Source organism: Peromyscus maniculatus, chromosome 11 (assembly GCF_049852395.1).
Source record: "Peromyscus maniculatus bairdii isolate BWxNUB_F1_BW_parent chromosome 11, HU_Pman_BW_mat_3.1, whole genome shotgun sequence".
NCBI lineage: Eukaryota > Metazoa > Chordata > Mammalia > Rodentia > Cricetidae > Peromyscus > Peromyscus maniculatus.
This window is the reverse complement of record NC_134862.1, coordinates 102334961-102405372: the sequence shown is the minus strand read 5'-3', so window position 1 is coordinate 102405372 and position 70412 is coordinate 102334961. Positions and strand designations below refer to the sequence as shown.

The window sequence follows — 70412 nt, the reverse complement described above, 5'->3', positions numbered from 1 at the left end:
GAGCCATTATCTGCAGATTTAGAACCACAGATAGGGCATTCAAAAGATTATCTCGCCCTTCTGGTGTGTTCAGGACAGCTCAGAGGCTCCATGTCATCCCTGCGTTGTGGCCCTAGGGTGGAGGGAATGGGTTCAGGTTCCAACACTGATTCCTGGACTTCAGCAGAGCAGCACTGACTCCTTGCATGGTAAATAGCTGAGAGGAGGCCACATGGAGCCAGGGAGTGGAGGGAAGAGTCAGAAAGTGTGGGTCATGGTGCAGCCTAGCCCAGGTGGGCTTAGTGAGGGCAGTGAGGAGGACACTGCAGAGTGCCTCATCTTCCAAAGAGTTCTGTGTGGGTGTGGTGTGAGCTGGGAAGGGGAGAATAGTGAGCCCCCTGGGAATACCACTGTGGGGCCTCCTGCCTGCTGGGCTCATGCCCAAGCATCTTTCAGCCACATCTCATCAACAGCCAGGCTGGCTGCCAAAGTGGGTTAGAACACCTGTCCCAGAAGCAAAGGGCGGGCCCATACACTCCAGGGCTGGAGTTGTCCTGCATGTCCTCTGGGGAAAAGTGTCCCCTCTGGCTCCTCCCTCGCTAGAAACTTAAAGGACCCCAAGAAGCCAAGAAGACCAGACCAAAACTACAGCAAGACCAAGGCTTCATCTCTTTGGAGTTATTTCTAAAGAGGATGATTACCTAAAACAGGCCAAACACCAAATGCATTGTAGGAGAGGGGAACTGGGGAAGAAGCGGCCTGACTTAGGGAGGGTATCCCAGAGACGTGGAACTGGACTCATGTCCCAGTAGTTTCCTTCCAATGCCGGGACAACAAGAAGCAAGGCAACCTGGCTTTCTGCCACCATTTGCCTCCCTCCCACTGTGCTTCAGACAGGACTCCATATCAAAGGCCTCAGTGGGGTGCCGCCCTCTGAAGGGCAAAAATTAAACCCATCCACCATTCACACCCATCTTAAGCCTAGCTCCTATCTGAAACCATCCTACTCTCCTGTGCGTACGAGGCTCAGTAATGGGCACCACATGTTGGGAATGCTTGTTCTTTAGGCACATTGCCTGTCCAGCCCCTCGATAGTCCCCTCCCAGGGTCCGCGGAAGGCTCTATCAACCAGCAGAGAATCTTTAGGGTCGGTAAATCAGTCTACGCACTCAGAGTTCTTTGATCCATTCGCTTTAATTGTTCTGGCATAACATCCTTTATACACAGCTTCAGTTCTGTTCTCATGTCTAGCTCCTTTATTGCCTGATTTCTCTCTATATTTATCTACTGTCCCCTCTATGTTCTATCTTAATTCCTTCATCTAGTTCTGTCCCTTCTAGGTTCTCATCTATCTAGTTCTTTCCCCTATCAGCTCCTCTCCTGTCTCCTTCTCTCTCATCTGGCTCTTCCTCATCTTGTTCTTCCCCATCTGGCTCTTCCTCATCTTCCATCTCGTTCCTCTAGTCCTCTCTTTTAGCTCTTCAATCTAGTTCTTCCCCATCTCAGCTTGTTCCTCTCAAGTTCTTACCCATCTCGTTCTTCCATTCTCTTCTCTCTTCCTCCTCCTGTCCTCTGCTTTACAGTTATATATCTCCCCAAAATCACAATCCTCCCCTCCACCCAGGACACTCAGCCTGAACTTCCTCAGGCAGTGATTGTCCACTATCAGGATCAAATGGAGGGTTGATAAGAATTACAAAGAAGGGCACTAGTTGTTAATTACCATTTGTGACCCAAAGGGGAAGTGACTAATGAATCAACTAAAGGCTAAATATGGGTAATATCTAAGAAGAGGGGTCTTACGTGCACAACTATAACCTTAAATGTGTTTGGTAAAGGATGTTAAAAATCTATAAGTTGCTAGGTCAATGGGAGAAAATAAAACTGTCTTCTTTTTTCCTGTGGCTCCTATCTGTCCAAGCTGTCTGCCGTTTTTCTGCAGGGTGGGGGAAAGTGTGCTCAGTCTCTAGGCAACCTGTGTACAGCTAGATGCCTCTGGTGATACAAGGAGGTTTGAACTGGGAGTTCTGGCTGAGCATAGCTGTTAGCACAGAAGTTTATCTAAATATTCCTAGAAGTGGTTAGGTAAGCAGTTAGAGGTCTATAAAGTTAGTAAGGCTGTAAGAAAGAAGGGCCTAAGCTAAATTGTGTAAAACTATTACTTAGTGTCCACCTGGCCTAGGCGGCGTCCTCTTGTGAATTTACTGTAAGTCAGGAGACTTGTACGTGGGCTGCTATCACTTGCTAGTCCTTGGAAGTTGGGCGTCCACCTGGGTGGTGTATCCTGTAGTCCTTGAAAGTGGCCAAGGGAGATATCTGATTCCAGAGAAAGCCTTTCTCTGAGGCTGTTCTCCAAATTACCTGGAATGTGTATGTCCAGAGAGTGCTCAGTCTACACTGTTAGTCCTTCTTAGGGAAAAGTCAATTGGGAAAACTATGAAGGCACACATGAATTTCATAACAGAATACAGCTGATATATAACAAGCCAAGTAACACCAAAAACTCCTTGGGATTTGGCTTCCTCTGGAGGAATTCCCTGATCCCTCCAGGTAGTGACTTTGCCATAACCAGCTGAGTTCTTATGATATATTTCTGCGGCCCGCAAGACAGACCTGCATTCACTCTTTCCAACTAGATTACAGGTGTTTGCAGGGCTAAGGCTTGCGTCATAGAAATTGCTGTATTCAGTCCTCGGTATACAGGAAGTACTTAATAAATGCTCACTGAATGAAAAGTTGTTACCTCATGATTCAGAGGTGATCTTATATGCACACAGTCATTTTTCTTTGCCAGGAATCTTTGGTATAGAACCCTCACAGTTATCTCGCTTTGTTGAGGAGTGAGGGACATAAACCAGGCGCACATGCCAACATGGGGGATGCTTCTTGAAGGCCTCTGTGGAGGTGAAATTGCTCCTAAGCCTCAAAACTATAAAACCCAATGGCAGCCATTATGGAAAATAGTGTGAAGCAGAATGCCTTGCAAGCAAAACGAATAATATCAGAGCTCAGGGTGTCTCTGAAGTCAGGGGACAAGAGGCGTTGAGACTGGAGCAGAAAGCAGCATGACCCAGCTGGGGTGTGGGCAGCCCTTCCCCCCCCACCTGTGACCACCCCACCTGGACCTGGGCCTCCTTCCCAGGAGGCCTCTGTGACATCATGGATCGTGGGAGCCCAGCCCTAGATGGTGTGGGGTCCAGATCTGGGCCCTGAGTGTTCCACACAGATGATGAAGCTAAATTGTTAGGATTCGTTGTATGGGAGGAGGGGTGGGCGGAAAGATGTTTGGCTTCTCCTCGGCTAAGAATACTATGTTTTTAAAGCTTTGTAGGAGCATTGGGAAAGAAGGAACATTGAGCACAGATCAGTTAATGAGGCCTGGGAGCCTCCTGCAGAGTAGGCAGTCATTCTCCGCAGGTCCTGAAGGGGGAGTGGTGTGCACAGCTAAGGTCCTCATGCTCAGGCTCTTCATTAGCCCCTCACCCGGAGCAAGCTCTAGCCCTGCTGTTCTGTGTAGGGGAGAAACCCAAAGGGAGGCATGCAAACCAACTTTGTCTATTCTTCACGTTTAGACATGCACCCCCTTTACCCTGACTGCACTCAATAGGAAGTGGACACTAGCTAGCCCAGCCACAGGATTCACATACTGTCCCCTTCCTTCTCTGGCTGCCTGGTAGGTGGGGTCCAGGCATACCAAAGATCCAGAGAGATTTGGAGTTTGTAGTCTGTAAAGGCATCAAGCTCAGGCTGCCACCCTATCCATCGTCCTCGGAGCTCCTGCCCCACACAGTCCAAGAAGTTAATGTAGAGAGAGGATTCAAACCCAGGTTCCAAACCTGTGCTCTTCACCTGACACAAAGTTGCAGAAGCACAAACATTTTGTGCATATGTAAGCATATGTGAGCGCACATGAACATGCGTGTGTGTGTGTGTGTGTGTGTGTGTGTGTGTGTGTGTGTGTGTGTAAAGGCCAGAGGACAACCCCCGCTGTCATTCCTCAGACGCTATCAGATGTTGTATTGTTGTTGTTTCTGAGACCTCAACTGAGTAGAACAGGCTAGCCCAGCAGTGAGCCCAAGAGATCCACCCATCTCCACCTCCCCAGTGCTGGAGTTACAAGCATGTGCCACTATGTTCAGCTTTTCCTAGAGATCAAACTCAGGTCCTCGTGCTTTCAAGATAAGCATTTTATTGGCTGTGCTATCTCCACAGCCTGCTAAAGGACCTCAGGGATTTTTATGGGCGTTTGTTTTTGTTTTGAAGTGGGATCAGAGCCACTGCCTAAAAGGAGTGACCACGAGACATATCTTCCTGCTTCTCTGTCAGGTTCAAGGGGTGGAGGGTGTTGGCAGAAACCCTGTCTCTCACATCACTCTGAGATGCTCAGTAGCGGGGCACCCTGCCGTCCTGGCGTCCCTACATTGGGAACCTCGTGCTCTGTTTCTCTGTAGGGAAGCAGGCCTGTGCAGTTTTTGCTTGTTTGACTCCTTTGCCAGCTTCAAGTCTCAACCTAAATCCAGCCTGCTTACAATGCGTCCACTGGCCTCACCTGAAGACACCCTTCTTTGTGCCCATTGCCCACCAAGTCTCTTGTCACTTAGCCATGCATGTGAGAGCTGGCTGGCTGGCTCATTGCCTACTTCCTTTGCCTGGCTGCCCCAGGAAGGAAGGCCATGGTCCAATTTGTCCATCATCACATATCTAGCCCCTGGAACATCATTGGTACTACCTAAATGTGTGCAGCCCCAGATCTCTGATGCACAGGGAGGGCATGCTTCATTTCAGATACTAACAAAAATCCACCCATTCCAATCCAATCCTGTGTGTGCGTGCTGTGGGGGTGGCAAGGGAAACACACTGTCCTTCACAGGAGCTGCTGCAGGTAGGAGGAAGATGAGGAGGAAGGCAGCGCTTTGATGGTACAAAGGAGCCAGGCTGACTCCAGAGCCTGAAGAAACACAGGAAGTTCCTGGCTCAGCTCAGATGCCCGAGAGCTGGGTATACCATGTCAATATATATGTTGTGCACCTTCACTAGTGTACAGATCGCCATCGGGTTTCCACCCTCAGTCTACACCCTATTGCATTTAGCAGGCAGATACGGAACAGCCATTCACTGGATTTGCTCTCGCAATTTTAGAAAGCGAGTGGGAGAATGCTCTTAAGTTTGCCGTTTTTCCAGGTTCTGCTCTCAGTCTTTCCTTCTGGCCATTACATCACGATCTGGGTGTTTCAGATTCTTTTGCAACCTGTTCTGTCTTATTTGAGAAACGCTTTGACCAGACCTTGTCTCGCTTCTCTCCCTCCCACGAAGCTTCCCAGGCAGCTTCAACACTGGAGGGGATGGGGCACAAGGAGGAGGAGGAGGAAGACGACTGTGGTTCCTGGAAGAAACAGACCACCAATATCAGGAAAACCTTCATCTTCATGGAAGTGCTGGGATCGTAAGTCCTGGGGCTGGGCTGTCAGAGAGCTGGGCTGCCTGCTAGGGAAGCTTAGCCCCTGGAACTCACTCCCAGTTGCACTAAGGAACTTGGGCAGAGTTACAGCATTGGGGTCAGAGCAGTAGAAAAGGTACCTGTTACTCTAATGCACTGGACCCCTCAGGAGACACCACCCCTGCCCCCAGATTCTGCATCCTGAGCCACCCCAGTGGCTCCTAGCATACTCCCAGGAGCAGGTGGGTTCCTCACCCTCATCAGCTCCCCTTCACTCTCCTCTTCTCCTTATCCCGGTGCTTTATAAATGCTGGGGCCTGTGGTGTCTGGGCGTGCCCCTCGACAGCAATCACATGGCTGACTGACTCCATATGAGGCTGCTTGTCTGGAGGAGACTCACCACTCAGTCCTGCCTGTCCCCCAGGAGGTCACAGGCTCTGACGTAGGCCAGCCAGCAGCTCCAGCAACCAGTCTTCGCCTCTTCAGAGCCCCAGCTAGTCAGCTAATGAGCCAGGGATAATTGGGCCTAGGCAAGCGAGGAGTCCACAGGCTGCTCCCTCTAGCAAGCTTTCTAGCCAGTGCCGGCAAAGTGTCCCCTCACCCTGCCCCAGCCAGGAGGTGGTGACCACAGACAGTGAGAGATGCCCTCTCTTTCTGTAGACAGACAGGCACCGGGCACCACCAAAAAGAGACTTAGGCTGTCCCTACAGAGGGAGGTGTCTGGCTGTGCATGCACAGGGACACAGTGACAGTGCTGGTTGTCAGAGCCCTGACCTTCCTTCAAGGGCCCTGCCAACATGGGGGTGGCTAGAAAGTGGCAGATGGCAGAAGACAGACAAGGCTCACAAGTGAGTCAGAAATGATTTGCGAAGCAGCCTTAAACCCACAAAGTGGAGAGCAAGAAGCCCAGGTTGATGAGAGCCGACATGGCACCATCTCCTAGAAGACATTCCAGAAGCAGACAGGCCCTCCCTCGTGGTGGTGAGGGAAGGCCACCACCGCAGCACTATGCAAACCTAGAGGGATCCATTTGGGAGCTATGGCTCCAGCTTTTAAAGGAGTTTAGACATAAGGAAAAGGTGGAATGGACTCAAATAAACCCTTCCACCTAAATCCAGTTGTTGGCGTTTCACTGCTCAGTCATCCCTGTATCCCTCAGTTCCACACCTGCAGATTCAGCCATCAGAAAGTCAAATGTAGCAGGAGAAAAATGTGTCTGTCTGTCCTGGACATGGTCAGGTTTTCTCCTGTCCTCATTCCCAAACAATACAGCACAACTGTGATGGGCACAGCATTCACCCCCAAAGCCAAGATTCTAGCATCAGTTGTCAAGCTCCAGCTTCCAGCCCTAGCTGACCCGATGTTCTGATGGCTGATCTCCAGCACCCATGAAGCATGTCAAATCCTGTTGGGTTCCATCCAGTGTGCCCCAGAACCACCAGAATGAAGGAGTGGTCTTCTGAGGACAGAATCGGGTGACCACCAGCAGTGCACTCATAAGACACACCCATAGTCCCAGCTATTCGGGAAGCTGAGGCAGGAGGATCACATGATCCCAGGAGTTAGCCAGCAGTCTGAAGGTAGTAAGAAGACCCCATCACATTAAATTAAATAATTCATAAATAGAAGATAATTAAACTTATCCAGGAGTCTTTCTTCCCTCACGGCATGTGAGCCTGTCCTCTCCTGCTACCACCACTGGCCACAGGACATCATAGTGATGATGATGAGTGAATTGGCTCTGCCAAGCCTTAGTGGGCTTTGCTATATGGAGAGATGTCCACAGCTGAAGCAGAGTCTGTGGGGATTACACAGGGGAAAGTGGCCTCCTGGTCCCCACATGTGTCCCATGAGATCTACAAGGGAAAGAGCATTGTGGCATGTCAGAGAGGTCGTGGGCATCCCCCTCGTCTGAGTTCATGGTGACAATGGAAACTCATCGGCCACACATTTCCCTTCTATTCTTCCCCTTTAATTCTGGTATGCTCTCTGCCAGCCAGAGCTACATTTTCTGTCTTGGCCTCTTCCCCACAGAGGAGCTTTCTCAGAGGTGTTCCTGGTGAAGCAAAGGGTGACTGGGAAACTCTTTGCCCTGAAGTGCATCAAGAAGTCGCCAGCCTTCCGGGACAGTAGCCTAGAGAACGAGATTGCTGTGTTGAAAAGGTGAGTAAGTGGGTGTAGGCCCACAGGGGGTGGGGAGGCAGGTGCTCTGTGGGATTCTGACCTGCCCTTCCCACGGGTTCCACACCTGTGGGCCTCGTGCCCTTTAAATCCTTTTCAGGCTAGTCAGGCAGCAGGGCCAGATGAAATTGTTTTCCCAGCAAATTGACTGGTGAACTCACTCGTTCATACATGTAGGCCAGAGAGTGAGTAGCTCAGAGAATCAAAAGCCAACTGATGGCTGACAGCAGGAAGAATCGATACCCAAGGAGGCAGCAGGAGACTTGAGAATTAGCCTTGGTTTGATCCAGAGAGAACCCACACACTCATCCTGGAAACCGTCGGAGGCTGCACTGATGTATCACCAACGTTCACAGTGAGACTCTTACAGTGAGCCTGTGGAACGCCTGTGACATACTTTAAGTATGACAGGCACATTGACACACGATTGGAACCATTGGATTAGGCAGACACTGCTCAGGAGCCCACATTGCCAGCTGGGGAGGAGCACCCATAACTAGCGAGTCTCCCACCTGACTGGCTGTAATCCAGCAGGAAGTAGTGTATGGAGGCGACAGGTTCATTTCTGCTGGCCCACATGCCTGATGACTGTGAATTATTCAGTATGTTTTCAAAGAAGAAAGACTTTGATGAGTGAGTAGAATTGTGTGGACAAGGAGGCACCACAGAAAAGAAATGCAAGAGTTTTGCAAACTTTTGTGCAGAATCATGGAAGTGTAAGGAGAGAGTATGTCCTAGAATCCCCACAGATTTGTGTGGGTAGTAGTACCAAGGACAGGCAGTGAGAATAGAGTGTGGACTGGAACAAGGATTGCAGAGGGTCCTTGATGCCAGGATCAAGGATGCTGGCTTTATTCTGCGAACAAAGAGAACTGACGGAGGGATTTCAAGCAAGGCAACAGAATCAGGTTAATAGTCATCCCTCTTAGACATGCAGGAAGGTGGGTTAAGGAAACCAGAGGATACTCATTATAAAACCCTCACAGCAATTTACACAGGGTAAAAAACACCAGTGGCAGGATTGTGCAAAGACAGTTAAGACAACAAAAGAGCAGAACATTTCAAATGGTCCTGAGACTAAGGCAAGCGCCCACTAAGTAGAAAGTGACACTGTTGCTTGAAATAAAGAACAAAAAGCATAGGTTCGAGGAAACAGAAAGAAATTGGTTGGAGCATTTGTACTGTAGACGTCCACTTATCTCTGCACAGAAGAGCCTGGGCAGGGGGCTGGGGGGAAGCACACTGTGGTGCTCTTTCTTACTGCACTGTATAACAGCCTAGATATTCAGTACACATCAGTTCAATGCATAAATAATAAGGAAGTTAATATGAACATTGCCAGCCTATACGGGTGGTAGAATCCTTCTAGGAAACGCAGTACCAGCTCTGGAGTTTAAAGATACCTTAAATCAGATATCTGCCATTGGCTCTACCTTTCCCAAGCACTATACTATGCATTTTCATGCATTTTCATTTTTAAAAGATTTTTTTAATTTACAATGTTATTATTATTATTATTATTATTATTATTATTATTATTATTATTATTATGTGTACCTGTGTACATGATGTGCGGGCACACATGCCATAGTGGGCATGTTGCAGTGTGAGGAACTTCACATTGGTTCCAGGGGTTGAACTCAAGTCACCAGACTTGTGCAGTAAGCACCTTCATCGCTGAGCCATCTGCAATTTTCTCCTTTAATCCTGATACAACTATAAGAGAGAGATGCACTTGCCATCACAAACTACTTACGTTGGCAGGAAGCAAATGGCTGGCTGCACAGACCTTTCCTGTTCTTTCTGTCTGAAACAACGGAACCTTCAGCTCAACTCAATCCAGTTGTTTATTTAACTGCACACACACACACACACACACACACACACACACACACACAAATACTTTTTTAAAAAAGTTATTTTAAAAAGTATGATGCTGGGTTTGGTGCTAAATACCTACGAGCTTAGCACTTGGGAGACAGAGAAAAGAGGATCAGCACAAGTTTGAGGCCAGCCTAGCAGTATACACGATGAGTTCTAGACTAACCCAGGTCTGACCCACATAGTAACATCCTGCCAAAAGAAAGAAAAGAAGAAAAAATGAAAAAAATGAACAAAAGAAAGAAAGAGGGAAGGAAGAGCAAGAACCACAATGCAAAGGATAATTAGATAATTGGGAAATAGAAGATAGATAGATAGATAGATAGATGATAGATAGATAGATAGATAGATAGATAGATAGATAGATAGATAGATAGATAGATAGATAGATAGACAAACAGATGGTGATACATGGATGCATGCATGAGTGGACACATGTATAACTGCTAAATGTCCTTTATGGGGCAAATATCCTGATAGAGAATCACTCATCTAAGGCATTCCATAGAAAATCAGAACCCACCTTTTTTCATATCTAACTCTTATTTTCATGGTTACTATATTAATTACTTTTTGTGTTACTGTGATAACATGTCTGTCAAAAATTTTTAAAGGAGGAAGGATTTGTTTTGACTCACAGTTTGAAGGATCTAGTCCGTTATGGAAAAGAAGAAGCAGGAGCACAAAGCAGCTGAGCACATCACATCCACAGGCAGGAAGCCGAGAGATGAACGCTGGCGCTCAGCTCAATTTCTCTTTTTTATCCTGCCTGGACCCCCAGCTCAAGGGATGGGATGAGGTCTTCCATTCACAGCTGCTTTGTGCTGGCCTCATCAGGAAGGCTTCTCAGACCTAGTCCTCTTACACATTATCATCCAAACAATCTAGTAGAAATTTAAAGTCTGAGTCTGCAGTCTTTGTCTGGACCACCTGAACCATGTACCTATCACAGGATTCTTATCTTTCTCAGGATCAAGCATGAAAACATTGTGACCCTGGAAGACATCTATGAGAGCACCACCCACTACTATCTGGTCATGCAGCTGTAAGTGAAGATGATCCTCACCCCTAAAGAGGCTGAGGGGAGGAGGGTCAGGGAATGCCAGATACAGTCAAGACCCCGCTCCAAAGGCTCTGAAATGCTGTCCTTCTGAGTCAGTGTGCTTCTGATGCTGGGCTGAAGGGCCACACTGGGTCGACTGTTGAGTTGGTTCAGACCAGCACAGGCTTGCAGTTGGGATATTTCCTATGAGCAGACAATAGCTGTTCATGCTCTTTGCCACCCACAAGGTCTTCTGGGACTTCCCAACCACTCAGCCACTGAAGAGGCAAATACCAGGCATAATGTAAGCCACCAGAACTCTCCTCTGGCACCACTTTAATGTGTCCATGTCTATGGACTCGATAGTAAACCTATTAACATCGTTTTAGGATAAAGTGATTGCAAGAGTAGAAACCATAGGTGGATAATTTCAATTCAGTATAAAGAATAAATTTCTCAAGAGAGATCCACTTAAATTAAATGCAGGCTATGTGATATATCCTTCTATAAGACAGTAGCATGGTCTCTGTGTCTGCCACTGTCACACAGAAGTAAGAGTTGACCTGCTTTGTGTGGTAGCAGGAGGGGAGCTGTTGGAACTACAAGGTGTCAGGTTTCAACATGATATCTAGAAATATTAAGAATACACTCGAGGAGAATGCAATCTTTCATTGGAGGCAGCGAGTTCTCTGATGCTCATGTTCTAGTTCTAACTGGAAACTTCTAGAAACAGTATAAATGATATCAAAGATAATAGAGGGTCAGCTCCAACGTCCTCATTTCCTATACTATTCAACTTTCAAAATGCCCCTATGTCCCTATCTGAAATTGCAGCCATAGGTATCCCAGTTCCCTAAAGAGAAAAGAAGCCCTATTATAAAGGTATGCATAATTAATCTCATTTTCACACTTTGTCCAATTTTGAATCACCTCTCTGTGTTATAATGGCTTCCTGCATGCCAGGAAAGCAAGAGTAGTATCCCTAGGAAAGAATTCTTAGCTTTTCCATGCATTCTAACCAAGGCCATTTGAATTATGATAGAAACTTCCAGAAAGGGATCAACCAAACAATGCTTGAACCAAGGAAATGACCCCTAGTGATCATCTCAGACACCCAAAGGGAGTACTCTGAGGCAGGAGAATGCCTCCCTCTGCACCTTCACATCTCACTTTAGGGTGGCCTGACTGTGCTTACAACCCATGGCTACAGAGAAGTGTTTGGCCCTTGACCCGATATGGAATCAGATTCTTGTGCCCACAGTGTTTCTGGGGGTGAGCTTTTTGACCGGATCCTGGAGCGTGGAGTCTACACAGAGAAAGATGCCAGCCTGGTCATCCAGCAGGTCTTGTCTGCAGTGAAATACCTCCATGAGAACGGCATCGTCCACAGAGACCTAAAGGTGACGGGGCAGGAGTGCTGGTGGGAAACACATGTCAGGAACTGGGGGAACTTCATCATGTTGCATCAAGCCTGAGAAGTATAACTCTCAAATGAGAACATTGGCCTGGTTAGACTCAAAAGGCTGCCTCTGCTCTAAGATTACTTATGTTGGTCATAGATGATCATTGTTCAACTAACTACACCTTAGCCTTTTTATGAGCCTTTTGAATGCTCTCCCCATTAAGAAGTCAAAACAGCCCACAGCCACAGTCAAATTCAAGAATAACAAACACTCACTAAGGGCCTGAGCCATAGCAGACACCACAGTAGACTTTGGGAGATAAGAGACAATTAGTTCGGTACCTCAAAATGGAAGTTTAGGGTAGTTGGGAGTGGGGACAGGTAAGCAAAGCCAGGACTATAAGCAAGATACAGAGTTCTAGGATGTAGAGCAAGGACACAGAGACGAGGAAGATGGGAAGAAATAGGGAAAGGGGTTGTGGCCTCTGAGTTGGGAGCCCAGGGCTTAGCTTCCCAGGAAATCCCATGTCAAGGACTAGCACACTGTTCAGGGATTCCTTCATATGCTGTGTATCTTTTCCTTCTGCAGCCTGAGAACCTGCTGTACCTCACCCCAGAGGAGAACTCCAAGATCATGATCACTGACTTCGGTCTATCCAAGATGGAACAGAATGGAGTCATGTCCACGGCCTGTGGGACCCCAGGCTATGTGGGTGAGTCCAGGGGCAGCAGGAGCTGGCTGTGTGTTTGTTCAATCACCAGGGGTCTAGTTTGCTTTCTGTTGCTGTGTGTGATAAACACCATAACCAAAAGAGGAAAGGGCTTATTTGTCTTATGTCTAATGGCATGTAGGTAAGTCAGAGCAGCAACTCAAGAAGGAAACAGGAACTGAAGCAGAGGCCATGGAGGAATGCTGCTTACTGACTTGCTCTCCAAGGCTTGCTCACCTCCCTTTCTTACACAGCCCAGGATCACTTGCTCAGAGATGACACCACCCACAGTGAGCAGGGCCTTCCCACATCAATCGTTAAGCATGAAAATATCCCATAGACTTGCCCACAGGTCAATCTGATGGCAGTGATTCCTTAACTGAGGTTCCTTCCTCCTAGACAGCTCTAGCTTGTGTCAAGTTGACATAAGGTAACCAGCACAGTCGATACCATGTCAGTTTCCTTTCTTGTTTGTTCCCAAGATATCCTGTCAATATCATACAGTCTTTAAATTTTTCAGAACTTTAAAAGTTGAACATCTTAAAATATCCAGTATTTTAACTGTGGGTTCCTATAAAAGACAAAACAAGTTAAATACTTTCTTACTCCAAGAGAGAATCAATGCACAGTTTCAATTGAATCAAAGCAAAACCAAAATCTAACATAGTAAGTAGATCAATGTTGACATTTGGGATTCACTGACTTCTTGGCTCCAAAAGGCTTGGACAGCTCATTTCTCTGGCTCTGTTATACACAACACAAACAGTTTGTCCCACAGACTCAAGCCAGCTCCACTCCATACCTGTCACCACCCTTGGTGGCATCTGTAATATCCTGAGGTCTCCACTGCAACAAAGCTGCATCATCAGCCTCTCCTAGCCTCACACAGAGCCAAGCCTGAGCTGCTCTCCATGATCCATTCACACCTTCAGAACCAGCACCGTGTGGCAGGCTCTTCTATATTACTCACCAAGTTCTGCTGGCAGCTTGATGTGCAGTCCAATGCGCCCCAGATTACAGCTTCTGTGTGCTAACCCTGAAGAAACACTCCCCAGAAAATTTCAGTTCAAAAATACTGGTCTCTTGCTTATCTCAGCTAATTTTTCAGCTGCAGTTGACCATATGCCATGGATTCTTAATTCAAAATATCTTACACACAGCCCTGATAGTCTTTATTACCCTGAAATTTCACAAGCCAGGCCTGCATCATCTGCACCCCTCTTGACAATCCTATCTTCTAAGGTCCCATAATAGCTCATCAACCTCAGGGCATTAGATGGCCTTTTCTAGCCCCATGCTCCAAAATCCTCCACAGTCTTCCCACAAACTGACATGGTCAGGTCTGTCATGGCAATACCCCCACTTTCTCTGGTACCAACTTCTGTCCTAGTTTGCCTCTCTGCAGTTGTGATAAAATGCTGACAAGAACGAACTTAGGGCAGGAAAAGGTGTATTTGGCTTACACATCCTGACACAGGCCATCCAGAGAAGTCAAGGCAGGTGCTCGAGGGAGGAACCTAGAGGCAAGAACTGAGGCAGAGACCATGGAGGAGTGCTTCTTACTGGCTTGCTCAGCCTGCTTTCTTATATCACCCAGGACCACTTGCACCAACAAGTTGGGGTGGCACCAACACAGTGGCCTGGGCTCCTCCTCCCACATCAACCCCAGATCAATAAGATGCCCCACAAGCCCACCCACAGGACAATCTGATGGATGAAATTCCTCAACTGAAGTTCCCTCTTCCTAGATAATTCTAGCGTGTGTTAAGATGACCAGCACAACTGTGATAAAATTCACAGAGAAAAGTGATTATGTGTGGACATGTTCATCCTCAGGGACTGTCTAATAGAGCCCTTGGCCAGTCCATTGCCTCTCTAATCCTGCTCCTCACAGAGCCCGCCCTGAGCTCTAGGCATACTCTGCCACCATCAGAACCCTGAGATTAGCGGAGAGCTAAGGAATGGAGCACTCTCCCCCTTTCCCCCACTAAACTAGAACCCTTTAACTGCTAGGAGTCTGGATCTACATGATGAGGAGTTTGGCCCCAAGGGGTGTGGGCACCTCATGTAACTCTAGGACATACATGGGAGTGGCAGAAGCTGGGCACTGTGCCCGTTCAGCTGCCAGGACTCCTGGAAAGAGAATAACTGACAGGACACTTGGGGACAGCAGTGCTGGGACCCAAGAGGAGGAAGGAGAAAGAGAATACCCTCTGTTTATTCCTGCTACCACCTGATGGACTTAGGAAAGTAGGAGCCCAGACTCCCAGAAAGAACCTGCTCTCTTTCATGGGGAGTTTAGTCACTCACTAAAAGATGTGGAATTCTATGGATACTAAATCCAATATTGGGGTACCCTCAGAAGTTAGCTCTCTCTGCCTGGCTCTCCCACCCCTAGGGAGACATGGCTTGTGGCCTTACTGAGCCCTCAAGCTCCTGCCCTAAGCAGGTACCCACAGATAGATGAGAAGTTCCTGTCACTTTCTGGGAGCTTCCTGAGATGACTAGGATAGGGAGCCTCTGCCTTCCAGGGCTTCTGCAGCAGTGGGAGAGAGTCCATGCCACCCTGCAGATCCCAGCTCCGAAGACAGAGACTGGACACTTATCTGAGGGTCCCTCGTGTGACCCTTATCCTAAGGATCCCCCATGTGATCCTTATCCTGAGGATCCCTCACATGACCCTTATCCTGAGATTCCCCCATGTGACTCTTATCCTGAGGGTCCCCCTTGTAACCCTTATCCTGAGGGTCCCCCCATGTGAGCACAGACAGGTGTTGCTCTTAGAAGGTATTTGGTCTGACAGGAGGAGCAAAGCTGGAGACCTCCTGGCTGATGGAGGAGTCACAAACAGCTTGTGGAAACTCCCAGATTGATGGAGGATCAGGCCTCTCCTCTCAGGAAGAGTTTGTCTGCTTGGAGAGATACAGCCCCTGCCTTTGGGGAGTTTTCATCTCATAGATGTTCCCTACCCTGCCCTTCTACCCCCACTCCCATTCCTTTTCCTGTTCTCTACTCCTCTCTCTGGCCTCCGCTCTTGTCCCTAGCCCTGAACCTACCATTGATTTTCTACAGCTCCAGAAGTGCTGGCCCAGAAGCCCTACAGTAAGGCTGTGGACTGCTGGTCCATTGGTGTCATCACGTACATATTGTGAGTAAAAGCTGGTGCCGGTGCATTTCCTGGGAAATCTCAGGGTCTGCTCACCCCTTCTCCTCTCAGGCATCTGTGTATGCATGTGTGAACACATACACACACACACACACACACACACACACACACACACACACACACACGCACACATGCTCACTATGTACATAATTCCTCTAAGGTCTACCAAGCTATGAGCAGAACCCAGCCTGCACTCACTCTTCAGCCCCCTGGACCCCCTCCTTCAGGGCACTGCATCCCCACCCTCTGTGCAAATATGTTGAGTTCCAGCCACTCTGTAAAACCAAAAGGAAAATGAGAGATCAAGGCTTAGAAACTAGGTAGGCTGAAGCATCTCGGCTCCCCACATCCAGCAGTGACACCATCTGAAGGCCACCTCTTGAACTAGGTACTTCCTCTCCTCCACACATGCTCAGGCACTCCCTTTCCTAGCCTTCCCATCGGCTCCCACACACACATACCCAGCATTCCCCAACCATAGCAGCAGCTCTGTTCTTAAGGAATAACACTTGCCTCTTAGTGTGGATTCTGTTAAATAATGCTCTGCCTCATTTACTCAAATAATATCTGTCTGAGTTGTCCCCGCGGCTGGGGCCTGGGGATGGAGCTCAGTTGGTAGAGCGCCTGCCTAGCATGCATGAAGCCCTGAGTTCCATCATAGTACAGTATAAAGCTGAGTGTCAAGAAGGGGGCTAGGGAGAACTCAACAGTTAAGAGCACTTGCTGCTTTTCTGGAAAACGCACATAAGGCCAGTAGCTCTAGCTCCAGGGGGATCTGATGCCCTATTCTGGCCTCTGTGCATACCTGTACACATGTGACACACAGACACAGATAAAACATATAAATGAAAATAAAACATCTTTTTTGGAAAATAAAACCTGGTTACAGTAGCACACAAATGTAATCCTAGTACTCAGAAGATAGTGTAGTGATATTGTGTATCAAATAAAGTTTGCCTGAGGATCAGAGGACAGAGCCAGCCATTAGATTAAACATAGAGGCCAGGCAGTGGTGGCACATACCTTTAATCTTAGCACTCGGGAGGCAGAGGTACATCTGGATCTCTGTGAGTTCAAAGCCACCCTGGACTACATGAGATTGATTCAGTCTAGGAGAGAAACAGAGCCAGGCAGTGGTGGCACACAACTTTAACCCCAACACTTGGGAGTCACACACCTTTAATCCCAGCACTTGGGAGTCACATGCCTTTAATCCCAGTACTTGAAATCTCATGCCTTTGCTACCAGTATTTGGGAAGCACACACACCATTAATCCCAGCACTAGGAAGGAAGTGATATGGCTGGGTGGAGAAAGGTATATATGGTGTGAGGAGACAGGAACTAAAAGCCTTTCGGCTGAGGAAACCTTTTGGCTCAGGACTCAGAGACTTTCAGTCAGAGGATTCATGGAGATAGGATCTCGCCTTCCATTCGACCTGAGGATTCGGTAGTGGTGAGAAGTAGCTGTGGCTTGTTCCTTTGTCTCTCTGATCTTTCAGCATTTACCCCAATATCTGGCTCCAGGTTTTGATTATAAGACCATTTAGGATTGGTTCAACAAAATAGAGGCCAGAGAAGCAGAAGTTCAAGGTCGTCCTTTGCTATATAACAAGTTTGAAGTTAACTTGGGCTGCATGAGACCCTGTCTCAAAAAGTAGACCAAAATAGCCTAATCCCTTGTGATGTTCCCCATCCTTCTTAAGGATGCCTTGTGGAGAACACCCAAAAGCCAGAGGAAGCGAGGGCTAAGTGGGCAGATGTCCAGAGATTCCTAAGGCCTCAATTCTGCATGTGCTCTATGGACCTGCCCATTCTGAATAGTGGGCGGGCCTACCTCTTAGTCACACTGCTTTGTCTGAGACCTTCATTGACTATGAATGTGTGCAGTGGGAGACTGGGAAAAAGAAAGGTTGGTCCATGGAGGTTAGTCCATGTGTAGCCGACCCCCTCTTTCCTGTCTTCCTGAAGGCTGTGTGGGTATCCCCCTTTCTATGAAGAAACAGAGTCAAAACTGTTTGAGAAGATCAAAGAGGGCTACTACGAGTTTGAGTCTCCATTCTGGGACGACATTTCTGAGTCAGGTGAGTGTGAAGGCAGAGGCTGCAGGGGAAAATATCTTAATGGAGTTGACAGTCCCTGGGGCTCAGGCAGAAGAAGCTGCCAGAGAGAGCAGAGAAGTCTTCAACTGGTTCAAAGGTGAAGTATTTGAAGCTAGGACCCCTGCCCTTGCCTTCCCAGAGGGAGGCACAGTGCCTAGGGAGAGGGTTAGAGGGGGTGTGGGTCAGAGGAGAGGCCAAGAATGGAAAGTCAGGCAGAGAGGAGGGTTATAGGCAGAAGGCACAAGCTGGGGTTAGGTAACAGGGCAGAATAGACCCTTGTGTGGGAGAAGGCAGTATGCATGCTGGGCAGGAGAGAAGGCAGGGTATGCATGCTGGGCAGGAGAGAAGGCAGAGTATGCATGCTGGGAGAGAAATCAGGGTATGCATGCTGGGCAGGAGAGAAGGCAGGGTATGCATGACGTGTGTGAGAGAAGGTGGTGTGCATGTTGTGTGTGAGAAGCAAGCATGCATACTATTTGAGAGAGAGGGCAGCACCCATTCCGTATGTGAAAAAGGAGCCATGCATGCTCATGGGGCCTGGTCAATGGTGGTCAGAGATGGAAGAAGCCAGCACTCACATGTTAGCCCACGTGTTTACCAGCAATTGCATGCACATGCTGTGCAGGCACATTGGTGTGATGTGACTGGCAAGGTTCCCCTGTACGTGTGGGTGAGACTGCCTAGAGCGCTCTTCTTGGTGGCTTGCGGTGGGTTGTTGGGTGGTTTGGATTTCTTCCTCTCCCTTCTTTAAGACTTAAAACCAACTCTTTGCAAGATTAGCTAAAGATGCATTCACTGCCACCCACCAGCCTGGAAGTGAATTTCTATCAGTCATGAGATCTGGTCCTTAGCCGAGCCTCTGATATTCCCCTTAGCCAAGGATTTTATTTGCCATCTGCTGGAGAAGGACCCAAATGAACGGTACACCTGCGAGAAGGCCCTAAGACACCCCTGGTGAGTGAGAAACAGGGTGGGCTCTGTCTCCTCCCTTCTGGTTCCCAAGGCCAAGCTAACTCCCAGGACCCCCTGGACATCAAAGCCAGTGCTGAGGCATCCAGGAAACACACACGTGTTCATCAGGCCCAGGAGGCCAGCAGAGAGTACTGGGTTGGGCCAGCCTGACCTGCAGGAGCCAGCAAAGTGCTCTAATCACTTCCAGAGGCCAAGCCCAAGGCTTCAGTCTTCAGGCTAAGTGTCAACTCCCACACGGAACAATGTTGAATGCTAGTTGCCAAAGAGGCAACCTGTCCTAGGGGCATGTCGCTGGGAGTGTAGCTCAGTGGTAGAGTGCCTATGACCTGCCCAGGGAGATATAAGAGTCCTTTCCTGCTGGAATCACCCTTCTCCTGCGATATCCTATCAGTTGAACCTGGCCCTGCATGCTCAGAGCCCTGTCCAAGTTCTGACTTGAGTGTCAGGGCCACCTGGTAGTCAAGTCCCCTCCTACATGCCAGGATTGACGGGAACACGGCCCTGCACCGGGACATCTACCCATCTGTCAGCCTCCAGATTCAGAAGAACTTTGCCAAGAGCAAGTGGAGGGTGAGCTGTGCTCAGAGGCTGAGCATGCTGTTCTGGGCCCCGGGAGGCTGGACTGTTTGAGGTTGGTGGGTGGGTTTCCTAGGGCACCCCTCTCCCAGGCAACAGCAGTACCCTGTGCTTTCTGTGAGCTGGGACATGGGCAGGTTGGTTTCCAGAGGCCCCAGGGAGAAGCTGGAACCCAGCAGCCTCTGCAAGAGCAGAACCAGACACTCCCTGCCTCCTCAGCAAGCCTTCAACGCGGCCGCAGTGGTGCATCACATGAGGAAGCTACACATGAACCTGCACAGCCCCAGTGTCCGCTCAGAGGTGGAGAACAGGCCACCTGTGTCCCCAGCTCCTGAAGTCTCCAGACCAAGCTCCTATGACAATACCATCACAGAGGCCCCCATCCCGGACCCAAGCACACCCCTTCCTGCTCTGACCCGACTGCCCTGCCCACACAGCTCCCGGCCTTCAGCTCCTGGTGGCCGCTCACTGAACTGCCTGGTCAATGGCTCTCTGCGAATCAGCAGTAGCCTAGTGCCCATGCAACAGGGCCCCCTAGCCACCGGGCCCTGTGGCTGCTGCTCCAGCTGTCTAAATATCGGGAACAAGGGGAAGTCCTCCTACTGCTCCGAGCCCACCCTCTTCAGAAAGGCCAACAAAAAACAGTACGTAGTCTCAGGCAGTCAGCCTCCCTCTGCTTATCCACTTCAGAAAGGGTAGGAACCATTTGCTGAAGAACATCAATACAAAAGTCAGGCCCACTAATCGGCAGTTACAGGGTGGAAGGAACTCTGGGCCCAGGCAAGGGAAGCTTCTGCCGCTAGCCAGAGAAACCAGTTAGGTCTCGCCTCTGGCTTGAAGTTTGCTCATCTATAAAATGCATCACAGAGGTACTGTAGAGGTCTAGCAGAGAGACAGGCTGGGCTTCAGCCCTATAGTAGAGAACTTGCCTCACAGTCACAGTACATCCGATCCCAAGGCTGAGAAAAGGAAAAGGCAGACGTGTGAATGAGAAGTACTAGCGCTGGGTCTTATGAGTTACCAGCTCTTCCCTGTTTGGGGCAGGAAGGAGGAAGGGAGCCCTGGAGGTCTCTGCAGCAGGGCCTGTGCCATCAGAACTTCAGAAAGGGATGACAAGGCAGATGTCGTGGGTGTGAAGAACACCAACTGCTTCTTTTTGTCTCAAATAATTCAAGGGCCCTACTCTGTCTCCTTTCTAGGAACTTCAAGTCAGAGGTCATGGTGCCAGTGAAAGCTGGTGGCAGCTCCCACTGCCGGGCTGGGCAAACTGGGGTGTGTCTCATTATGTGATCCCAGGAGCCTGTGAAGTTTTCAGGTAGGATCTGAGGCTTGCAAGCCAAGCTGGGGGTCAGGCGAACTTATGTCTAGAAGGGAAGACCCACTCCTGGGGTTAAAGGAGGGACCGGGTGAAAGCCCTGTCCTCACCCAGAGTGCTTCCCTTTTCAGGAGACATGGCTGACTCTTCTCTGCCTTTCTAAGCTAGCACCTGCCCTACAGAGGATGGACAGACAGCAGTGGAGCAGGGCTGGCATTTGGTTTGAAGCAGCAGCCTGTTGCTGCCCTGGGGCAGACACTCACAGGAAGTCACAAAGGAGCCCCAAGGCCTGGACATTCCCTGAGGCCATGGGCAGGATGCATGGCATCCCAGCCTCCAGGTCTCCCAGCCTGCCCATTCCATGTCCCCACATCCTATGTGCAGTGGCTCCGTGCTGTGTCCATAGATAGTGCTCATCTGGGTCTGTGTTGTTTGTTGTGAAAAGCTTTGTGGGCTGGCCAGGCTGTGCCACTTTCTCCAAGCAAAGCCATATGGAGTCTGACTCAGACTCCCTGCTCTGCATACTCACTCCTGCCTCTCTGGCCTCATGGCCAGACTGGACTCCTTGTCATAGTACCTGCCTATTCGCATGAATGCCAGGCTGCGCCCCAGAGGCCTGGGGGCACTCACAACTCCAGTCCTTCCCTCCAGGATTAGCTTCCCACTGCACTGAGACCCAGAACACTTCAAAGCTCTCCTTGCCTCTGAAGCACAGCAGTGCCCATCCCCCATGGAGTAGAGAAAGCCAAGACTGTGAGCACTTCTCTTCCAGCCACACACCTCACACACCACTCATTAAGAATTGGGAAACTATTTTCACATCAGCCAGGTCTCCTGCCTCTGGCTTCCTCTTTTCCCCTGAAAGTCAGGTGCATTGTTCTGTCTCTGTGTTCTTGCCGTCACACCCTCAAGCTTCATGCTCTGTGTTGTGCTCAAATAAAATGGACATATTTTTCTCTATAAGGTTTCATTCGTTCTCTCCAAGTCAGAAGCAATTCATGGACAGCTGGGCCTACCTGGACAGCTAGAGGCTGGTGCAGCTAACATATATTAGGAGCTAAGTGTCAGGACACCTGAATCACCCAACTCATTTCAACCCCCTGGATCTGGTTCTATGAATGTTGTAGTTCCTGCTGTGTTGATGATTGCTTTAGACCATGAAGATGAAGCCAGCTCTGCCCTCATGGGGCACACTGAGACCATGGGTGACTGTGCACACTGAGATCACGGGTGACTGTGAACACTGAAACCTCAGGTGACTGTGCACACTGAGATCATGAGTGGCTGTGCACACTGAGATCATAAGTGACTGTGCACACTGAGATCATGGGTGACTGTGCACACTGAGATCACGGGTGACTGTGCACACTGAGATCATGAGTGGCTGTGCACACTGAGATCACGGGTGACTGTGCACACTGAGATCATGGGTGACTGTGCACACTGAGATCACGGGTGACTGTGAACACTGAAACCTCAGGTGACTGTGCACACTGAGATCATGAGTGGCTGTGCACACTGAGATCATAAGTGACTGTGCACACTGAGATCACGGGTGACTGTGCACACTGAGATCATGGGTGACTGTGCACACTGAGATCATAAGTGACTGTGCACACTGAGATCATGGGTGACTGTGCACACTGAGATCACGGGTGACTGTGAACACTGAAACCTCAGGTAACTGTGCACACTGAGACCATGGGTGACTATGCACACTGAGACCATGGGTGACTGTGCACACTGAGACCATGGGTGACTGTGCACACTGAGACCTCGGGTGATTGTGCACACTGAGACTATAGGTGACTGTGCACACTGAGACCATGGGTGACTGTGCACACTGAGACCATGGGTGACTGTGCACACTGAGACCATGGGTGACTGTGCACACTGAGATCATAAGTGACTGTGAACACTGAGATCATGGGTGACTGTGCACACTGAGATCATGAGTGGCTGTGCACACTGAGACCATGGGTGACTGTGCACACTGAGACCATGGGTGACTGTGCACACTGAGACCATGGGTGACTGTGCACACTGAGACTATAGGTGACTGTGCACACTGAGACCATGGGTGACTGTGCACACTGAGACCATGGGTGACTGTGCACACTGAGACCATGGGTGACTGTGCACACTGAGACCATGGGTGACTGTGCACACTGAGACCATGGGTGACTGTGCACACTAAGACCATGGGTGACTGTGCACACTGAGACTATAGGTGACTGTGCACACTGAGATCACGGGTGACTGTGCACACTGAGATCACGGGTGACTGTGCACACTGAGACCATGGGTGACTGTGCACACTGAGACCTCAGGTGACTGTGCACACTGAGACTATGGGTGACTGTGCACACTGAGACCATGGGTGACTGTGCACGCTGAGATCATAGGTGACTGTGCACACTGAGACCATGGGTGACTGTGCACACTGAGATCATAGGTGACTGCCTTGTTTCCCTCACTTGTCTGATGGAGTGTCACTTACCTCATGGACAGTGTGTGTGGCATGCCAGTCACACTCCTTAAAACCACTCAAATGATCAATAATGATCAAGAAGTTAATCTAAGCCAGACCTGATGACACACACCTATAATCCTAGCACTCAGAATGCTGAGGCAGGAGTGTGAGTTCAAGGCCAGTGTTTGCTGCATATGTAGTGAGACCCCATCTCAAAGAAAGGGGAGGAAAAGAGAAGAGAAGGGAAACAGGGGAAGAAGAAATGAGATGAGAAGGAAAAGGGCAGGAGGGAAAGTGCCCGGCACAGCGCCTGGACCATAGCTAGCACACAAATGTGACACTTCATATCAACATACACAGTCATTTTACAAGCAGTTTTAAGCCTTTGCCCTACCTCTAGGACAACTAAAATGACCCAATTCTCCCCCAAGGATGTTTGGCTAAGTGCAGAACACTAAATTCTGTTAATACAATGTTAATGTTAGAAACAGGCCATTGATATAAGCAACCCTTTTAGTGTTTATTTTCCCTTAAATAATAAATGTTGAGAGGGGAGAGTGATGGGGCATGGATTTGATTCCTTGGTTGATAATTGTTGGACCCCCTCCTTGCTGTCCAGTTGCCTTGAACAGAGGACTTCCAGGCAAGGCTCCTCTCTAACAGCTGTATGGATGCTCTCATTGTATCCTGGCTGCCTTAAACCCACGGGGATGCCTTGAGGAAGCTACACTACAGCACAGCTGCTTGTTGCTGAAGCACAGCTCTCCTTCAGAAGGCAATGTTCCGGGTACCACTCTTTCACCACTGACAGCAAACATTCTACCATCACAAGCCTCAGTGAACTCTCTAAGCCATTTTTACCCGGGCCAGAGAAGGAGCACTTGGCCCGGCAGAAGGGCCTGTGATTCGTACAAACACAGCCTGAGGTGGTTTGAGTAAGAATGGCCCCGATAGGCTGTGATATCTGAATGCTTGGAAAGAGGCACTATTTGAAAGGACTAGGAAGTGCAGCCTTGTTGGGGTAGGTGTGGCCTTGCTGGAGGAAGTGTGTCACTGGATGCAGGCTTTGAGGTTTCAAAAGCTCCAGCCAGGCCCAGTGTCTCCTCTTTCTTTCTGCTGCCGTTGGATCCAGATGTGGAACTCTCAGCTACCATGCCTGTCTATGTGCCACCATGCTACCCACCATGACATTAATGGTAAACCTGGGGAACTATAAGTAAGCCCCAATTAAATGCTTTTCTCTATTAGAGCTATCTTGGTCATGGCTTCTCTTCACAGCAGTAGAACACTGACCAAGACACAGTCCTTCATGCAAACGTGGAGGGCTGTGGAATGACATTGCATCCTTCCATGGTGCTTTCAGCTGTATAGACTACTGTTCAGGCCACTTTTCAAGCCTGAGGTGGTAACATGAGGAAGAAATGGCAGAAGCACCAGCAGGAAGACAGCAGCGGGGAGCGAGGCCGCAGCCTCCTGATATGAATGACGTTTCCAGGAGCCAAAGAGAAGAAACTGTGGGTCCTGGTGGCTAAAGAGTTCCAGGGAGCTGCCAAGCCTTAAAGGACATGGGGTACGATGAAAGCAGTGTTAGAGCTAAGGAGGGTAAGAGCTGCCCAATGCCCTGGCTGCTAGTGATTAAGACTAAGAGAAAACACATCACTAGCTTGAGTGTCTGCATCTACAGGACTCTGACTTCAAAAGCTTGGCTCTCAGGGCTGGGAGCTGAGAGCCTCCGGGTCTGCTATACCAACCCCAACCGTAGGCAATCGCAGGCCAGGGACTGCCACCTAGAGAGTCTCTTCTCTCCTGGTACCAGCCCCAGACCCTGGGCAATCACAGGCTGGGGACTGCCAGTAAGAGTCTCTCCTCTCCTACGCTGCCTGGGTAGAGCCGAGGACACTGAGAAAGTGGAAACAGATGGACTCCAGTCCTGAGACAGAGGAGCACAATCTGCCTGAGTCCAGGGGCCAATTGAGCTAGACTGAGTAATCAGGGCAAGCCCTAGGACTGAGTCCACAGGAACCTCAATGGGAGGCAGAAAAGGTGACAGAGGTTACTTAATGCAGAGTCAGATCATTTTCTTCTTGAGTTTCCAGGCTCCTGTTCAAAGATTTTTTTATTGGGCTTTGTATTTGTACATCACTCTGTCTAGTTTTTGTGTTGATCCCAGATTCCACTACAGTGGAGGGCAGGAGTAGGTGTGGGGGCACACTATGCAGCCCAGCTCCCTGAGCTGGAGTACCTTCAGCTGTGATAGCTGGCCTCCCCCTTCCCCCGACACACACACCATCTCTCCATTAAATGTGGTCATGTAAACACAGGCTCGATGGCCGTCAGATACCGAGCAGCAGCACACCCGGGTGACCAGATGGCACTATCAGTGGTACTGAAGTGTCCTAGAGTTAGGAAACGCCTCCCACCCCCCAGTGTGCGCTTCCAAGGCAGAGGGGAATGTGTATGAGATTGGGGCTTAAGGTCACTTGCAGGTGGCATAGTAGAGCACACGCCCATTGATGTAACTGCGGATCTGCTCCACGCGCTTCTCCAGCCCCGACAGGTCTGCTGAGCGCAGCATGATGGCCTGACTCCCACGAAGCAGCTCTGACTCCATGTCTAAGGCAGGAACAGCCATGGGGAAAAATCAGAAGGTGAGGCAGCCGGGACAAGAGTCTCCCCTGAGCACAGTCAACCACTGAAGCAGACAGTTCTCACCTGCAACCCACCTCTCCAGCCCATCCCACTCAAACCTGGCAGGCCCAGGCCCAGGCCTGCTCTCGGTCTTCCCTCTGCCCGTCCCTCTCCTCCACTCCGGGCTCCCGGTTATCCCAGGGTGATGAGGGAGCCTGCTGCCACCAAGATTAGCAGCCCAAGTTGGGCATGCAGACCTCTGAATCCTACCAATGACCTTCAGATGGATGCTGGAAAAAGCTGGCCAGGTGACGTGGATCTTTTACCACTTTTTCTCTCTAAAATGTCCTCCAGGAAAATGCAGTTGTTCCCCATCCCTAGTGCACTCACATATCGTCTCCAGATTAAGATGGAAGTTCTCCAGAGTGACCCAGACAGTTAGCCTCATGCAGGAGTCCCCACTATCCATACTGAGACAGCCTGGACTTCACCAGGAGTAAGGAGGGGTGTGGACTGCCTCACAGGGTAGCATGGAGCAGTCCTAACTATGTCAGAAGTCATCGTCTCAAAGTCCAAATCTGACCACTTCTTGCTTCCACCCACACAGCTGCCCACGCCCACCTCCTGGGGGATAGGAGTGTCTGTTGTGCTTCTGTGGGATAGTATGTCCAAGACAAACACCTCAATTCCTCAGCTGCTACAGCACCCCTTCCCCTGCCTACCCTGGTTACTGCTCTCCTATGGATGCAGATCTGTCAGTTTCTTTCTGAAGGTGAGGTAGGCCTCACCACCCCCAGCAGACTGCAGCAGCACTGAGCCTGGGCTGATAGGCAGCCAGTGGAACTCCACATGGAAGTTCAGGCTGATAGACGCTAGAAATACTCATAATGTTAAACAGCCACTCTTCCGTCCCTTGCCCGCCCCCCCAGTCCCAGAGGATCCCACAAAGGCAAATCCCAACAAGTAGATAAACTCCTGCTCCCATGCTCCGAGCTGAGCCTTTTCCGTTTGCTGGGACCAGGCCACACCAGGTGCTAAGACACTTCACTGTCACCCTGGAGCGGTGGCCTCCTGTTCACCCAGATGCCTCTCATTTGTTAAGTCCTCCCGCAGTGAGCAAGACATTGCTGCATTAGAACAACTTGAGGTGACTCAGAACTCTTGAGTCTCTTTCAGGTGAGTAACAGCTTGTGCTTGCCACCATTTGCCAGTTACAAAGTACTTCCGGTGACATAAGCCATGCACAGAGAAGCTTATTCAAGCCATGGTTTAGTAACAGAGGCCCAAACAGCGGCAGAGGTAACTGCCCCCCTACATAATTTCATCCATTGGTTCCAGCCCGCCTTTTAGACTCTCTTTCCTAGTGTAATTATCTGCCATCTTCAGATATGATAAACAAACTGTTATCTGTCGACACAGTATTGCGGGACAAAGCCAGGATAAGTACTGAACCAGCCTCCAACTCTCCTCTAGGATATACGGCCACACCTCTCACCAGTTCACCATAAATCCACCAACCTAATCTCTTTTATAGTATCCACCTGGCTAGAAATGAGACTTTTGCCAACTATTTTTCTTGAAATGCAGAGGAATAATGTGCATGGCATTTGCTGGACACACCAATACAATGGTCTCACTCACCATCACATCTATAGACTGTCAGGTTCCTAGGAATGCTCCCTTTCCAAGGCTATTACCATGATGTCTCTGTGTTTGAAACCCTCAGATGGCCTCAGATGGATCACTACTGTGTCCATGTCCACCCTCAGCACTGGGGCATCGAGGAACCATGCTACTGTCCCCCTCAGACTCCTATCCTACGTTCCTCTCCTTCAGGGAGTGAGGCCTGTCACATTCTCAGAACACTCCTCTTCTTTCTCACCGCCATCACCCCAAGGTCCTTCATCATCCTCTAGCCTCTCCGAGGCCTGCACCTCCTTCCTCATCTTACTTCTTTGAGCGTTTCTCTCTGGCACTGATTGTCCTCTGAGCCCCAAGAGATCTGGGTCTTTATCACCGACACATGTGTCACTACATAGCAAAGCGTTTGTTTTGAGGGTCGCAGGAGAAAAGGTCCCAGCTGGACTGTGAGCCTCTCGGGCCATGGGACCAGCACATCCCTGCAGTCTGCAGTCTCATCCCATGTACTAGCTGCTCAGTGAGTCTTGGCTGCTCTCATTCCCTTAGCACTGCTGGCTTGGTTCCAACAAGAATGAGTTTTAGGAGCCCCAGATGGGATGGGCCAGTGAGATGGCTCAGTGGGTAAAGGCACCTGCCACCAAGCCTGATAACCTGAATTTGATCTCCAGAACCCACAAAGTGGAAGGAGATAACCAACTTCTGCAAGCTGCTCTTTGACCTCCACAGACATGCTATGGCAGATGTGTATTCACACAATTGCACACACATGCACACGCACACGCACACGCACACGCACACGCACACACACACACACACACACACACACAAATACTTTTAAAATATTTTAAAGAAGTCATGGATGGCAACTGCCCAACAGTCCATGTTCCTGGATCATGCTCACCTTTCATTTTGTCCATCATTTCCATGGTCTCCCCAAACAGCTCCTCTGCCTCTGTCTTGATGCTCAGGATTCGACTGCCTTGCTCACCCAGCAAAGGACTCTGACCCAGCTGGTCTTTCAACTCTGTATACCTTTGCTTGAGTCTCCCAAAGCCCTGTAGAGGTAGGTCATTCTCAATATCACCATCAACATCATCTAATGTCCTAAATGCCAGTGGCTAACTGGCATCACCCAAATCAGCGTGTGGCCTCCTAACTGGTTCCCCACAAGGGTTGGGCTTGCCTATAATGCCCTACCTCTGGGCCCCAAGGGATGTCTTAAAATTTTGTCTTTCCTCCTCTTGTGTCATGACCCACCGTACTTGCCAGGCACAAATGGCAGGTTATATCAAAGTGTGTTGGCAACTTGGTCACTAGACCAGGATTGCATGTGCCCATGTTCCTGCCCTGGGTAAAGCAAGTGGTACACCTGAGATACCAAAATGGCTCTTTGATCTTCTTTGCCCTGATTCTGATGAGGACGGAGCCCGGGTGTCTGTTTGAGCCATGAAGGTCTGACCAGGCTGGAGACTCGGGAGATAAGCTCCAGAGAGACTATCAAGGGAAATACTTTGTAGATAAACTTGGACCTGGGGATAAGTCACTACCTCATCCATAAAGGGACAGCATCTAGGATGATCCTTGTGTCCTGCACCAGCTACCCAGAGGAGCAGGGGTGGGATGCAGGCACAGGCTGTGTGTGGGTTCACCCTGAACCATTCTGGTTCTGTCCTGTGTGGTCTTATATAAGGTGTAGTAACCTTCCTGCTCAGGAGCCCCACTCTGGTTTCCTGTCACTGGGATGACTCTGCCCACTTTGTACCTCCTGGGCACTCATTGCCTGCTTGGCGGCACCCTCTGCAAGCTGCTGGGCCTGCATGGCCTGTGCCTGCTCCTCCTGGGACTGGTGGCGGAGCTTCTCCATCCGTGCCCAAAATCCACTCATCTGCTCCTTCATGCCTCTCACCAGCCTTTCAGCTGGCACCAGGACCTGCTGGACCTTTGTGGAAAGACAGAAGAATCCGGATTTGTGCTGGGTCTCACAGGCATCAAGGGAACTCATTCCCCCAGCTTGTCTCTCACTCTTTGGTCTCTCACTCCATCGTCACATCTGACCATGATGCTTTGACTCCACGCTCCCTGCCCAGTGGTATCCAGGCTTTTCCCCTTTCCAGCTCCACTGACATCATCCCCAATGCAGCTCATAGTCCATCCCTGCTTTTGCATCGCGGATGGGTGAGACAAGTCTGAAGCTCAAAGCCAAGCCAAGTGTATCTAACTAGGTGGCATCTAACCAGGTCACATTCTAGCACTTTTTGTCTTGTACCTAAATGGTTCATTCCCAAACATGGGGAGCTCTAATGCCTCACCTCCGCAACCCTTTCCTGGATGAGCCGAAGAGAGCGGCCAGTGCCCTGCATAGTGTCCTGAGCTTCCTGCAGAGCCACGGTACCCTGCCGAAGGTTCCCAACCACATCATCTACCTGGCCTTCCACAGCATGGGCTCGGCTTCTGAGTAAAGAAAGGGAAAGGAGAATGAGTGAGCAGCAAATAAACAAATACAAGCTCAGTTCACACCGGCCCTGGAGAACATTGTTCTCAGGCAGACAAAGACAAGGGAAGCATTAACTCTCTACCCACAGGACCCACCCAGGGGCAGGTGAGTATGAGAGTGATGCTCAGGGCACTCTCTGGACACAAGCTCCCTGTGTAGAGTATGAAGTCATGTGAATGAAATGTAGCCTGAACCCTGCAAACACCATGACTTCCCTGGCATAGTAACCCCCCCACCATGTTACAGCCCCTGTGCCCCTCTCCCAGCCACAAGGTTGGGGAGCAAACATGAACTCAGTTCCACTGGGAAGGCACTGGGGCCAGTGTTCATACCTGGCCTTCTCAGCCTCAGCCTGGAGTCTGCGGGCCCGTGCAATGTCCTGCTTGGTCTGGGACAGCACCAGGTCCACATTGGGGAGCCTGGCAGCAATGGCCTGGATCTCTTTCATCTTGCGCAGCACTGTGGCCGAGTCTGTGGGCAGCCAGAGCGCCAGCACTGCCTCGCTGACCTCTTGGATGGTGGCTGCGTCTGTGTGGGGGTCTGGAAGAAAGCCAGCCAAACCGTCAGATTAGAGGCCCCACTCATCTCCTCTAGGTTCCACAGCCCCTCCAGGCTGGGTAGCACCCCTGGAAAGCATCTCCTGTAGCCCCCCCCCCCGTTTTGTTTCCCCAAGAGCCCTGCTCCTGGACAAACCCAGGCACCTTTCTCTGGCGGTGGTGGTGGTGGTGGTGGTGGTGGTGGTGGTGGTGGTGGTGGTGGTGTGTTTCTGGGATGCTATAGGATTCTTGTCCTATGTTCTGCTGAAGGGAGGAGGGATGTGGGCACAGCTGTGGCAGCTAAGTGTCTGGTGCCACAGGAAGCTGTGGGCTTGGAGGAGGAGGTGGTGCCAGGCAGCTGGTACTGAACAATGCCAGCAGCACATACATAATCAGCTCCAAATTGGGAGGGAGCGGCCAGGAACTGGAGCTGCTTCCTTGGCAATAAGACCCCTTCCCTGCACCCATCTTCAGGCCAAGTGCTCGTTTTTTGCAAAGACAGAGAAGGACTGCCATTTTCCCCTGAAATGTCACCGTCTCAGATAGGCCAGTCTAGCAATGGAATCTAGAACCAGCATTCCTAACCCTTCACCTCATTGTTCTCACTAGCCATGTCCCCCGACCCCCTTGAAAACACTTCCTGGCTTGGCTCTCTTCTCCTGCTGCGGTATGAACCCCCTGAGAACAAAGACTGGGTTTTGTCCCATTTGTGTCCCCAGATCCCAGCTAAAGCCAGGCATTCTGAGGTCCTTTGCACTTGAGGAGTAAATGGAAGACTGAAAGAGCACTTGCTCTTCACTACTCAGGCCACCTGGGTTCAGTTTCCTGACCTGCGAAGTGCCTTGAGTGACCCCCTCCCCCCATCCTGAGCTATGACATGTCACCATCAGTTAGCAAGAGTTTTACAAAGTGTCTCAGAGAGAGATCCAAGAGGCAAGTACAAAGGAGATAGCTCTCCATCTCTCTCTCGGCTGCTTCTACAGATATCACTCTGGAAAGAAGTGTCCACTCAACCAGATAGTTTAGCCTGGCCTGAACTCTACGGTTCTGGGGTCAGCTGCTCTTCACAGGCAGCAAGTAACATAGGTCCTATCCCATTTTTGTCCTCCTCACACCAGGTAGAAGGACCTTCTTGGGAGAAAGGAGGCAGGATGTCCTAGGCTATGCAGCAACACACCACAGAAGCCCAAGGTGCAGCCCTGGTAGTTTAAGCATTCCCACCTCACCTATAGCTCCATGGGGATCCTGCTCCCAGAGATGCAGCCCCCTCCTGGAGCCCAATGCCCTATTCTCCGAATGGGGCTGAATGGACACCTTTCCCAGAAAGCCTCCTGCCAGGATCATAGCCCTACCCAGCTCAGGCACTTCCTGTGTTTTTCACAACTGCAGCAGCAGCATGCGTGCCTGGGTGTACAGTCGACTCAGTCAATAACTTTCTGAGGCGGAGTGGGCCCAGTGAATACCAGCATGCACAGCATGTGTGGTTAAGGCAAAGATCCAGTCAGACTCTGCCCTTGTGGAGCTCAAAATGTAGTGGGAATGAGGGATACATAAAAGATGAAGCATAATCCTGAGTGATCTCCTGTGGCAGTAGCAGCTGGATTTGGCACCTCCTGTGGTGGGTCTGTAGACTAAAATCCACCAAGTGGTGGCTGTGAGAAGTCTCTGGAGTCCCCCACACAGCCAAGCCTCTCTCTCCATTCCCCCTCTGCTGATGAACTCATCAGAGGCTCTGACCTAAGGTGCAGCCTGGCTGAGAGGGCGGAGGTGCCTGGAAGCTCCCATCAGCTCCCAGGAGCAGATCCCAGGCTACACAGAGAAGTCAGTCGTGTCCTGTCCCCGTCCCCCCCCCCTCCCCAGCCTGACTGGGGCCTGCTCAAGTTAACACAAGTCTCAAGCTACTCAGTCTCAAGCTCCAAACCTTGGTTGTCCTTTTGTCCTTATATGCCAGGCACCTTTGCCCTGCACTCAGAAAACATGCTTCCCAGAGGCTCCTCCTGATTAAGTCACAGGGCCTCTGTAGACCCCTCCTGGGTTCAAGTAGCGCCATCTACAGCTCTCTGCATGACCTGCTGTCTGCACCCAGGAGACAGCTTTGGTCTATTTGGGGTAAAAACACTCAGTGGTAGCATGAGCAGTCACTGTTGTGCCCAGACCTCAGCTCATATCAACCAGGCGTCCAGCCAAGCAAAGTCCTGGCAGAGACCCGAGAGCTAATAATATCAACTCACAATCCAGAGGCACCTTTAATTTGTCAAAGTCCATTTTACAGCAGTTATTCAGTTCTTGGGATAAACCTGTAGAATACCACCAACTCCATTTTCAAGAGAAAGATAAGGTCAAGAGAAACAACCTGCCCCAAATTGAGTCCCCTGAGTCCTATCTCATCCTCTAGGCCACCGAAGAGAGGGCCTGGCCCATCCATTCATTTCTTTATTCATCCATCCATTCATCTTCCAATCTTATATATGTGCTAGAGATGCAGCCATGAACATCCTTGCCGTCCTAGAGACACACTCATAATGGACTGCACAGCCATTTCTGAGTGGAGGGATGAGCAGGAGAGGGAGGAGGGATACACAGACAGGGAGACTATAAAATGCCTCCCTGGGGAGGTGGCATTTAAAACTGTAACCTTGGAACCATTCATCCCAGGCCAGGAAAGACCCTGCAGTGGACTGACAAATTTAAAGTGAGCAAAGGAAACATAAAGTCACAGAGAATAGATGGACAGAGGTCAAGAAAGAAGCCTATTTTCATCCAAGAACAGGGTGGGCAGTTGGAAGAAGGGTAGAAGGGCAACAAAATCAATAGCTGAAGACCAGGGAGGAGAAACGGCCAAGCCAGTGGGCAGCAGACATGGTGGGAAGGAGGTAGTAGGCTAATGAACAAGGGCAGATGGGAGCCAGAACACCCACAGAGGTGAAAGACGCTCACCTGTGAGGAAGCCCCGGACCTGCTGGATGAGAAGCCGTGTGCGCTGGACATCCTCTTCCATCTGCAAGCGGCTGGTGCTCACCTGGGTCTCAAGGCGCTGGGCATCTGATTGGACCTTTGATGCCGCCTCTTCAGCTGCCCTAATCTGTTAAAACACAACGTGGGTCAGAAAAGGACATCCCCTTCAAGGAGCCTCTTGGCGGCTCCCAAGGAATCTGTGGGGCATTCTCTCCCTGGGGACTTGCAACCAACCCAGTTTGCAAATGATGTTTATGTAGGACTTTAAGAGAAAGCTCAAGATACCAGCTCCAAATTCTACCTTACACTTGCTGTGAGGCATTAGACAAATCGCCTGAGATCTCTGAACTTTATTCTCCTGACTGTAAAATGTGAACTCTGAATTGTTCAAGGGACTCTGCACCCTCTGCCTCTTGCTCCCATACTTTGTGGTACCTACCATCTGCCTGGTCTGCTGGAGCTGGGAGTTGAAGCCCCGTAGCTGCTCAGCTACCTGCCCCGCCATGTGGAAGGCCCCTCTGGCTCTGGGCAGGGCTCCCAAGCAGTGAGAACCACAGTCTGTGCCATTGGCATGGGGACACAGCTCTCCAGGGCACGCTCCCGCGGTGCAGGCTGTCTGCCTGGAGCTACCACAGAGCTGCAGAGAGATGAGGGTGTCAAGGAGGCCCCTCCACAACCACTCCCATCCCACACTAAACATCCACACATCTCCATGGCAACCAGGACCATGTTTCCTTAGCAACCCCTGGGTGCACAGCACAGACATGGGGTCAGGAGGACTGGGGTAGGTTCTGAAAGGGACAGATTACAGGTATGAGGGCTTAGGACACTGGACTCCATTCCCAATCACCTTGTTGATGGTGGGTGTCAAGTCAGGCAGCGAAGCCATCTCCAGGCGCAGGGCCATGAGCTGGGTTCCTCCAGCTCCTCCTCCCCCAGCCTGACTCTCCATCCCTTCTACCCCTCTGAGACTGTCCCTCAGTTGGCTCAGCAGGCTGGAACTGTCGGACACCTGCTGTGCAGCCCGGGAGGACTGCTCATAAGCTGTGGTCAGCATGCGGAAGGCTCCTAAGGAAAAAGGAGAGGGATTGGAGGCCTTGGGCAGGGCCCTTTCTCCCTAGGGAGAGTAGCCTGTGCCCCTGTCCTCACCTGAAGGGTCTGCACTGCCCAACTTCTCAAATTGCTCCTTCTTGCTCTGGTATATGAGGAGGAGGCGATTGAAACTTCTGTCCAGATTCCCTAGGTCACCAGGGAAGGACTGCATCTCCTCCTCTAAGGGTAGGCCCAGCGGCAGGCCCTGAAGAGTCCGCCTGAGGCAGAAGGATACTTGCTGAAATATAGGGAGACGCTGTAACTGAGTCAGGAGAAGCAGACTGCATGGGGAAGGGCCTTTTACAGGTATGAGAGGGAACAATCCACATGCTACTGAGAATTCTGCCTGGCAGAGGCTCAGACAAGCTAGAGTCAGGACACAGCCTACCCCATCTCTCTGCAGGTGACTCTGGATGCTCTCTCTCCTTGACTTCTGTCAGCCTAACGTCTGGGACCCACCTCCATCTCCTGGGCTGTTTCTGGCTTCCCTGAAGAGAGCCACCCTGCTGGCTCCCCTGGTCCCCAGGCTGATTTCAGTTTTCACCTTATGTTTAGGATGGTTCCCAGTCTCTCCTCTGTAGCCATCCTTCCCCCAAGGAGCTCCAACCCCATTGCATGCTCCATCGGCCATTCCCATCTAACAGAGGCTTAGGGTGTCACTCCAGATCCTGGGTCCTAAGCTTGAGAGCCAATGGTTCTCTGTCTTCGTGCCTCATGACCTCTGCTATACCACCATGCTTTCCCCATCCAACACATCTCCACCACACAGCCTTGCTCAGGCATAGCATGCCCTTTCAGGGTCTACCAAGACACAACACATTCCTATATTGACCACCTGTGGACTGGTCATCTAATTCTGAGACTTAGGTCATATACTCTTCCTCTGTGAAGGCCACCATGGCCTCCCCTGTGAGAATCTTAGCTCTCTAGCATACCCCATGTAGCACATTACTGTTTACAAGACAGACACCTTAGCCCTTGGCATGTGAAGACCATATCTTAATATTTTAATGACCCTGGTACCTTGTACAATACTTGGATCCTATTGAGTTCTCAAAAACCTATTTGGAAGGGCTGGGGAGATGGATCAGTGAATAAGAATATTTGTTCTGCAAGTATAAAGACTTGAGTTCAAATCTCCAGTATGCACATCAAAAGCTGGACCTTAATGATAACAGTGAGCTTCTGAGTCAGTGGGAGGCCCTGTCTCAAAGCAGGAAGTCATACGGTGACAACAGGAGACACCCATCATCCTGCTCTGGCCTCTGTATACACATGCACACTCATGTGCACCCACCCACACCCACACCCAAATGTGGAATGAATGAATGAACAATTTCCAACAAGCTGTAGCTCATCCACAGAGCTCCCCACTCCCCTCCCTGCCAAGGATGTCCTAACACCCCCATGGGTAACAGAGCCTCTTATTCTTTTTGGGCTTGGCACTATCCATCCACCAATGCTCAGGGAACACAAGCTAATTATAGAAGCTTCCAGAACCCGAGCTCCCAAAGAAGGCGCCTCTGCTGGTAGGAGGGGGTGTGGGTGGGGCCGCTTCCATTCTAAAGACAAATTCAGAGATATTTTTAGTGCCCTGCCTCATGGGTGCCCTCTGCCAAGGTGACTAATCCAGGCTGACTATCCCACTGGCAGTATAGGCTCAGGAGGAGCGCTGGGCTCAGGCTCTGGGTCTGTGTCTGCACAGCTCATCGCATCCACACCTGTCTCCACATCTGCAGAATGGAATCAACACCACCACTCCACCTTCACAGACCTGCCTTGGTAGCTAAGAGAAGGTATGCATAAAAATGCCCCATGGACTAGAATGGACCAGTGAGGTCCTCACCCAAATCCACTGGCATGATCCCGCCAACAGCTTGGTGAGGAAAAGACCTACCTGATAGACAAGATGGCATTTGCCACCTGAGCCACATCCTGCTCTGTGACAGAGGTGCCCCCCAGGATCTGTCTGATCTGCTCCATCTTGCTCTTGGCATCTAGCAACCGAGAGGCCAGGCCATGGTCTTCCAGACCTGTCCCCGACCTCAGGCCTTCAGTGGCATTATGGAGACCACCAAGGCGCCGAGCCTGCTCCTGGAGATCCACGTCATAGGTCTGGAAGCAAGAGTGGCAGGCCACACATACTGGGTAGCGGTCGCAGTAGCCTCGCTGGCACTGGTCACAGCGGGGCCCCGTCAAGCCAGGGCGGCAGAGGCAGTGGCCTGAGGCTTTGTCACAGCCCGGACCCTCGGTTCCTCTGAAGTCGCAGTCACAGGCTAGAGCCGGGAGAAAGGACACTCAGAGGCTGGGGTCAGGAAGAGGAAGGAGCATGCTGAGGATGAAGGAACGGGGCCTGCATAAGTGACATAGACTATCAGAGGACAGCAGCTAGAATGAAAGCCTTGACAGGACTAACCGAAAGGCTGTCCTTAGCATCCATGGCAGGCCAGGCCTGTTCTTAGCGACACATTCACATGCATGTGAACCCATCTGACCAGCACACCCACCATGCATTTACATTCTGATTTCTTGCTTCTGTTTAGGAGGCAACCAAGGCCTAGAAGGACTCAGTACATGGTACCTCCCCCTTAAGAGGAAGAAATGTGGAAGGGGAGCAGCTTGCTCAGACCCTGCAAGGCAAAGCTGAGACCAACGCTGGAATTTACTCTGGTCCCACGCCATTGCTGATCCCCAGTCCTCCTCAGGACCCATTTTCTCCACTGCCACTGGCCACTGCTCTCGGGGAGTGGGAGATCCCCAGACCCCCATCCTGGATTGTGAGGACCACCTTAGATAACCTGATTCAGGCACAGGGAGGCCAGGCAGTCTTCAAGTGCAAATGCTCACAGAGCTGCCCAAGCCATCAGTAGAGAAGGTCCAACCACGTCAATGCCCTCCACCAAGCACCCCTTAACCCACCCCACTACATGCCAGCTGCCTGACCACGTAATAAGCACGCACCTCGGCATCCCGTGGCTACATCTCCATGGGTCTGGTCAGGACACTGACGGATGGCTGCAGAATTGCATGTCAGGCCACCAAACCCTTCCCGACAAGGACACTGCCCTGTAAACTGAATAAAGAGAATGCCATGGGGGACCCTTCCGGTGTTTTCCTGGCCTTCCTACTGGGTCCTGTGTCTAAGACCCTTGCTCTACAGATCTGGTGCTCCCCAAAACTAGGGCTCTCACTGAAAGACAAGCCCAAAGTCAAGTCTCGGCAGTGAGCTGCAGACGGTGTGGGGGACAAGCCTGGCCCAAGGCTGAGAACCACAGAGGGAAGGACATCTGGTGGCCTCCCCCAAGGGGCAAGGAGACAGATGTAGCCTTGCCTGACTGTAGGGAGGCCAGAGAGCAGTGAAGGAGAGGTAAAGACATTAGCAGGCAGGACCCCTCCGTGACTGAAGAGCCCCTGGGCCGATGTTGTTCATACCTGGTTGCACTGGGGACTGAGGGAGTTCCGTGGGTCACAGGCACAGGGCTCACAGCCCCGACCACTGGCCAGTTTCCAGTAGGAAGGGGCACACTGGTCACATTTGGGGCCCACCACGTTGGGCAGGCACAAGCAGCGCCCACTTTCCTCCTCACAAGGCATATCACGCCGGGCACCTAGGACGCTGCAGTCACAGCCTGTGGGAGGGAGGGAGGGCTGCTGAGCATAGACAGGCTCCCACCGAGAGGTTGGCCCCAAAAAACATGTACCAGAGAGGGCCTAGCCCTGGAAAAGCACCTGCTCTGTGTATTACCGGAGAACATACCCTCAGGGACCCTTCCTACCAGGCTGTCTGGCCCTGCTTCTGGGGACTGTGTCCCAGACTCTCACTCTGCAGACAGAATGCAGGGCTAATGCTGTGCAGAGCTGGTGCGTCCCCCAAAAGTTGAGCTCAGCTATCAGACTAGCCTGAAGTCAGAGGGCCTGTCCTTGTGCATAACATGGCTGACTCATAGGGCCACTGTGCCTTCCCAGCCACCTGGCAGCTTGGCAACAGGCCCGCCCGGCACCCTGGCACAGACTGACTCAAACCCACCTTCCAACCCAGGCCTGTGCTGCCACTTGCTGGAGGACACTGGTGCAGCACACAGTACCTGGAGTGGGGCTTCCTCTGATGAGAACATTCCAAAGACCCTACAGTCTGCCTCACACCACACCACACCTTCCCAGGCCTTCTACTCACGGTGGCAGCCCTGTGGGTTGGCGAAGGTGAGTCCAGTGAAGCCAGGCTTGCAAAGGTCACAGCGCTCTCCTTGCACGTACTCTTTGCACACACACTGGCCAGTCAATGGGTCACAGGGAGCTCCTGGCACTGCCCCATCTGGATCACACTCACAGGCTGAGCCAGAAACAAAGGGAAGTCAGAGCTTAGAGGAGGAGCCAGGATGGCCTGCTCCAAACTCCCATTCCACCGTGGGCTTCCAGCCTTGTGACCCCAGCCAAGCTTGGAACCCTTTGTGTCTGTTTTCCCATCTGCCACGTGAGAGAAAGAAATTCCTTCTGAGTACTAAATGATGCACACAAAGCAGGTGGGACAGCACTTGACTCTTGCTTCTGTGGTCATCACTTCTAGAGTGACTACCATGTTCCAAACAATGAGCAGGTACACTCACAGGCTGTCCTGCCCAATCCTCATGACAACCTCAACAGGCAGGAGTTGTCATACAGATGAGGAAACCAATGCTTGCAGATGTTAACATACTGGAGACTGGACTGGGAGGGGGGAAACAGAGTCAGACTCACGTCTATCTCACTCTCCAGACACAAATACCAGCAAGCTGCCCAGCTCCTGCTTATTCCTTGACCCCTTCATGCCTTTCAAAACTCAAGGATTCTTTGTCCAGAAGGTTTTTCCTGATTAAACTGGCCTCAAGCACTTTTATCCTGTTTTTTCTTCTCTTAGGTCAGTGGTTCTCAATCTGTGGGTCACAACCCCTTTTGGGGTCACATATCAGGTATCCTGCATATCAGATATTTACATTATGATTCATAACAGTAGCAAAATTACAGTTATAAAGTAGCAACAAAAATAATACTATGGTTGGGGGTCACCACAACATGAGGAACTGTATTAAAGGGTCGTGGTGTTAGGAAGGTTGAGAACCACGGTCCTAGGTTAATCCAGTGGCCTGGTGGGCCCATTAAGCCATTCCACTCATTTATTCAGTCAACAAATACTCCACCATAGTGATTTGCCAGTCATTGTGCAGGGGCCAGAGGGCTAAAATATGATCTCATAGCCAGGCGGTGGTGGTACACACCTTTAATCCCAGCACTCAGGAGGCAGAGGCAAGCAGATCTTTGTGAGTTCAAGGCCAGCCTGGTCTACAAAGCAAGTTCCAGGACAGCCAAGGCTACACAGAGAAACTCTGTCTTGAAAAACCAAGAGAGAGAGAGAAAGAGAGAGAGAGAGAGAGAGAGAGAGAGAGAGAGAGAGAGAGAGAGAGAGAGAGAGAGAGAGAGAACTTCATGGTAGAGGAGTTCTCAACAAAAGTAGTGCACACAACACCCACAGCAGCATCACAGACACAGCGTTTCACCATGTGTGTGGACTCCAAAGGCAGGAGCTGCACTTTATGCTTTCTTTTCTCTGTGCCCTCTGAAAAGGGTGTATACTGACCAGCAAGCTCATTTCGTGATTGGTCCAGAACCCAGAGAGAGTGACCTACTCAGCAGAGCACAGTCACATTAAAACAATCCCACAAGTCCTTCCTCGAGACCAAGGCTTTGATGCTTCTTGACGGCCTCCATGTCCCCAGGGACTAACTGGGGAGAATGAGTGGATAGCAACCTGTCCCTGAAGCCCCTACTCACGGATACAGGTCTCATCAATGGGAGCGCCAGGTCGTCTATTCCGGAAGTAGTGTAGCTGACAGCGCTCACAGTTCTTGCCCTCGGTGTGGTCCCGGCAGTTGTCACACACACCTCCATGTGTCCCCTGGCTGGCAGCAAACACAGCGGGGTCGAAGTGGCAGGTCTCCGAGTGCCCGTTGCACTCACACCCTAGACAGGGAGATCAAGATTGACTCCATGGGGCAAGAGCAGACCACCACGGCAGGCCCCCAAGTAGCACGTGGCACCTCTGTCAACTCTGAAACATGCACAGCAAGAAAGTGGGGCCCAAGTTCAAAGGAGACTGGGGAAGGGCTGCATGACCAGGAGGAGGGCTGAGTGGACAAGCACTCAGGCCGTCCCATCCTGTATGGATGACTCCAGAAAAAAAGGAGGTCCTCACATGCACTCTAGCCCTCAGCACAGTCACAAATGGGTCCCTGCCACTTTGTGATCTGCACAGATTAAGGTTCTGTATCCAAGGGCCATTGGGTAGAGGGATGTGATCACTGGAAGTCGGATGTGTCTAACACAGAGCAAGGAGCCTGGAGGGGACACAGTGCCTCTGGGAGCACATGGCTTTAGCAGGGACCAAAGCCTGGCTCTTCCAGACTGACAGAATAGGGATGGGGGCCGTGAGGGGATTCTAGCCCCACTGCAAACCAGAGATCTGAATGCAGGGTTGCAGTTCAGTTATAAGCAACAAAAGCAGAGTCCCAGTGTTCCAGGTAAGATACAGACGAGTCAGCTCCCATCCCAGTTGCTATGGTCAGGAGCTGATCCCAGGCTCCTACTTTGGCACTCATGGGCATCCTGGCCCTCTGCAGGTCCCCATGGCCGGTTGTTGTAGAAGGGGGCACAGCGCTCACAGTTGGGGCCAGCCGTGTTGTGCTGGCAGATGCAGACATCCTGGACCTGGGGGAGGGGCAGTGGTTAGCAGAAAGGATTTACACAGGAAAGCTTGAAGGCTGGACCTGCCCACTTCCTACAGATCAACCTGCTTGACCTTCAAGACCTTGCCTAGACACAAGCCCCCTCCAGGACACCACACCTAAATGCTTTAGCCTTCACCCAGTTCTTGTAATACTGTGGTGGCCTGGATCTTTATGTGAGTATTCATGCTGTGTGCCCATGGGAGGGCAGCGCGAGTATGTGTGTACATGCATGCGAGTGTGCAGGTGTCCTGCATACTAGCAAGGGTTCAACAGGTTTGACACCTGTGATGTACATGCCAGAGCTCAGTGGAAGGCGGTGGACATTGTGCTAATGAACTGTAGGACTCTGGAGTCTGGCAGGCTCTCTGCAGCTTCGTTCTGGCAATCCATGACTAAGCTGTTTGGCCGGGGGAACATGCATGGTGAGTTGTTACTAGACTCATTAAGATATAAAAATAGAACCACTATTGTATGCTAATTGCTTCCCCAGTTAAGCCCCACCTCCACAGCCTGGCACTCAGGGACGTGTTCACTCTCAGCTCCCCTTCCCTTTCTGCCACAGCTGAACCTCTAGCCACTCCCCATGCAAGCTGGCATTTCCCATTGGCCAATTCTTCTGCCTGCCATAATTAATTTCTACATTCACCAGCCAAGTGGGGCATGTTTATTCCCCCTTCCTGGGCCTGCCCAGGTCCCTTTAACTCCATAAATTGTTGTGCTGGCTGCATGCACAGTCACCTGGGCAGTGGTTTACAAATAAATACCAGAGCTCTGACCAAGTTCCACCTGAACCTTGACCCTCAAGTCTGAGGCATTGGTGCAGTCCTGTGAGTTCCTCCCACTAGGCCTTAGGTTCTCCTAATCTGTTTTCTATGCCCTAAGAGATCCTATTCCCTCTGGGCTCCTTTGCAGCCTCCAGCAGGAATTGTCCCACAAGTGGGCAGAGAGCCGAGACTGAGACGCTCTCTCCACTCACCTCCCTCCTCAGTTGTCTGCTGTGATTCTCCTGCCTCTCTGCCACCAGGCTGAGCACCATATCCCCTTAGGTTGGCAGACAAGCTAATGCCCTGGGAAGGGCAAACAAAATGTCCTGGTGCTCCTTCACTGCAGAGTCTCTCTTCTTCCCAGGGTCCTCTTACTGGGGCTCACATTGGACCCCAAGATCTTGCTAAACTGGAGTTTCTCTACCCATCCCTCCTGCATTGATACCTGCTGGTGCTCAGGGTGGACTCTGTGTGCATTCTAAGCACTGACCTCTTACCTAGCCCCACACCTTACTGCCAGATGACTAAACCCCAAGACCAGTGCCTCTCCACACCACAGAACTTTACAACAGCCTGGAGCTTCAAACATCAGTAATGAAATCAGAATATCTGAGAGTAGAGGTCCAGACAGGTTATTTTGTCTCTCGTATCTCATAATTCACAGCAATATTTTCATAGGTATGCAGCAACTTCCATATTATAATAATGCTGTGAGACCCAGGGTGAGAGACTTTGCCTCAGTTTCCCCTGTACCCACATGTCTACATGCAGCTGAAGCTGAAACCATCCCCAGTCATGTGGCAGACCTAAAGTATACAATGTGGATTTCTGAGACAGTAGGTTTACCTTTGTTCTTGCAGACTTACTAAATACCTATGTCTTTTTGTGTTTGCTTAGAGACTTAAAACAAAAAACAAAAAACAAAAAAACAGGATGGTGTGGAGCCCAGCTAGTCTCGAACTCACTATGTAGCTGAAAATGACCTGGATCTCCTATTCCTCCAGTCTCTACCTTCTAAGTGTGCTGGGCTTACTAGGTATGCACCACCATGCCCAGCCCCTGCCCCCAACCTATCTCCCTACCCTGCTCTGGCCTTTCACTTGCTAGGCAAGTGCTCCACCACTGAGCTATGCCACCAGCAATATCCACAACCGAGACTGAGCAGCTGCCCTGCTTCACGGGAGGGTCTGCTCTGGTCTCACTCCCTCCACTCTGCCATCCCACCCTGGGTTGTCACCTGCACAGCAGTGGTGGGACCCGTAGGGCCTCCAGGACTGGGGGCACAGCGGTTGGCATGTCCATGACAGAAGCAACTCCCCTGTAGACGTAGCTGTGACACTGCAAAGTAGGCGCTGGGTGGATAGGAGCCCCTCTGAGGTACAGGGGCCAGCTTGGTGAAGTTGACTCTTAGATTTGTGATGTCACCTAATTCTGAGAGTGGCACCAGCAAGGAGGGGAGGGAAAGCAGAGACAGGAAGTTAAAGGCCAATAGAGTCTCCCTCTTTTCTACCTTCCCATAATACCACAGACTTTCCAGCCCTCAGCCTTCCCACACCATGCTACACATATTCCTGGAGGATGAGTGGGGCAAGCAAGCACTACTTCCCAACCACACTGCATATGTAGGAAGGAACTGGAAATTTCCATGACCTGGTCCCAAGCTGCTTCATGCCCCTACTAACAGTCCCATGGGAAAGAGGGAGAAGAGTCAAACCAACCTTGAATCTTTCTACTTTGAGATGCAGGGATACCTGACGCTAAATCCATAAGGTTAAGCTGGACCTGCTCAGAGAGAAGAGGGGTCAGAAGCGCAGAGGACTGAAGCGTGCACCAAGCTCAGACACCTTCCTTCCCTCCCGTCCTCATTCTCCTTATACCCCTTCTCACTGGGAACCTGAGACAGACCGTGGGCACCTGTTCGGGAGAGTAGATGACTACTGGATCCTAAAAGAGCATGCACAGGGGGGTGTGTGTGTGTGTGTGTGTGTGTGTGTGTGTGTGTGTGTGTTGGAAAATGCAGGTCTACCTGCTATATCATCTATTACAGAGAAGGGCTTTGATGATACTATTTCATTATCAGTTTTAATTTTTTCTTTAGTATTGGTGTGTGACTATGGTGTGTGTGGGAGCACACGGTGTACCACGGCATGTTTCTCCTTCTGCCTCTACATGGGTTCTGGGGATCAAACTCACGTCATCAGGCTTGCACAGCAAGCTCTTTACCACTGAGCCATCTCATAGCCCTATTGTTACTTTTTTCTAACTTTAGTATACATGATGGTGGGTTTTGTCTGGCATTTTCATGCATGGGAGATGTTAAGATGTGACTGGATAGATGTGGGTTAAGTGAGCACTCCGTGCTGGCCACCCTGATCACCATCAGTTTTGAGTAGGCTTTTACTTATTCTACAAACCTCTCACCACATGTGACTTCCAGGCATATCCCACCAAGTTTTCATCCCAACCCCTTACAAATAAGGAAGAAGCCTTGGGCTCTGCTCAGGGTTAGGAACTAGTGGACACACGGGTTGGGTAAAGATTTAACCCCATAGCTGGTAGGTGGACACAAGGAGATCCATGGCCACATGGGGGCAGCACTCAGCCTGTCTGTCCCCAGAGCCGCTTCTCCAAGGGGAGGGGAAGCTCCAGCCACCTTCGTATGGAGTGGGATATGCTTTGGGGAAGAGAGTGACTATACAGGAAAGATTCTGAGAGAAAATTCTGGGTGTTTCTAGAGGCAGGTTGTCATTTCCAATGCAGATGCCTTCAGAGCTCTGGGTTACTCTTGAATCTCCCTACAAGGACTAGGTCTGGCAGACTGATAGATTAAAACCAAAAAATTGATATTTGTGGTAAATCCTGTAAAAGTGAAATTTCGTGTGTTCTTTGCTCACTTATGTGTAAGCAGACATCCAGAAGTCCTCACAACAAACTCCACAGGGGATGCAGCCATGAGCCCTCTAGGAGGAAGCTGGAAAGTCGGGGTGAATGATGCAGTAGAAGCCTCAGGATGTTTCTGGAAGGTCCCAGCAAAATGATCTGATCTGGTCTGTTCTCACAGTTTGACTAGGAGACGTGGGCTTCCTCCCTCTGCCTGCTGGGTCAGGCTCCCTATACCTACCTTTCCCCCAGTTAGACGTCCATTAGTCCTCTGGGGCAGGGGCTGGCACCGGACGTCCTGCCAGGTCTTGGGCTGGCCCTGGTGGACCTGGGGAAAGGTGCTGGCGCAATCTGTAGCTAGGTACTGGTACACTCTCCAGGTCTTGCCAAAGTCAGAGGAGCGCTCGATCAACATGCCAGCTGGCATGGGACTCTGGGGAGACACGGGGCAGGGAGTGGAGTAGGGTTGAGTGGCTGAGGGGAAGAGGCACTGGTAGTGTTCCATGGGAGACACAATTGCAGGAGACTTCTGGAGAGAGGAGGGATGGGTGGGCCAGCAAGAGCAAGGACTGTGGGAAGTGTCAGGGACAAGTCCTAAGGTCCAAGACAGTAATCAGCACCCTACCCCCACCCCAGCCACCAGGAGATGAGAAGCTCTGCTCTGCCACTTCCTGCCATGATGCTTAGCTTCTCCATGGGCCCCAAAGCAACAAGACCAAGTGATCATGGACTGAAACCTCTGCACCTGTGAGCCAAAACATCCCCTTCCTCCTGCTAAGTTCTTCATCTCTGGTATCTGTCACAGCGACAGAACACTGACCAACACACCGCTCTTCTTAAAATCTGACCTGGCCCTGTGTGCAAAGGCTCTGTACTCCTTGTTTGGCCCTCACCAGCCCCCATCTCAGTGAGTGCACCCCCTCCTAAGCCTTCCCACCTGCCTCCTGTTTGGAGCATCCCTTCCCTGTAGGTTCCTTCTCATCTTTTGTTGGAAGTCTAAATGTTACTTCTGCATGGAGATTCTTTTACACCTATCTAACTTGCATTCTTCTGCCCAGCCCATGGCACTGTCTCCTAGTCTGCCATCTGGCTTCCCTTGAAATAGCACCACCATTCTAATTATTTACTAGTCAGTTCCCTGCTTTCTAGGCAGGATTTCTCAGCTTCAACACAGTTCCTATTTGGGGTTGGACAAAGGAACCATCAGGCTGCCCTATGAATTGCAGGACACTTACCAGCATCCCTGACCTCAGCCTACCTGATGCCGTGGCCATATTCACAGCAGTGACACCAAAGTGTCCCCCAAAATTGCCATATGTCCCTAGGGAAGGGGGAGAGCAGAGCTAACCTGGGTTGAGAAACAGTGCCCTGAGCTACCCCCTTTCCCTTGCCCGCTCGGTTCCCAGTTCTTCCCAGCATCTAGTGCACAGTGGGTGCTGAGTACATGTCATTGAGTGAGTGGTAACTTACAGCCTTCTCACAGCCATAGACATTCACCCTCTAGACTTTGTGGAGTCTCTTGTCCCCTCGCCTGCTATAGTTTTTCTTGTTCCTCACTCCTAGCTTTAGCTTTGAAGTTTTGAAAGAGCCTTTGCCTGGAATGAAAGTGCCCTTCACATGGCTATAAGGTGGATTCTCTGACAAGCCCACCCCCAAGGCTAGCCAAGCTAGATGCCTGGCTCATCAACACCAACACCACTGCATCCGCCCCCCACCTCACTCAGTCTCCTCTGATATCCTTAGTAAGAGCAGCTTCGTTGTGACTCATTTTACACCCCTTTCTATCCCTACCGACGGATACCAATTCTACCATATTCTTAGTGTTTGGTATGTGTATGGCCAGACCTGATACATGGACGGGAAACAGCAGAACAACGAAAGCATTTAACAGTATCCAACTTAACACTGCCTTCCAAAACTGTCACCTTGAGGGACTGGGCATCTGTTCAAACACTGCTGGCATTTCTCAGAATGCTTTGACCTTTTGTAGGGCAGGGCTCTCAGAGAGTTTTCTCAGTCAGATAACAAACTGGGTCCTGTTGTGTTTCGCCTCACACTCCTTCAACTCTTAAAAGTCTTATAGATTTTCCTGCTCATCTCATCTTATTAACCAAACTTTATCTTTTCATGTTTGACTATTTCTGTAGAAAGAATGTAATTAAATCCTCTGGTGTGGGGGGCACAATGGCCTGTCACAAATGAATGAAACCATTGAGTCTAAGACAGGAAGGAGAATTTGAGAGGCCATAGTGCTGATGGGATAGACTGTTCACCAAGAGAGATGTGCCAGGGTATGTCCTTCCCGTGGGTAGGTAAGTTCTTGGCCACTATTTAAACTTGGTCTCATCTTCAAAGTTGTTAAAGTAGAGTACACCATCCCTGGGGAGAGGACACAGCTATGCTTGCTGTGTAAGCTAAGGACCTGAGTTCAGATCTCTAGCCCAGTTTCTCTCTCCATCATTAGTGATCTGCTCCCCTCCACTCTTCCTCACACTTCCTGACATGATGTTCATTTTCAGCTCAGTCAAAGGAGCAGCCATTAGGGGTTGAAACCTCTGACATCCTGAGCCAAAATAAATCCTTTCTCCTCAAACTGGTTTCTCAGAGGTTTTTGTCCTAGCAACGAAGCCTGACTAAGACAGTCGTTTACCACACTGATCTATATTCCTGGCATATTCTACTTATTTTTATGTGCTTATGTATACATGTTTGTGTGTGTGTACACATGTGGGGTGTGCACATGTGAGTGAATGGAGGCTAGAGGTCAACGTCTTCCCCAATACTTCTTCACCTTGTTTTTTGAGACAGGCACTATTGTTGCATCTGGAGCTCACTGATTGAACTAGAATTGTTGGCCAATCAGCTCTGAGGATCCATCTGCCCCTGCCCTCCTTCCCTGCTGCCGGGATTGTATAGCTACACACTGTGGAATGGATAGAACAGATGGACAAAAAGACAAGGAGAGGGGAGAGGGAGAAAAACAGGACAGACAGAGCCCCATGGGTATGACCCCAGTGACCTGCTTCTTCCAACCAGACCCCACCTGAAAGTTTCCATCACTTTGAAATAATGCCTCAGATCATCAGTCCATCAATGAATTGATCCACTGGTCACATCAGAGGCCTCATGATCCAATTACCTCTTGATGACTAGAACCACCCACTGGGAACCAAGCCATCAACACATGAGCTATTTCTGGGACATTTCATATTGAAATCATAAAAAGCAACCAAGTCCCACAGAACCGGTATGTGCCAGAGAAAAGTCTATTTATTAGACAGGTTAAAGATGTCAGCTACAGAGAGGACAGGGTCTGCAGCTGTACCATGGCCAAGACAGGGGGCTGGGAAGGGGTCCTCTTCTGGTGGTCAGCCATTTGTTGTCACAATGATGTAAAATCATAGTGAGTGTACCTACTCTGAAAGAGGACCCCTGGCATATGGTGCCATCACCCCAGCCTAGGGAGACAAAACACTGTTCTTTCTCAACCCAGGTCCCTCCCCTACCCCCTGAGGTCCCCAAAAGCAAACCTTAAAATCCATCATGATGTCCTGAAGCTGCATTCTCTTGTCCAGGTCCAGCTGCAGAGAGACAGGGTTCACATCTGCAAGGACAAGAATGAGAAATATTAGACAAGATGCTCCCCCCCATGCCCCCAAAGCAGGCCTTGACAACACCAGCTCTGGGCAGTTGGAACATCTCCTGCCCTGAGTCTGGCACCTCCGGGAAAGGAGTGGACCGGGTGTGTTCCTGCTTGTGTCACTTATTCAAATGTGTCCTTGTCGGATGGTGATGGCCCATCATCACTGACACCTCTGATACCCCAGAGGGTCCCAGCCTGTCTGTCACAACAGATTTGTTCCCAAGGCCCAAATCCCATGTGCACCACCCACAGAGACAAGGCAAAGTGAAATGGATGTGGTACTCTCCCAGCATACCTTCTCCCCAGTCTAAGCAAGCTCTTTTGCCTATAGTGTCCAACAGACCCAAAACAAAGCTAGAAGGCTCTGCCTGCTCACCCCCGACACCTTTTCCCACAGAAACCCAAATTGTCTTGAAAGACCTCCATATGCCCCAGCCTGTGGAGCCTCCATAATCATGGGCTGCTGCAGGAGGCAGGTCCTCACCATTCTGTGACTGCCACCAGCGCATGGGGCCTGAAGATGATGCAACATTCTCCACTCGGTGACTGTTGTAGTTGTGAGGCAGCCTGGAGTCACACTTGCAGCATTTCATCTGCCACTGTCAGGGAGGGAGATAGCAGAGCTCAGAGTGGGCCCCCGTGGGTCTCTCCCGTCTATCCTGGGATCCCAGCACATGTCTTCATCTGGAACCCACCCTCAAGGGACCTGCCAATGTCACCAACACACTAAGAAAGATGAATTTCTTAACCCAGGGCTTCTGGTCGTCTCTTAGTTTAATTCTGTGGCCTTCCTACTTATAGCAAGGTAAATCAATGTTGGGGTTGGAGAAGGAGTACACGGTGGAAAATAACCTTAGCTCATGTCATTCCCTGAAAGAGAAACTGCAGAGGTGTGAACCGGGCAGGGAAAAGAAAGGAGAAACCCACATAAACTCAGTACCTACTGTGCTAGGGAACACTGTGTTAGAGAACAAGGAAATTGGAGGTTCTGGTGCTGGCTCCATTATTCCACTTCCCAGGCCCAGTTTTTTCCTCAATAAATTAAGTGAGTCACTGCACGTGTGTTTGTTGAGTATGTCTTACATGCCAGGCATAGCACTGGGCTCCACAGGTTAGATTCCTCTCTAAGGAAGCCCATATTTGGTTACCATTTCCCAGCTCCAGGATACCCTGTCCACAGGAGAGAACCTAGCTATCTTAGTTTCTTTTCCTGTTGCTATAATAAAATCTCTGACAAATGCAACTTAATGGGGAAAGAGTTTACTCAAGATATACTCTGTACTTGTCAGATTTCCTCTGATCATCGCTGCTGCTTCCACTACCTCAGAGGGTTCCAACCTGTCTCTCACAAAGACATGCTCCCAATGTCCAAGTCCCTCCAGGCACCCACCCACAGAAACTAAGCAGAATGAAATAAAGGTGGTCCTCCCAACATACTGCCTTCCCAACCTCAGTGAGCCCTTAGCCACCACACCTGGGGAGTCAGAGCTGCAAGAGCTTGAGGCAGCTGGTCACATCAAATCCACAAAGAGCAGAACAGGATGAATGCATGCTGCTACTCAGCACACATATAGCCCAGGATCCCAGCCACACCCACAGTTAACATAGTCATGGTAATCTCCCTTAGGCAGGCCCAAAATGATGGACTTACTCTGGAGTCCATCAGGTTGATAACACTAACCATCACAACTGCCTTCCTGTGACAGGCTTAGCACACAACACTCACCTCTTCCATGGCCTGTACCTTTCTGAGTGGGACAAAAGACTTAACTACAGAGCTGCAAGGATGGGCTCCAGGTCAAGGTAGAGAAAATGGAGAAACAAAGGTGATCAGAGAGGTGGTTTGTCTTGGGGTCTGTGACTATGATCACATACATAGCACTCCCCACAGGCCCAGCACGGTCCTGTTCCAGCTTCCTCAGGTTGCACATACAAACATCTGCTCTCTCTGAGTAGCCATAGCTCTAAACCCTGCCCAAAATTCAAGAGCACAGCCCAGAGGGCTGAAGGTTCACTCACAAGCAGAAGCAAGGCTTGGAAGAGACCACTGGGCCCTGCTGGTTATTCACATGCCCCAGGCCTCTGCTTCCTTTAATCGCTTCTCACCCACAGCCTTGCAGCTGCTCAGTTGCAGCGGTGTGCAGAGAAGGCCATATACTACCTGAGCTGGTGTCATAGGTGTGGGCACTCTGCCTAGGTACAGAGACTCCGTGGCTATGCTGGGCCTGCTCACGGGCTGTGGACACTCCCTGCCAGCACCATTTTCCCTCTGTGTGCCCACAGCACTGGCCCAAAAAAGAAGGGGAGTTGAGTGTGCTGCTCTAGGGCCTCTGCTCTCCTGCCCACTTCCCGTTCCTAACCTTAGTCAGCGAAGGAACATCACTGCCATATATCCTTATCACAACCAAAGATGCTTGAGAAAGCACTGGTAGCTGAGCCCCAACTAGACTGTGCCCATCACTCGCCAGCTGGTCTCCATCCTGGTCATACCCACCCTCCCCTGCTGGATTTCTCTTACCAAGCATCTCTGCTTGTCAAGCTATATCCTTCCTGTTGATTTCCATCAGCTTCCCCATCTACAGTGCATTTCCCATGAGGGCAAAGGCTTGCCTTCCTTCCCTGCTGCCTCCCATTGTGGAAAAAGTGCCTGGCACACCGCTGGCTCTAGCTAAGTCCTCACTGAATAAATGAATGAGTGAGTGAAGAATGGAAATGCTCAACATGTGCCAACTATTTTCAACCACATGATCAATAGCTATTTCTTTCCCAGACTCAGCCTGTTTGAAAGGAGTGGGGAGGGAGGGAGGAAGGAATCAAGGACTAACATTAAGCAGTATGCCCATGCTGCCAACCCCTCGGAAGGCTGAGGCAAGAGGATAGCTTAAACTCAAGCTCGGTGTCAGACTGGGTAACATAATGAGACCTATCCCTTAAGAAAATAAAATTAAGTGATGGTATTAAATAATTCAGTATAAAAACCTATTTAAGGGGTTAGGGATGTGGCCTGGGTGGTAGAACACTTGACTAGTATACACAAAGCTCTGGGTCCTCATCCCTAGTATGGCATAAAACTGGGCATACTGGTACATGCTTGTAATCCCAGCCTTGAGGAGGCAGGAGGGCCAGAAGTTCCAGGTCATCTGTAGGTATACAGTGAGCTCAACACTAGCAGCCCTTTGAGGTAAACAGTATTTCTCTCTTATTTTTCCCCAAGAAAGCTGCTGAGTGACAGACTTCGCCTGGAGCATGCTAAAGTTTACCATCTCTGTCTCATCCACAGAGCACCAAGCAGAACCCGTGCTGACCTTGAAGCTGACTTTCGGGGAGCCCACAGCACAGAGAGCACTTTGGGAAGGACTCAGTTTCACCAGCACACTCAGCTCAGCTGCCATGGAGACTGGAGATGTGCCACTAGCTGAAATGCCTGGTCATTTAGCATCATCTGTTCTGAGCAAGAGAAGGCTAGAGCAGGATGCCTCTCTAGACCCTATTTTGGTCCTTGGCAAGGGAGTGTGTCCTTCCCCACATTCTGCCCAGCCTCATGGGCAAATTTTCCACCCCCATTCTGTCTGCACTCAGCACATATCCGGAGGAGAGACAAGGCCAGACGCCTTCTGGCAGATGCTGCTGTCACCAGAGCTCCCTGCCCTGGGCTCTGCTGGGAGTCAAGCCCAGCCCTTGCCTGACCAGAGCAGCATTCAACACAAGGCTTTCTTTCTCAGCTTAGGACATTGGACAAGAAGCCAGAGACGGTGGCAATGGCCTTGGTATTCCCAAATGAGAGAATATTATGTAACCATTAAGAAGTGTTTAGAGAAACTTTTTAATTGCATGGGGAAGAGATTACAGTGGAATGTCTTATGGGTGAAAATTAGGCTTTAACTTGAATATACAATACAATCTCAAATACATTTTTAAGAGACTATGTTGGGAAGGAAATATCCAAAATAGCAGGAAAAAACCATATGAAATAGCTGATATTCACCTGTTTTGACCCATAAGCATGATAGCTACATATAGCTCAACCTAATATCTCTATAACAGGATTTTAGGTGACTTTTCCCTGTTATTTTTTTTGATATGTTTAAACTTTTACATATTGAATGTTACTTGACTTTTAAATGTAGGACTATAGATAGGATTAAAAAAAAATAAACTAAAGATGTCCAGTGTCAGTGTGGGCTCATTTGCTCTGAGCCTCCCTCGGCCATACAGACAGCATGGGGATCTAAAGCCACGTCCACCAGCCTTCCACATGCACAGGCACTGATAAAGGATCAGATGGCCTCATGAGCTCGGACACTACGTGCTGCGTGCTCCGTGTCTGGGGACACAGCTGAGGAAGGAATTGGCTTCACCCTCAAAGGGAGGCTAAGCCCCCGCTTCAGACAGGTATTTTAAGTAGCTCTGCTGTCAACTCGCCAGCAGGATGATGGACCTGAAATAGAACAGCTACAATAGAAGCCAATCTGAAGATAAGCTGTGTGATTTCAGGTTCTTTCTCTGTGTAGTGTGTGTGTGTGTGTGTGTGTGTGTGTGTGTGTGTGTGTGTGTGTGTGTGTGTGTGTTAGTTAGCGCTTATGAGGCTCTTCTCACGGGTCCCGTGTGCCCCTTTCTCTACAGCAATGGCTGCTCTCCGAGGCTGCAGCCTCCCTCCCTGGGGTCATAGAGCCACCATGCTCCCTGAGTTTTACCAAGAGATGAAACATTCTTATCAGTCCAGCCTGCCAGGCCTCCAGCCAGTTTGGCTCCTGTTTGCTCTCCAGCTGGAGAGGCTGGGCTTTCTCGGAGCCTTCTAGAATCTCAGAAATCTGGCTGAAAGACAACCCCTTCCAAAGTGCTTAAGTAGGGCAAGGGAATGAGCAAGAGACTCTGGGGCCTGAATCACAGTGGAGAAGAACAGAAGGGGAGGTTGGAAAAGCAGGTTCTGGTTAGCCATGATGCAGCTCCCTTCAGGGTTGATCCAGGGAGCTGCCTGTGTCCATCTAAGCTACATCTGGGGTCATGGCCACTAGCCAGGGCCCAAAGGAGGGAACCAGGAACAAAATAAAGCAAAAAGTCCTGCTGTCTTCAAGAAAAGCAATTTCTAAAAAAGAAAGAGAGAGAAGAGAAGAGAAGAGAAGAGAAGAAAAGAAAAGAAAAGAAAGGGAAAGAAAAGAAAAGAAAAGAAAAGAAAAGAAAAGAAAAGAAAAGAAAAGAAAAGAAAAGAAAAGAAAAGAAAAGAAAAAAAATACATGTCTCCATGTCAGCTTCCTCCTTGGTAAAGCACAGGGTAGATGTGATAACAAGTTGGCCCTGTTATAACATGGGTTAAAACTCCCTGGATTGGACTTATTATCCCCAAACCATCACCATGGACATCCAGCAGGACAAGAGAATCAAGAGGGGAAGAAGACACTGACCAGAGGCATGCTGGGAAAGCTGGCTCCCAGAGGAGAAAGAACTGTGGACGGCCAAGAGGGCGCTCTGCAGCCCTCAGCGGGGGTTCATCAGCTCCCAGGAGCAGTCTCCCTACAACCACTGAAAAGTCAAGGTCAGCCTACAGCAGGTGCTAGGTGGGAAGAGGCCTCCAGAGCCCAGCCATTTTCAACTTCATCTCCCCTCTTGCTTAGCTCAAACTGTTTAGACAGCTCTGTCTAAACTAAATTGAGAAAGGCAATTTTCCAAAGCTGATTATAGAGCCCAGGTTCACCACACACCCCAAAATTACATTACACTGCAGTCGCTCTTCTGAGCACTACAGGCACACCCTTGGCTCACCCTTCCAAGACCTCCGAGGCAGGTATACTGCATTTGACGTGATGGGTATCCCCAGCCTACTGGTTAGGAATGCTGTGGGGATGAAGCAGGGATCCATGTACCAGGCATCTGACTCTATACTGACCTGTTCCATTCTGACTAAAGGTGTCAGAGGTCATGTGGCCACCACTACACACAGCTGAGACTAAATAGACTTTCAAGACATTGCTGTCCTCTACCCCTCACTCAAAAGGGGCAGATCCCTCTAAAACAGAGGTTCTCAATCTGTGGGGCAGGGTTGCATATCAGATATCCTGCCTATCAGGTATTTACATTACAATTCATAACAGTGGCAAAATTACATTTATGAAGTAGCTATGAAAATCATTTTATGGTTGGGGTCACCACAACATGAAGAACTGTATTAAAGGGTCACAGCATTAGGAAGGCTGAGAACCACTGATCTAGAAGCAAAGATGCCCCCTAGTCCCGAGTGGGGAGAGGCAGTTCTACCCATGACAATGGCTTCCTAAGTCCACGTCATGACCACAGACAGAGGACTTGCTGGCAAAGATTGGCCTGCCAGACATTGCTGAGGCTTCCATGGTATAAGGTGGATTTCCTAGAAATCCCAGACCCATGTTGAAGAATCTAAAGGTGATTAGAGCTTTGTGACTGTGGAGAGAGTATTACAAATTCAGAGACAGAAGGTCTTGGGCTAATATCGTCGTGCTCATCTGCCTGTACACGGTGCCGACATACTTTGACCATCAGAGAAAACTGTTTGAATAATAATCTCAGCAGACAATGAGCTTCCGCCAACCCAAGAGTGGAGAGCGTCACCAGACAGCACCTGCAGTCTCACACCGGGTCTTGCTCCCCTCCGACAGTAACTCTCCTCCTCCAACAGTCTTTTCATTTTCTTACACCCCTCCAAGGTGACACCCCTCACTCTCTTGAGACCCTTTGAAAAATTTCATCTATGTCTCTGATATATGAACCTGTGCTGAGGTCTGAATGGCTGACCTTTCCTAAGGAAGATTACATAAAAATAAAGATGTCTGCAGTGCCCACCGGAACAGTAAAGCTGCAGCAGCATGGAAGACCTTAGGCCTTCTCAGAGCTCCTGGGAACAGGAAAGCCACTGTTTTAGAGAGAGACAAGCTCAATACCCAAGGAGAGAGGACAGTGTGTGTGTGTGTGTGTGTGTGTGTGTGTGTGTGTGTGTGTGTGTGTGTGTGTGTGTGTGTGAGAGAGAGAGAGAGAGAGAGAGAGAGAGAGAGAGAGAGAGAGAGAGAGAGAGAGAGAGAGAGAGAGAGAGAGCGCTAATCTTGTGGTAGACCACAGTGGTTTCCTAGTGAGAGCTGAACTTGCTTTACCCAGCAGGACTGCATAAGAGGATGATTGGACCATGGGCCTGGGCACCAGGTGTTTGGAAGGGTCTACACATGGTGTATCTAGCAAGGGGGAGGTCTTTTGCCTCACCCCTTGGCATTGTTATAAAAAGCCTTTTGAATAAAGTTCTGGGCTGGTGGATAAGAATCCAGGCCCTCCTGAGGCTACCCTGTGTTTCTGTCTTTTTCTCTCCCCTCTATCCTTCTATCTGAATTTCTTATCCCTCACTCCTCAAGAGTACCCAGGGAAAGGTGGGGGCTGGTCCCCCACATAATCTTCCTTGCCAACTTTCCTAGATTTGGAACTACTAGGAAACACACCTCTGAGAGTGTGTGTAAGGGTGTCCTGGGCAGTTTCAATGAAGAGGGAAGACCTAACCTAAACATTGGATTCTACATGCTAGCTTTCAAGACAGAATGAAAAATAAAAAGCAAGCTGAGTAACAGTACTCTTCTCTCTGCTTCCTGACTGTGGATAGAATGTGACCAGCTGCTCACACTCCTATCACCATGATCTCCCTAACCATGATGCACTGTGTCCTCAAACTGTGAGCCAAGATAAACTCTTCCTTAAGTTGCTCTTATTAGATAACTCACCACAACAATGGAGAAACCATAAGCAAAGTGTGTGTGTGTGTGTGTGTGTGTGTGTGTGTGTGTGTGTGTGTGTGTGTGTTTGTGTGTGTGTTCGGTTGTGGTTTGAATGAGAAATGTCCTCCACAGGCTCACATATTTAAACCACCCAGCACCCAGTTAGTGCTGCTTGTGAGGTTATGGAACCTTTAGGAGCTGCCCCCTCGCTGGAGAAAATATGTCACTGTGGGGTGGGCTTTGAGAGTTTGTAGCCTTTCCTGTTTCCTGCTCTCACTTTCTGCTTCCTGTATATGGATGAAATCACAGTAGGAGCAGGAAGCAAGGAGGTCATTCCTGCTCCTGCTGTCACACCTTCCTTACCATTACGGACTCTTTCCCTCTGGACAGAAGTTAAATAAACCTTTTCTTCCTTAAGTTACTTTTGGTCATAGTATTTTATTACAGTAACAGAGAAGCAGCTAATACAGTGACTGCACACACACACACACACACACACACACACACGCACGCACGCACGCACGCACGCACACGCACGCACACACGCGCACGCATGTATGCATACCCCCATGCATAACCTCTGTCTACACATTAGCCTTTCAGATGGTCATAAGCTAGACCGTTTCCAAACAAAGAGAGGCAAAGGCTGGTGTGGGCACCGGTGGGCATGTGGATGCTTGTGTGCTTATGTGCTGAGGAGGAAGGGACCTCCAACTGGCTGCAGCTCTCTTCTGTGCAAGAGATTAAAATGGCAGCTATTTGGTTTGCACAGATAATTAACATGGGGAATGTGCTGTGCAAGACTGTCATTAAGACAATGGGATGATTAAGTTTCCCTCAGAAAGGGAGGGAACAGGGGTAAGTAGAACATTTGGGAAAAAGAGCAGACACGTCGTCAACATTGTTGGGAGCAGAAGCCAAGACTGGAAACATCCAGACAAAACCGTGGGCTCCAGTTCTCTGCCTTGCAAAGCCTTGTGCATAGGCAGCCCTTGTGCCGTGGTCCCAAGACATCATGCAGTACCCGGGGGTTCTCTGAGAAACAGACAGAGACACCAGGGCTGAGCAAGCGGCAAGTTTCCTATGTGGAGAAACGGTGATCCAGACAGGAGCCTCAGCTTTCCCAAAGACATAACTCTATTCTGAGAGTCAGAACCAGGACCACGGCACCAAGTCAGTGTTGGCTGACTCTGGCTTCTCTAGAAGTCCCCCACAGATCAGACTGGCAGCAGTGACCTTAGGAAGTAGAGAAGGCAGAGGACCAGGATGGTTTGACTTCCACGGGTGGTGAGCAGCCTGACGAGGAAGATGTACTCCGGAGATCTGTGAGCAGAAACAGCCCCCAGGAGACAAGAAGGGAGGGAAAGAAGAAAATGGGGTGGAAAGAAGGAGGGAGGCAGAGAGGGAGACAGTGGGGGAGGGAGGGTGGGAGGGAAGAGGAAGTGATGCAGGAGCATGGGCCTCTGCAGGCACCACATTCATTTGGACATTCTGCCACATAGTCCTCACAGCAGTCCCTTGAACTGGACGCTAACATTGCTCCTTCTCATCTGGGGCTCAGTGGGAGTGCAGAGGTGCGTCAGCGTGGGACGGTGTCACAGGATTTCACCTAGGCCTTGAGACTGAGGACTGTCTGTACAATAAGCCTGCCCAGAAGGCACCAGGGGCTGGAAGGAGGAAAGCATGGAGAAGGCTGACTAGAAGTAGGGACTGCAGTTCAGGCTGTTCTGGTAGAGTGTAGCCCACACGTAGGGCCAGACTATTAATGGGTCAGGAAGGCAGGCTGGCCCAGAAGGACAAAGTTGGGGGAAGTGCCATGGGGCAAAGATAACTACATCGAAGGTCCATTGCAAGGGTTGCAACACACAGCTGAAATCCAAAGAAGCCAGAACTGGAGGCTCAGCCAACCACAGAGGCAGAGGGGGCGAGGCGGGGTAGCTGAGGAAGGAACGTGCAGACAGGCAAAGACTGGCTTGCAAAGGAGTCATTTCTGGAGGCCAAGAGCTGGAAGGGACGCTTTTGGAACTGGACAGAGTCCCAGCATGCCTGCAACTCCCTCCCATCCACTCAGTCAGGCTGGGGAGGGGTAGAGTGAAGTGATACTGAGACACCTGAGATCACAAGTCCCTCTGCACTCTCTCTCTCATGCCACCTCAGCAGGCCACCACTGTCACCTCTACATAGACAGAAGAGAAACCTCAACTCCAGAGATATGCAGAGAAGGGGTATGAGAAGCTAACCACCTCATACCCCTCCCTGCAGAACCACTCAGGAAACCCAACTTTTTTTCTTCCTTCTGGAGTCCAAACTTTCTCATAGCTCATGGGAATAACTAGAGCTGTTTTATAAGGTGCCATGACTATTACTTGACATATTTATATAGGATTCTTAGTATGATGCCTTCCACACATTCCCCAGGGGAGGGCTTAGGGGCACCCAACATGGGACTGAGAAGAGGCCTCTGAACATTCAGTGCATGCGTGCATGCATGCATGTGTGCAAGTGTGTGTGCACGTGCGGTGGCTTCATCATTGAAAACCACAAGTTTTAAGATGGCAGGGGATAGGGGAGGAAGAAAGAGAAACCGGCAAAGGGTAGGAGGCACAAGAGAGACGGTGCTGTCTGTACCCAGTTCATCTCCAAGAATGTAGAAGCAAGGAAGGACCCTGCAGACCACTCTGTCTCACACTGGCCCACGGAAGAGTCAGACAGATTTCTTGCCCAAGGTCATACTGCAGTTAGCAGGAGAACTGGAACTCTATACCACCCACAAGGTGTCCCATTCTCTACTCTGCAAAAAGCTTCCTGTATTTATTGCTCCCTTAGAAAAAGGGAAATCAGCCAAGGCTTCTTAGCTTTCACAGCAGAAAATAGCTAATATTTATCCATTACCAGGATTGCAACAGTCTAGACTTCTCTTTTGCAAGCACCCCACTTTGCTCTCAGGAGGCTACTTATAAGCAGGAAAGGAGGCCAGTTCCTGGCGGGGAAAGGGGGTGCATCTGAAAGAGGCAGAGGGCAGGCCAGGGAGAAGCCAAATGTCCAGGCCAAGTGGAAGAGAGGCTCTTCTCACAGCTGGGTGGGAGGATATTTTCTACCATGGGGTCCTGATCTCTCCCTGCTCCACCTTCTGAGGCAAGAAGAACAGAAGTCTTCCTGAAAATCAGGCCTAGGCTTAGTGGCACATGATTTGGGGAGACTGTGGGTGGACATCTGAAGTCCCTCCACAGCCTAGAAAGCTTAACTCAACCCTGTTGCCTGACCTACAGGGAGTAGTCTATTCCCCAAGCTGGTCAAGCAGGCTTCCCATATCCAAGTGGGTGACATGCAGACAGCACATCCATCTTCACTCAGCATCTCCAAAGTCCCCACCCAGTACCTTCTATAATTAAAAATAGCCACAAGAGTGCCAGGCTGAAAGGACAATGGGGCAAGAGCATTTCAAATACCCTCTTTGGGGTCCTGAGGACAGAGCGGCCTGGGAAGGTGCATCCATAAAAACCCTTGCTCCCTCATCAGGGTCAAAGGCAAGTGTCTACTTCCCTCTCTTTCTCTTTTCCCACAAAGGCTGGAGACACCCCTGGCAAGCCCCTCCCTGACATTCTCTTGTACAAACCCATTTGGAAGGAAGCAAAATGGCTAAGGACTCCAGCTATTAGGAGGCTGAGACCAGAGAATTGTATGTCCAAGGGCAGTATGGACAACTTAGGAAGACTCAGTCTTGATATAAAGAGTTAAAGTAAAACTATTACGTGTGATGGCACACACCTTTAATCCCAACACTTGGGAAGCAGAAGCAGACTATCTCTGTCAGTTTAAGGCCAGCCTGGTCTATATAGTGAGTTCCAAGACAGCCAGAGTTACATAGTGAGACCTTGTCTCAAAAAAACAAAAAAAAAAAAAAACAAAAAAAAAACCCACAAAGAGTTAAAGTAGAGCTAAGAATGTACCTCAGTAGAAGAGTGCTTCCTTAACTTGTATGAGATTCAGTCATTGACACCATAAAACAAAATAGGCCAGTCAGACAACTGGGAGACAAGGAGACACAAAGATTTAAACACATATAAACACAAGGAGCCACAAAAAAAAAAAAAAAAAAAAAAACCTTGTTGAGGGGAAAGAAAAAAATCAAAAGCTCCTAAAGAAAAGGTTCAGAGGCATTGTGGGAGAATACCACAGCCCTTAAAGAGGCCAACTACTTAAAAAAAAAAAAAAAAAAAAAAAAAAAAAAAAAAAAAAAAAACCAAACTTGCAATAAATCTAACCCAGGGAGCAAAAAGCTTGTATAATGAAAACTTCAAACTGACCTCTCATGGTCATGGATCAGAAGAATTAACACTGTGAGAATGGTTATCTTACCAAAAACAATCTACACATTCAATGCAGTCCTCATCAAAACTCTAATGCTTCTTCTCATTGAAATATAAAAAAAAAATCAATATTAAATGAACATGGAAGTACAAAAGACCTCAGCAAGCCAAAGTACTCCTGTACAAAAAGAATATCGCTGAAGGTAGCCCCATTCCTAACCCCAAGTTATATTACAGAGATGCAGTAACAAAAACAGCATGGCATTGGTATAAAAACAGACACAGAGATCAATGGAGCACAATATCCAGATATAAACCCTCACAGCTACAGTCACCTGACTTTTGAGAAATCTGCCAAAAATACACATTGGAGAAAAGACTGCCTCATTAGCAAATGGAACTCCTGTCCACCTGTATGAGAATGAATCCAGGTCCCCATCTCTTACCCATAACAAAAATCGGTTCCGTGTGGATCAAAGACTTTGCTATAAGACTTGGAACTTAAGGAAAAACACTTGAAGGTGAGGGCACAACCAAGGACTCCCTGAATAGGGCCCCAGTTGCTAAAGAATTATGTCCAACAATCAAGAAATAAGACCTTATGGAATTAAAAAGCTGCACAGCGAAGCAAATGGTTATGTGAAGAGCCAGACTGCAGAGGAGAAACTCATTGCTAGCTACACACCCAACAGAGGTTAATATCTAGAATATACTGAGAACTCAACTAGACAACAAAAATCCAAACATTAATAGCATTAAATGGGCTGATAAAATAGACCTTTCTCAACGGTTAGGCTATAAATAGCAAATGAACACAAAAAGGTGCTCAGTCTCATTAGCCATCAGAGACATGCAAATCAAAGACACCTTCCAATGACATCTGCCCCAGAACAATGGTGGCCACTAAGAAGACAAAAACATAAAGTGCCTAGCTGGGGTGCTGTCTACTCCATTATAGATAACTCATTAAACTCCTGTTTATATGTGTATACTTGAGGAAGCTTCTACAGCTGTAGGTTTCCATGTGGCTTCTCAAAAGGTCCTTAATATCACTCTCACTCTCGATTTCCTCCTTTACCCTGCCCTCCACCCCCCTCTCATTTAATCCTCCTGTTCTAGTTTCCTCTTTATCTCTTTATAACATTGGATTCTATTTCTCTTCCTTGGAAGGATTCTCTCCACCCCTCCCCCGGTTTCTTGCTACCTACCTAATCTCTGTGGATATTCTAAATGAAACACACATGTTTCAAGCTTAAAAGCTAGCATCCACATATAAGAGATAATGTGCAATGTTTGTCTTTCTGAATTGGGATTACCTCACTCAGAATGACTGCTTCTAGATGCATCTATTTACATTCAAGTTTCATTTTTCTTAACAGGTGAATAATATTTCATTGTGTAAATGCACATTTCCACCATCCATTCATCATTCAATGGAAACTAGGTTGCTTCCAGTTCTGGCTCTTATGAATAGGGCAGCAATGAACATGGATGAGTAAGTATCTCTGTAGTAGGATGTAGTGTCCTTTCTATACATCATATGCTACCAAATACAACCATCATCACAGGAATGGGTTACATTTTTTTGAGTTGTTGGCCCAAGGGGTCCTATAGAATGTCCCTCAAATGTTACAGTCTACTGATAATGCTCTTAGCTACCCCTCACAACCTGAAAGTAAGACCCTACTGCTGAAGACACACATATATATGTCATCAAACATGGAGGAATTGAGCCAGTCAACTGGATGCTTCATCCCTACTGATATGAATAGTTCTGGATGTATTATTATTATCTGTACACATTACCAGAGGAGAAAAATAACAATCTCACCCAGCTACAAACCTTGCAAGCTATAAGAGTGACCTGACTGCAATATATGCTCATCAATACAATAGGGGCATTTTATTATGAGAGTAACCAAACACTTTTTTATTTGATTTAATGCCCACTCCATGAGATAGAGCCCATACACGAAACTACTAATGTGGCCAAGAACCTGAGACTAAATAGGTCATGGGCCTTAGAGGAAACTGTTATTCTCTGAAGGAAATAGCAGTAAAATGACATACAGATCAGTACATATCTCCACCCTTACCAGAGGAGCTTCCTCCTGCAGTTGATGATAATTAATATAGAGACCCACAACTGGACAATATGCAGAGAGTAAGTGACTTTGGAGTGCTTAGCCTTGAATGAGATGCCTCTATCATGCCATTCCCCTCAAGGCTCAGAAATCCATGCAGAAGAGGATGCAGAAGAATTGTAAGAGCCAGAAGTGGTGAAGAACTTCAAGGAAATGGCATTTTCTAGATACAATAGGCATATATGAACTCACAGAAACTATGAGAGCATGGAAACAACTTGCACAAGTTCAAGATAGAGAAAATTCCAGTGTGGAGAAGAGGAAATGCACAAAAGTCTCACCCTAACCAAGAAGCTATTTGCAATTGATAGCTGCTGGAAGAGGAAAAATCCGTTTTCTTCAACAGCATGACACTGGGTATCAACCAAACTGCAGGGCAGACCTCACACTGAGGAGTAATTAGCCAACCCAAATCTAACTCTATGGTTTTGTGTGCTTTTCATTCTGTTTTGTTTAGGTTTTAGTTTTTCTAAGGAGATAAAGAATGTCAAGTTGGGTAGGTAGGGAAAGAGTTTGGATCTTGAGGTTAAAGAATATGATCAAAATATATTGTATGAAATTCTCAAAGAAATGAATTTCATACAATATATAACAACAATGCTGGTGAGGCTATGAACAAAACAAAACCCTTAGCACACTGCCAGTAGGAATGAAAACTAGTCTCCAGCACTATGCAAGTCAATATGGAAGTTTCTCAAAAACCTAACAGTAGACCTTCCATATGACTCAGCCATACTATTCCTGGGTATTTGTCCAAAGGATACTAAATCAACCCATCACAGAGACACCTTCCCATCAGAGTTCACTATTCACAATAGCTAAATTGTGGATCCAACCTGGGTGTCCAGTAACAGGGAGATACATAAGGAAAATGTGCCATTTTTTTAGCCATAAAAAGAATAAATCATATCATGTGAGGGAAATGGATGCAACTGGAGATAATATATTAAGTGAACTAAGCCAGTCTTGGAAGGAACAATATCAGATGTTTTCTCTCATTTTTGGTTCCTAGATTTTATATACAACCACGTGTGTGTATATTAAATGATGATAGAAGTGAAATTGTCTAAGGGAAGAACAGGGGAAAATGTGAGGGAGAAGGGCCAAGAAAAGGAGAGTGTGGAAGGAAGGGGCAGCAGGGAATACACCCAAGATCAGTATATACCTGTATGAAATGTTAAAAAATAAAATACAAAAGAAAGATTGCTAGAGAGAGTGAATGAGATCAAAGTATGTTATACATTCCTATGTCCTGCATTCACTTGTGTTGCTGTGACTGAAAAAAAAAAAATACCTAGCAAACAGCATTGTAAGAGACGAAAGGGTTTCTTTGGCTTTCAATTGCAGGTTACCATCCATCATTTCAGGCAAGTCAAGGCAGAAACTCATGCAACTAATCACATGACACCCATAGTCAAGAGCAGAGAGGAATGAAAGTGCCCATACTGCCTGCTGGCTTGCTTAGCACTCGGCTAGCTACTACTGCTCTGATGTCATTGGTTCTCAACCTTCCTAATGCTGCCACCTCTGATACAATCCCTAGTGTATTAAGAGAAGTCCTGTTAATTCTTCCTACTTCTAAACTCCTTGGAAGCAGGGATCTGGACTTATACCCTTCTGCCTTCTCCCAGAGTATGGCCCTTGGCCTGTGCCTCCTACACTTTATCCAGTGGCCCCATTCTGTCCCATCTTCCTCCTGTCCTAGAGGCCTAGGAAGGAGGACCTACCTCTCCATACTGGGTGCAGTAGGTCTCTGGCTTGGTCAGTCCACAGGTAGATGAGGCTTGAAGAAGCTGAGTCCTTCCGATGAGCAAGTCTCCAACAGGTGGATAACAGGCCCCTCGGGAGCAGGCTTGTTGGGCACACAGGAGGCCAGGCAAGGCTGAAATCACAGGGTAATGTTGGAGTGGGCCCAAAATATGAGATCCCAGCTGGTAGTACCCCAGTATTTCCTCTGTGGAGCTGACATCAGCAAAACTAGGCCCAGTCTTCACTGGTGCCAGTATGATGACTACAGTCCTGACTCAGGGAGTTGAAGGGGCTGATTTCATATCTCATAACCCAAACTTGGAAAGGAGAGGAGGCTGTAACACAGTTAATAAAGTGTTTGCCTAGCATGTATGAAGTCCTGGGTTCAAGTCCCCAGTACTGCATAAACCAGGCATGGTGGTGCACACCTATAATCCCAGAATTCAGGAGCCAGTAAGATCAAGAGTTCAAAGTTATCCTCAGCTACATAAGGAATTCAAGCCCAGACTGGGTTACATGAGGCCATATACATGTATGAAATTGTCAAACTACTTTTTTAGTTAAAGAAAAGAAAAGAGGGGAAAAAATGTCAGCAACTGGTAACCAGCAGTGATCCTAATACATGACGCATGACATCTACATGTGGCTTTAGAGTCTATCTGGAGACACACACTAGGTCATGCAGACACTGTGACCGATGTTTGTGCCTATCTAGTCCACAGCCCAGAGGCAGCTGTTGGCTGAACCATTGGTGGAACACTGAGAAAGCAAGCACCTGTTATTTCTACTCTGTCTGCACAGGTGACCAGCATGGCTGTTACCTGAAAGCAGGCAGCCATGACTCCCCAGAAAACAGAACTCGAGCCATAGTGGCTCTGTGGCCAGCTTGAGAGTCGAGAGGATGGGGAATAAGAAGTGGAAAGCACTCAGGAAACCACACGTCACCCTTGGGTGAAGACAAGAAGACACGGGGAGCCTTCTGAGAGAGGCAGAGAAGCCTCTTCTCCCTGAAGCACAGAGAGGTGGGGCACCCACAGTTGTCCCATTAGACAGTGCTCATACCTTTGGCCAGCTCTCTTCTGCTGGTGGCCTGGAGGAGGGGAAGGGATACTTACCAAAGCACAGGAATAAAAGTGCTGTCATCGTGGGCCAGCGCAGGTCCCCAGAGAGGTCACCTGGAACAAAACAAAACATCCTGGACAGTCGGCCACCACCCACCCGTTCCCTGCTTTGTGCTAGACTACTGTCCTCACCAAGTCCTCATCTCATGTCTTCACAGAGACACTTCTGAGCAGTGAGCACACTTGTAGCCAATGACAGGAACCTGGGACCCCTGTCCCAGGTTGCAGTGACATTCAGCTTCCTCCTCTGAAATGGGCGGGGACATGGGGACTGTGCAGGAGGAGGGAGTGCAGGGCCCATTGCTCCGGACAGCTAAAGGGAAGCCCCAGGCTGTCCTTCTGCCTCAAGGGAGAGGACTTGGGCTTTCGCAGGGCTGCAACCCAAGTCAACCCATAAGCCAAAGGCCTATAGGCCAAAGGTGCTGAGGGCCATGGGGCAGGTCTTTTCCTGAACGGACGGGGTCTCCAGTATTACAGGGCCACAGTGAGGCTGAAGCTGTGGAGACCACACCTCTGGGCTAACCAGGTTTCAGGAACGCTATAAGGAGAAGGGATCTTAAGAAGGCAGGTGCGGTGCTGTGGGGAGAGGCAGGCCTGATAGTTTTAAGAAAAAGTGAGAGATGGCTTTATCTGCACCAAAAGCAGCTCAAAATGTCTCCAGTTGTGGGCAAGGATGCTGGAGGCAGCTGGAAACAGCGCGGGAGGCAGGCTCGTCTCGCCTCGCAGCATGCACCGCTCTCCCTCCACCTGAGATAACACCCAAGATCTGCCCAAAGCAGCTGAGAGGAAACAGGGGTTGTGGGCAGGCAGAAGGGAGCCAGGCAGCCTTTCTGCCAACTTTCCATTCCAGTGCTGCGTGGTCCTTCTTTAACTCCTCCAGGAGCCCAGGCTGAAGCATGCGGCCTCAAGCATCTCTGCACTCCTGAAAACCCACCAAGAATGAGGCTGAGTTGAGCCTGACCATTCCTCCTACCTTGCCTTTGTGTTAAGCCGGGTTTTAGCTGCTTCCTTCTAAGTCTTATCAGACGTAGAAAGCAATTCAAACAGCCACAGACCCAAGTGTACTCAGGTGTGCTCCCAAGAAGAGTGCCGCATCGGCCCTGCACCCAGGCCTCAGACCCCGGAGACACAGCCCTGCTCCACCCTCCTCCACAGGGCAGGTAAGGCAGATAACCTACCTCACCCTGAGCTCCTATGCTCCCTGCCTTTCTCCAGATCCCTCTCGGAGAGCTCCCTGGGAATGTGGGGGTCCCCTCTCTTGGCTCCAAGGTTTTAAACAGCAGCCTCACCTCTGGAGACTCCCTGGCTGGGTGTGGCCCCAGTCCAGGGCGGCCTCAGGAATCTGGCAGTCGTCACGCCCATCTGACGTCACTGCCCCCCCACCCTCAGGACAGGACTAGGCAAGTGGGTTGGTCTTGGAGGCTGCCTGCTCTTGGGTGTCTGGAGGGCTGGAAGATTCTGGAAATAGGCAGCAGCAAGGTCTTTAGAGATGGGGGAGTTGTTTCTGGGTCAGGGAAGAGCCCAGGTACTAGATCTGGCACTTTCCCAAGTCTAGTAGGTATTCGCTTCCTCTTAAGTTCCAGTCCACCCTGGAAGACCAACGAAGCTGGGGACACACATCAGATCGTGAGGACTGTGTTAGGGTTTGGGACATGTCACTGGGTTGGACAGTGTAAGACCCAAATATTCAGAACCCTGGAAAGCACCAGGCTCATCCTGAGGGAAAAATGTGGAAAATCCCTACTGGGGAATTTGGATGTGAGGGGGTCCTTAACAGGCTCAGGAAGTGGTCAAAGCTCAGTTCTCCCACGGAAGTTGAACAGAGGAGCCTGCGCCCAGTGCCTCGAGGTCTCTTGGCAGGGCTGGCAAAGAGCCCCGGGACAGGTAACTGCCTGTGAGTCACTGTCCCAGCTGCTCCTGAGCCCCACCCTCCTGGGCAGGAATGCCAGCCTGCAGGGCCAGAAAACAGACCTGGCCACAGATGGGAGAAAGCTAAGGCATAGCTGGGCTGGTAAAGCCAGCGCAGACTTCTCATGGCACCCACCAGGTCTGGGAACACAGTCCTTTTGTGGGGCCTCATGGGCTCCAGCCACTGTAAGTGAAGAAACAGGACCAGGAGGAAAGGCTGGTCAAGGACACTACCCCTTCCAGGTTGGGTTAGAGGGCATCTCAGCAGACCTGGAAGGTCACAGTCCCTGTCCCGGCCAGGAAGACATTGACATTATTTTGGAACACTGGCCTCAAAGTCACAATTTGAAGGAGACTTTTTGTGTTGTTGTTTTTAAGACAGTGTTTCATATACCCTAGGCTGGCCTCCAAGCCATTAAAAAGCCAGTCATGACCTTGATTTTCTGATCCTCCTGCCTCCACCTCCCGAGTGCAGGGATTACGGTGTGCACCACCATGCCCAGTTTACACCATGCGTGCTGAGCCAGCACTCTACCACTGACTGAGCTACATCTCCAGCCCTAGGAGGACTCTGCGACTCCCTATTCCAGTGTGCCAAGACTTCCTCTACACTAGAGGGATATGCCCAAGATCCTTAAGGGGCAGGCGGACTGTTCTGCGGAGTGAACTGGATGCATCCCACCCCAAGCTTCAAGTTTAGCTCAAGCTCAAGCAGAGGAATCCTGCAGCTGGCAAATGGACAAGCAGCATGCTGATGGAGTCTGGGGTAACTCTGCGAGTGGGGCCAGTGCACACAGCTTCCCTTCATCAGTCCCTGTGGGGCACAGAGCCCCTATCAGTTCTGGCAGAGAAGGATCATGTCCGATAGCTTGAGTTTTGAGAACTCCCTTCTACTACTTTGTCTGTTTCCACTCCCGAATACAGACTTCCGGAAATTCCCCCTTCACCAGAGGATGTGACAAAGAGCTCAATAATAATTAGCTCAGCCTGCTGAAAAGCTTAGGTGTGGAAGCCCCAATCCCAGAGGAAGGGAAGTGGGATGGGCCTCCCTGTGAGTGGGCCCTTTAAATTGCTCCCCCACCCCCCACTTTTCTGAGCCTAGAAGCCCAGGTAAGTAAGCATTTGGTGTCTCAGCCTTTGCAAGCTGGGGCAGGTCCTAGGTTTGGCTTCACGGGAGGCAAACATCAGCTGCTCTGCAGAGGCCTCCCACGCAGGAATGTTCTAGAAGACATTTATGCAGCCCTCTGAGAGTAGCCCAAGTCTTCAAGGACACCAATCATTCCAAAATGCCCCCAGAAGTCCAGGTCACCTGGCACAGGCTTTAGAACACCAGAGCCCAATGTATCCAAAGATTAATTAATAGTGTAAAACGGAGCCCACAGCTCCACGAGGGTCTGGCTGGAGCTACAGGCAGCCAGGGTGTGACCTGAGCACCCCAGCTCCCCTCTACCTGCTTTGCTCTGACTCTGCCAGTCAGCCCCGGCTTCAGAGCAATTGTCTGCCCTAAAACCTGAGCTATTAGAACCTTTGCTCAAGCTACTGAAGTTATCTGGGTTGGGTTTTTATTTATTTTTGTGTCCATACCAGCAACTGCCAATCACAAATTCTGCTGGTTCAGTCTCCAAAGTAACCAAAACACCCCCGGCTCCCACTGTCCTCCAGGCTGAGCCACTCTGTCCCACACTGCACCAGTCTCCAGCCTGATCCACAGTCAAAGACAAGCACAGGAGGTCTGGGATCTGAGCTGAAGTCTGCCTGGCTCCCTACCTCTCAGGGCCAAAGCCAAAGCTCAGGCGGTCTGTGAAGCCCTCTGTGGTCAGAACTACCCAAAACTGACTCTCCATTTCTGCTCCCTCCCTCCCTGCCCTCACATCAGCAGTACACCTCCTGGCTAGGTCTCCAAGCTTCCAAGTCTACTTCTGACATGTAACCTTTTCTCCAGCTGCTCCAGCCACTTGGAAGAGTTGTGCCTTGGACATCTGCAATAGTGTCTCTCATTGCTTTCAAGCCTTGCTCCCAATCCCGACTCCTGAGCAAGGCTCTCACCACCATGTTTAAAATTACAGCCATCTTCCCTATCCTGGGTCTGCTCCCAACCTCACCTGCCCTGTGCTGTTGGCAGGGTTTTTAACTTTTTTTTAAAAAACTTTTTTTTTTTTAATCAACACCACCTCCTGACCAACTACCTAATTTACTCAAGGTCTCGTGTAGCCTCAGCTGGCCTTGAACTTGATTTGTAGCTGAGAATGACCTTTAACTTCTGGTCTTCCCGCTCCACTTCCCATGTGCTGGGATTTCAGACATGTGGAACATTCCTGGTTTTTATGGTGCTGGGATCAAGTCCAGAGTTTCACACATACTAGGCAAGCATTCTGCCAACTGAGCTACAGCCTCACCCCCCAGATTTCCTCATTGGTCATATTTGTTTTGTGTCCACCACTAGGGCACTGTGTTTGAGGGGACACAGATTCCTGTCTGCTTTGTTCATTATTTTTCCCAAGTGCCTGGAACCTTGTAGGAAGGAGCTTGATATTGGTAGAACAGATTCCTGTTGACATGAAAATAATTCATTCAGGTTCCTGAGTCTCCCAGGTCCGTTTTTCATCACTGCATCCTCAGAGGCTACGGTGCCAGGCTTGTGGTCACCAGAATGGGTCACTCACCATGAGTGTTTTGCATTGCAGGCGGCAGCGGGCACTCTCTTTTGGAACACCTACTCCAGACTGACAAAATGACACTATAATGATAAGGGTGTTATCTCATTTGCCTGCTCTCATCAGGCACCCTTTTCAATGATTCTGATGAGTAGATCACTGACACTGGAAGTCAAT

At 49.7% G+C, this 70412-nt stretch overlaps 2 protein-coding genes across 6 annotated transcripts in view; one reads left to right on the top strand and one right to left on the bottom strand.

Moving 5' to 3' along the window:
* Camk1g (calcium/calmodulin dependent protein kinase IG) overlaps positions 1 to 21724 on the top strand; it is a 26128-nt gene extending 4404 nt beyond the window's left edge. For 2 of the 4 annotated variants that reach the window (XM_042258889.2, XM_076548244.1), the window contains exons 2-13: positions 5293 to 5422; positions 7451 to 7579; positions 10449 to 10523; positions 11782 to 11920; positions 12512 to 12635; positions 15705 to 15780; positions 17768 to 17880; positions 18774 to 18852; positions 19353 to 19440; positions 19666 to 20090; positions 20646 to 20761; positions 20893 to 21724. In XM_042258889.2, coding sequence (XP_042114823.1) covers positions 5322 to 5422; positions 7451 to 7579; positions 10449 to 10523; positions 11782 to 11920; positions 12512 to 12635; positions 15705 to 15780; positions 17768 to 17880; positions 18774 to 18852; positions 19353 to 19440; positions 19666 to 20090; positions 20646 to 20736 — 1440 coding nt within the window. In that variant the 5' untranslated portion in view covers positions 5293 to 5321 and the 3' untranslated portion in view covers positions 20737 to 20761; positions 20893 to 21724. The remainder of the gene's footprint in view (positions 1 to 5292; positions 5423 to 7450; positions 7580 to 10448; positions 10524 to 11781; positions 11921 to 12511; positions 12636 to 15704; positions 15781 to 17767; positions 17881 to 18773; positions 18853 to 19352; positions 19441 to 19665; positions 20091 to 20645; positions 20762 to 20892) is intronic. The other 2 variants (XM_042258891.2, XM_042258890.2) reach the window with 2 other exon arrangements.
* A 3608-nt stretch (positions 21725 to 25332) lies between these two features.
* Positions 25333 to 67050, bottom strand: Lamb3 (laminin subunit beta 3). Of its 2 annotated transcripts, none has more exons than XM_076548240.1 (23): positions 66963 to 67050; positions 65668 to 65727; positions 64531 to 64685; positions 49110 to 49224; positions 48513 to 48586; positions 45224 to 45415; positions 43821 to 43884; positions 43340 to 43533; positions 41198 to 41318; positions 40386 to 40574; positions 38755 to 38910; positions 38013 to 38209; positions 37542 to 37653; positions 36478 to 36856; positions 34638 to 34798; positions 34339 to 34556; positions 33928 to 34125; positions 33471 to 33615; positions 30330 to 30537; positions 29813 to 29954; positions 29266 to 29442; positions 28405 to 28558; positions 25333 to 25847 (listed from the first exon to the last, which is right to left on the bottom strand). In XM_076548240.1, exons 1-23 carry the CDS (start codon positions 67033 to 67035, stop codon positions 25711 to 25713), a joined length of 3621 nt encoding a protein of 1206 aa, XP_076404355.1. In that variant the 5' UTR covers positions 67036 to 67050; the 3' UTR covers positions 25333 to 25710. The 2 variants fall into 2 exon arrangements, with proteins under 2 accessions (XP_076404355.1, XP_076404356.1); XM_076548241.1 differs by lacking the exon at positions 66963 to 67050 and adding an exon at positions 66852 to 66932.
* Positions 67051 to 70412: the final 3362 nt, after the last annotated feature.

Coding starts and splice junctions, on each gene's coding strand:
- Lamb3 (XM_076548240.1), bottom strand. CDS start 67,035: ATGGGCGTGACGACTGCCAGATTCCTGAGGCCGCCCTGGACTGGGGCC. Junction 38,210..38,754: donor CAACCCACAGGGCTGCCACC/GTGAGTAGAAGG, acceptor TCCCTCCCACAG/GCTGTGACTGCAGCGTCCTA. Junction 28,559..29,265: donor AGGCAATGAGTGCCCAGGAG/GTACAAAGTGGG, acceptor CTACCTCTACAG/GGCTTTGGGAGACTCAAGCA.